The sequence below is a fragment of the Argiope bruennichi genome, chromosome X1 (assembly GCF_947563725.1).
Source record: "Argiope bruennichi chromosome X1, qqArgBrue1.1, whole genome shotgun sequence".
Classification (NCBI taxonomy): Eukaryota; Metazoa; Arthropoda; class Arachnida; order Araneae; family Araneidae; genus Argiope; species Argiope bruennichi.
The window spans coordinates 69,541,439-69,613,527 of record NC_079162.1 but is presented as its reverse complement, the minus strand read 5'-3'; the positions used below and the strand labels follow the sequence as shown (position 1 = coordinate 69,613,527).

General features: G+C 28.9%; 2 protein-coding genes across 2 annotated transcripts in view; one reads left to right on the top strand and one right to left on the bottom strand.

Moving 5' to 3' along the window:
* Nucleotides 1–63,234: 63,234 nt before the first annotated feature.
* Nucleotides 63,235–63,558, top strand: LOC129959269 (uncharacterized). The gene has a single exon (XM_056072092.1). It carries the CDS (start codon nt 63,235–63,237, stop codon nt 63,556–63,558), a length of 324 nt encoding a protein of 107 aa, XP_055928067.1.
* Nucleotides 63,559–71,596: 8,038 nt separating this feature from the next.
* Nucleotides 71,597–72,089, bottom strand: part of LOC129959268 (uncharacterized) — a 5,748-nt gene continuing 5,255 nt past the window's right edge. Inside the window, exon 4 of the mRNA XM_056072091.1 lies at nt 71,597–71,773. Coding sequence (XP_055928066.1) covers nt 71,597–71,773 — 177 coding nt within the window. The remainder of the gene's footprint in view (nt 71,774–72,089) is intronic.

Here is a 72,089-nt window from a genome sequence, read left to right as displayed (position 1 = left end):
CGTCTTCTTTTATAATTTGAACTTGTGAAACTTTTACCATTTTTTGGGAGGTAATTTTTTTTTCCAATGCGGGTCTAAAACTGCCACATACCTTTTAATTCGCCGGTCCGATGGAAAGTAAAAGAAATATTTATTTTATATCCATCTTCTTTTCTACTTTGTTAAATATCATTATTTTTTCTTTTTTTCAAAGGACTGATGATCTTTTTACTTTTTCTATTTTTGTTTTACAAAACATAAATCGACAAAAATATCAAGCACTGTCAGCTTTCAATCGGTAAAGTGTTAAAAGCGGAAGTTCTTTGTTAGTTATTGCTATAGACTGGCGCCAACAAGCGTTATCTCTTTTTCGGAAGCAAACATATGTGAATCCATTACAGATGAATTAAATCTCACATGTGGCAGACTGCGCATTTTAAACTCCAGACAGCGGCTTTTCTTATGACGCGCGTTTTAATATTTTTGATTGCGTATGGAAAGAATACGGGCATATAGCATCATTGTGAATAGTGGTGAAAGTATTAAAAGTATAGCGTAGTTAGGCTAGTGCTTGTTTGGGTTATTCGTAAAATATTTCAACCCCAAAATGTCTACTAAAAAACGTAAAGTTGATTTGGAGTGCCGTGCTTTTAATAATGAATGGTCCTGAAAATATTTTTTTTTACAGTTGTTAAAGATAAACCAGTGTGTCTCATCTGCAATGAAACTCTAGCAGTCTTCAAAGAATATAACATTTGTCGTCAATTTACATCTAAGCATAAGAATTCCAATTACGATGAAATGTCCGAATCAGAAAGAAAAAAAAAAAGTTGAAAGTCTTTTTAAAAGATAATCAGGCCAACAAAATGTTTTCAAGAAGGTAAACACTATCCAAGAAGCAGCTACACATGCAAGTTACATTGTAGTATACAATATTGCTAAAAATAATAAAGCTCTGAGTGATGGGGAGTTTGTTAAACAATGCATGTTCCAAGTTTGTGATGTTTTATGTCCAGACAAGAAAAATAATTTTGAGACTGTAAGCTTATCTCGAAAAACGGTGACTTCTAGAATCGAAACCATCGATAAAAATTTGACATCACAATTATAGTCAAAGATGGGTTACTTTAAATTTTGCTTTATACATAACTATGGATGAAAGCACTGATATAAATGATACTGCTCAATTAGTATTGTTTATAAGAGGTGTCGATGAGAACTTTGAAATTACTGAGGAACTGGCGTGCATGCGTTCTTTAAAGGGAACTACAACGGGACGTGATATTTTTCGTGAATTTCAGGAAGGGCTTTTAATTATGAAAGTGCCTATAACAAATATATGTAATATTAGGACCGATGGAGCACCAAAAATGACAGGGAAAAAATCCGGATCTCTTGGACTCTTTAATCAAAACTATCCCGGGAACAATGTTGTTTTTCTACATTGTGTTATACATCAAGATGCTCTGTGTAAATCTGCATTGAATATGACACCAATGTTTGATGCAGTCGTGAAGCTTGTAAACAATATTCGATCCCGTAGGATTACTCACAGGCAATTTCGAGATTGTCTTCAGTCCGTGCAATCTGAATACTCTGATGTACTGTATTACACGAAAGTAAGGTAGTGCAAGACGTGTTTCCGAGCGAGTTTGGCAGCTGAAAGACGAAATTGCATCGTTCTTCCATGAGAAACAGTGTTCTGCGGAGTGCGCAATGTTAGAAGATACAGAAAGTCTTCCGGACTTTGAATTTTTCACAGAACTTCTTTGTCATATGAACAACTTGAATGTCAAGATGCAAGGGAAAAATCAATTTATCGACGATATCTGGGCCCATCTCAAAGCATTTAAACTAAAACAATCTGTTTGCTGGGCAACTAGCTAAGAACGACTTTTCTCATTTCTCGAGGTTAAATTCAATACCCTCAGTAAATAAAGAAAAGCTTAAGAATTATGAAGACTGTTTAAAAAAACTGCATTTTGAGTTCGAGCCTAGATTTCAAGATTTCAGTGCCATTCAAACAGAATTGGATATTTTTTCCATGCCTTTAAACGTAAATTGTGAAGCAGTGAGCTCAGCTATGCAGCTTGAATTAATTGAGTTGCAATCTAACAATCATCTCAAGCAGTTGTTTCTAAATATGCAAAAGTTAGAGTTTTACAAATCTTTATGGAAAGTAAATTTTCCAAATTTAATATCTCACGCGAAGAAAATCAGAGCTATGTTTACTTCATCTTATATATGTGAACAAGTGTTTTCATCTATGAACCTTAGAAAGAATAATTTCAGCAGTAGACTGGCAGATGAGCATTTAGCCTCGTTCCTTAGAATCAGTACATCTCACTTCGAACCTCAATATAAGGAACTTTTAAAAATAAAATAGAATTTCATTCATCTCATTAACATATTTAAATTGTAGTACTTGTATATTGTTTTTCTAATTTTAAAAAATTTATCTTGGCCCACCACTTTTTTTTTTTTTTTCGATTTTTGGTTCGCTAATGAAAAAGTTTGCCCATCCCTGCCCTAGATCATCAAATCCGCATGTTACCAGCATAAAAAAAGAAAAGAAAAAAAAATTAAGAATGTGCTTTCACTTAAACAACAATTATAGTTAAAACTCCATTTATTATTTTTTTAATTAATTTTTTACAGTTTCCAACAATTCTCGGACTCTATATTTTTGCGATTTTCACCTACTAAACGTTGTTTGGGACCCTATATTGTATGGTGATTCTTTATCTTCTTGATGCCTATTATCCCTCCTATGATTTTGTCGGTCGAATTCGGCAACACCCTGTATATCAAATATTAAAGCATTTCATAATTAATTTTGTTTTTGTTTTAATGAGACTATATTCTTATAAATAGTTTTGCATGTTATGCATGCCATATGTTCCGATACTTTGAATAATTGAACATGTTAGACAAGTATTTTTAAAAAATTCTTATAACAAGATTAAAAATAATCTCGAGAATTATTTAACAGCAATAAATAAAATGTGTAGTTTTTAAAAATTATTTATAAATTCATTCTGCCAAATATTATTAAATATCAGTTGAAGGGAAAATTTATATATTAAGTGACAAACCGCTGATTATACGAAGAACAGAATGACACACAACCGCGAAAAAGGTATGAAACTGAACACAAATCTATCAAAATAAAAAAATGCTTTGGAGTAATTCCTATTAACAGAAGGGAGGCTATACATATATTTTCGAATTTCAGAGGTTTCAGCATTACTAATCTGTTGGAATACATAAAGGGAAAAAAATAAATAAATAAATAAAATTATATATATATATATATAAAGCAATTTTTGCCAACACTTCTTTTTTTTTTCTCCATAAAATCTATTTCCGCAAACCCGTTTTCGGATCCTGGTCCCGGAACTCATCGGTCTTTTCAAGACCTGACAAAACCGTTCACTTAGTCACTAGAGGTCTTCGGAACCGTCGCTGAGTGAACGCATAACGAGACATCCTTATTCAAATTTAAATTAGGAAGGTAAGAAATTTTCAATTTCCTATTAGCATTATGTAAAAAAATTACTTTTTTATTTATCTTCCATAAAATGCTGAAAACTTATTTCCGCATATCTATTATAAAATAAGAATTTAATATCATTAAAAAAGATATTACAGTTTTTAATTTCGATTCCGGTTGGCGATATCTTAATAGATATTCTAAATATCTCTAAGGGAAAAATAATTATATTTTAGTCATCTTCCATAAAATGCTGCATGATTAATTCACTATTGAATGATAGAAAACAGAGAAATAATGTCAGACAAAGAAGTAATTAAAATAAAATTAATCGATTATAAATATGTAAACAAACTGTATTGGAACAAGCAAAAATATTGTTCAATATCTTTAATTATATACAGTAAAGCATTATTAATTATTAATAAGACATTATTATTTTAATATTTATAACAAATTTAAGCAATATTAAAATACTTTATATGTGAGTTTCTTTTTTAAAAAAATATTGAGATCTATATTGATGTTGCTTTTCACAGTACTAAACAACTGGAAATCAGATGGCACCTAAGAAAAGAAAATCGGATTCATCCAGGTATTTAATGTCATTCTGTTTGCATTATTTCAATTTAATATTGATATAAATATTTTGTATGGGCAACAAAGTACCATTTATACATCTTTCAAGGGACTGATGTAAAACATCATAATAAAAAATGGTATAGTTAAAAATTTCAATGAATAATTTTGATTACTACAAATTTAATACAATTAAAGTATATTTATGTGGGAATAATGATTTTTAAGTTATTCTTAGAACTAGCATATTACTATATAATATTAAAAACGATAATTATTTAACTCTTTAAAACGCCCCCTTTTTTAGTCATGGTATATTAAAATATTTTAGGACTAATATTGGTTTAAGAAAAGTAATTCATTTAGCTTAATAGATAAATTTAATTTGCTTAATTAATTATTTTGGTTAATTAATCATTAGGACACACCATTTTGTGTGAGATAAACAATTAAAGCTTCTAAATTTTTATTTTATTGAAAAATCTGTCAGAACTTTTGCCAACCTATATAATTTGACACAAATATTGATGAATTAGTGGTAAGCATGTTTCCCACACCACCAGAAAGGGTTAAAGTTATACAATTATCATAAAAGCGAGAAAAAGCAATATTTATAGTATATTTTGTGTCTTAATTACACATTTCTTTTTTTATATAAAGTTTTGTGCATGCATGTAGGCATTCAATTAAAAAAATTTCTTTAACATGTTGAAGAAATTGATTAAATATGTAACTAATGTTGTAAATATTAAACAGAACATTTAGAATCAAACAGCGTTCATTGCACCATTTTTACAAAATAAATAAGTTCAGTTTTTCAGTGGAGTTTATAAAATCTGTGCAGGAAGATGGAATAATTTTTCATTCTCTCTCTCACCTCTAATTCGTGCCAAATAAATTGACTTCTATTAATTCATTAAAAATTCCAACACCCCATGAATTAAGAAGTAATGATTGAGACAAAAAATGTGCAAATTTTAAGAATAGGAAATCTGACAAAGTTGATTATTTGAAATAAGAAAAATAAAGTAGTTTTCTATTACATTGCTTATCAATGAATCCGGACTGTGATGGAATATCAAAAACAAGAAATTTATAAACAATATTTTATGGTCTATATTTTCTATTTTCCACATCAATCTCCAGGCACAAAAATATCAACTTTGATATGTAGTATCAAAATTATTAATCTCTACCAGTTTTTGGGCTTAATTAGTTAACGGGAGGAATACATTCTTAATTTTCTTCATTATTCAACACAAAACACATTATAAAGTAAATGTTACTACAGTAGAATACTCCTGCTAGCTTGATTTCATAACCTCCTAAATATCATCTGATGATAAAAAGAAATTTTGAAAATATATGACTTGAAATTCAATTAAAAAAATCAGTTTTAATATATATATATATATATATATATATATATATATGTATGTATATTCAAGTCAAAAAAATTTACTAAAAAAAGATTATAATTGAAACAAAATATATTTAAAATAGTTACTTATAAGGTAAAAGATGAAAAGTCTTCATGCTATAGCGCAATAAATTTTGTTACACAAGCTTTGAAAAAGGTCATCCAAATCAGTGGGATTGAGGTATTGGTGGCATTATTACATACAACTTTGATAATTTTTTTTCACAAATTTATGCATGTAATGAATTCATAAGCTATTTGTTTCGGTGTTTGTCCTTGTCTGGCCAAGAATGTGAAGTTTATATTGCATTAAAGGAAGCTGCAGTATTTATTAGAATTTTTCTAACATTTAATCTGACATTGTTTTCAAAATAAGATTCAATGGAATTAATCTCTTCATTAGTATATTAATTCAAATTTTCACTATTGTAACGAATGAAGAATTAATCACTGTTGTCTTTAAATTTTAAGGGCAGATAATTTTTTAATAAATAAATATGATGAAACAAAAAGACTGCAATAGAATTTTTGCGATTATTTATGATTTTAAAATGTATCTATGTAAATAAAAGAGAAGCTTTTAAATAGTTTGAACAGTTTAGAGTTGGAATAGACTGAACACATTTTTCTCAAACATTGCTTATAAATATTATGAAGCATAAGGACATTATTTATTAGAGAAGATTTAGGAAAAATTGATGAAATGGTTAATTTTTATGAGTTAAAAATATTGTTACCATACATGGTACAGATTAATTTATCTTTAGTCTCGTCTTTCCATTTTAATGAAAATATTTTATGTTTCAAAACTGTTTATTTGCCTATGAGATGCTACTCACAATACTTTATTAAATTTTGTTTCATTCTTAAAAATTATCAATGATTTCTGTAAAAATTAATTTTAGCAGGTTTTAAGGTACCAGGCTTTGGTATTGCCCTTATTTTTATAACACACTATGAAATTTAAAATTCAATATTTTGAATAATAATAGAATATTTTTCTCTGGCTTTTAACAATGAAAAAAAAAACCCCTATGAAACTGAGTATTTGATGAAACAGTGAAAGCAATTTGAATTTCATTATAACAATGAAATATATTAATCCTCTTGCTGTGTATCCCGAGATTTCCATGGTCAACGTAGAAGTAGCAAAATTTGCGCAACCGATGATTTTCACGGTTTTGAGCCTATTTTTATTTAAAGAATTACACAGCAAGACAATTAATGAAAATGTAGAAAAAATATACATTTTTAAAGGAAAGCTAAAAATCTGGGGGAAATTTGCCAAAATAAGTAGGTAATATTAATTTTTTTTTATTTAAGTGTTAAAAGCAGTTTTCTATAATTATCAAAAAATCTGTTAGAAACCTAAATACTCATGGCATTCTCCACCTTGCACAGAAGATATGTATAGCATAAAAACATTCGCTGTTTTGTTCATTTAATAAAAAATGTTGCAAGAAACTTTTTTGATATACTTTCTGTGGGAGCGAGGCTTACATTGTCTTATGTTATTAAATATAAACAATGCCAGTCTTGTGACAGAGCGGATTTGAATTAAACATAGTTTTGAATGCAAGTAATTTAGTAAATAAATTTTTATAAAAATTCAAAGAAAACATGAATATGAATGTAAAATATAGAAGAATTTTATACTGATATAAATTAAAACTTATTTTATGCTACCCGACATACCTAGTGTTATTAGAAATTATATAATTTCATGAAATTTTTAGTGAAGTAACAAACATCTGATTGCAATCTTTCCCCTTCAGTTTCGTGATTTGAGGAAAATTTAGCAAAACAAATGTTACAATTATCACACATTAAATCAATTCTCTATAGTTATATAGCATATATTTTATATTGGAGAAAAAATATATTTATACTCTGTTCCACCCTAACTTGGCAGTAGAGTATATTCTAGGCATGCCGAATCACAGTCGTTGTCAGGGGAACTGGGTTACTGTAAACTACATTGTTACTAGAAATGCAGATCGCTGGCGAAACTTTATCTCGCAAATTTTTCGCCAAATAGTAAATATTTATTTACTTTATTATCATTTTAAATCAGAGAATTAATTTTTTTCCTTATTTTGTCCAATATTATTGATACATTATTTTAATAAATTATTAAAATTATTTCATTTCGTTTCACCGTTTTCCAAAAGAAAATCCCAAATCTTTCAGTATTCTGTAAAGCATAATTCGGCTAATGTTTTTCGAAAAGATATCTGTATCATCGTTCACATCTTTTAAAACTTTATCTAATGTTGGGATCTCATTTCTCCGAAAAAAAGCATGGATTTTTCGTCAAATACAGGATAATGTAAAATCATCATATTAAATATGATGATTTTACATTATCCTGTATTTGACGAAAAATCCATGCTTTAAGTCTTTCCATGGTTACTTAAAGGACTGGATGCCTTTATTTCTTTTCTCAAACGGAAAACTGTTCTTAGCGAAACACTTGTAAGATGCGAAACTTTATCGACGATTTGGTTCATAGAATCTTGAGGGTTTTCTTCTCGGAATCGAGAATAAATATTTAATATGTTTCTGCGTGCTGCACTTTTTGTTGGTTTCAATCGGCGTGCACAGAGCAGTCTGTGATAACACTTTTTCAGACATTTTAGCAGTGAATAGAAATGATGAATTGAATAAATATTCAACAATCGAAACTAATAACTACTAATGTGATTAACAGTATCAAAAATATCAGCTGGTAAAAAAGCAAGAATAAAAATGTACGAGTTTTGATAATAACGGTTGTGAACTGAATGAAGCAAAGTTGGCGGAAACGTACAAGAAACACGCGCCAAATATTTGACCTTGATGACCAGTTCTAGTCAAAGTGGAATTCATTATGTCAATCGCTTGGTTTTATTCGTTCGCTTTATTTACAAAATACTTAACAGATAAGCACTTTTAACTTGAGAATAATTTTAAATAATTTCTAATAAAAAAAGGATTTCTGTAATTTATGATATTATTTGATAAATTTCTACGCATTTTTGCTATTTTAAAGTCAAAATGGATGGGGAACTCTTTTCCAACGCGGAGCGTCACATTTTCTGCCTTTTACAATATTGCCAAGTTAGGGTGAAATAGAGTATGGTATTATCAGTCCACAGTATATTAATATACATACAAATACAGTACCAGACTGGGTCAGAAAATAGTTGTTATGAAAAATCAAATGAACAACAAAAAAAAAAAAAAAGTAAGTACTGAGGTTATTGCTGGAAAATAGGTATTAGTAACAGGTGCTTTAAAAAAAATAACATTTAAAGTCTGTTGAAATGAAAAAATAATAGTTCAATGATGATCAGCTACTTCTTTTATGAATCCACAAGGTGATAATAGAGTTAATATGCTTAATTAAAACAACCACATTCTTATTTTTATAAAATGGCACAAAGAAACAGAGAGGTATAATATTTATAAAAATATTTTATGTTGCTGGTATCTTAAATTTTATTATAATTATGAAATGTAATTTTATAAAAAGACCACTATTCTAGTTCATTGAATTTCTCAAACCATATTCTGTTTGACATTAAATACGAAAAATAGGAACAATCTCGTTTAATTTATTCCAGGTGAAAGCCACAAGTGCAAATGAAAAAACTTAAAATATATGAAATACTAAATGGATTTATTTTCTCAGTGAAAATTCTAATAACTTATAAAAAGTGGTATTTTTGTTAAAATGTAATCTAACATAAAAAGGCTATGTAAAAGAAAAAGAATAACTGAACATTATATGCGTAACATTTAATATAAAAATATCATTCTTGAAAACAGTTGATAAAACCATCATGTCTTCATTGATAAACTCAAATGCAAAGCACAATGATTTTCAATAATTCTTCAACAGGAGAGAACCCACTAACCTCTTGTTATTGAATCAACTATGTACTAAAAAGCTTGAGGAAATGATTTTCTTTTTATGCACAATAATACAAGGGCACACAAAACTCAGCAAATAGAAAATATTTCAGATATCAAGCAGATTTCTCAAATAACTATACTACTAATAATAATACAGCTAAATAACAGAAATGTGCACCTTTTTCTGAGGCTCCACCACATTTGAAGTCATAGCTAAGTCAAGAATGACATTTATTGCCACAAGGTATGAGTAAGAATCTCATTTCCAAAATGCAGCTGCGCAAAGTTGCTACAATCTTTATCATTTGGATGATTTGATTTTTTAAAAAAAATTTATAAAGGACACAAACAGATGAGATTGAGTTAAAAGACTTTCTGTCCTGTTCTATATTTAAGCTTCAATTTTTTTAGAGCAGATACTGAGTAAAAAATAGATTATCATGTATACATTTTTTATCAACTTTATTTCCAAACTTTCTCTTTTTCTATGATGAATTCAGATTCGATATTAATATTCAATAGTACTATTCATGATAAAAAAATTGTTATAATGAACATCAATATAAGAAAGGCATGTTTGTCATTTCTATACATGGTTAGTATACCAAATATTACTAAATATTTCATTATCATAACATATTTTTGTTTAATAATAGTTATATGTGTAACTGCATAAGTAGTAATGCTTCCTAAAATTTAATAATATTTCACTTTGATTTGCTTTTTTAAATTACCTCTATTATTGCTGATGTGCTTCAAATACTGAAATTTAAATATCACACAAAATCAAATTTCATAATCATTGATTTTTTTCATATAAAAAATTTTTAGATTTTAATAGTTAGTAAATAATAATTTCTTATATAAATTTAATCATTTTTATTATTGTATTATATAAGAAAGTTATAAACTTGATCATTTTTATTTTTATTATTGTTTATTATCAGTGATAGCAACAAAAGTTTTTTTTAATAATTCCTAAAACAGAGAACAGAAAGAAAGAAAAAATCACTTTATTACTGATAATAGCAATGAATGATATAATACACACAAACAAACTAAACTGCTTAGATTTTTAAATGACTCTTGAAAAACAACATACAGGAAAACATGCGATTTATGATAATTAAATCTTAAGTACAAATGCTATTTTTTTCCAAAATATGATTTTTAAAGGAAAATTTTAAATTTCTTCTATAATGAATTTAAGTATTCTATTATCCAGTCCGATGCACATTCTATATGAATTTATGGATTAATTAGAGCTATATAAGAAATACTAAATAATATAAAATGTGCATTTTTTTATAGGAATCAATCAAAAAATGTGAAAAGGACGAGAAAATTCAAGGAAAAATCTTCGGAAGTAAAAACTTCTGGTAAGTTCAAAAAAATTTATTATTATTTTAATGTCCTAATTTTCATCTAAAAATTAACAATTTGCTTATAATATTCAATCTAATTTAACACAACTTTATCTTTTTTAAATATTTTTTTTTTTAGTTAAGTGATATTTAGATGATATTAAATCAATAAACTAGAATTAGTGTGTAAAATATTTAAAAAAATATAAACTATTTAAAAGTTATTAACATCAAAATACATTTATACTTGAATTAATAAATAGTTTTAAAGAATTCTATAATTAACATCATATTGGAAGAGGAATATTTGTTTCTATTAACCTAATACTAGGTGTATAATTTAACAATAAAAATAACTTGTATTAATTTATTTTATACCATGAAATACTTTTCGAGTATTCGAATTATTTAAGAGGAAATTGAACTAAAGTATTACCATATCATCTAAGATTAATATAACAATACTTGATAATTTAAAATTTTTTGAAAATTTTACTTAAAAAAATCATTTTGAATTTTAGTGAAATAATCAACAACTGTAACTTACGGTTTAACTTAAAATCTATATGCAGAACTTAAGACTTCATGATTCATATATAAGAAAATATATTTGTTAACCCATTCCTATTAAAATATTAACACATTTCTCTAATTACAGATATTTTTAAATAATACTTGCACTTCTTTGAATCCTTCATTTTTTTTTCATAAATATATTTTTTAACACGGTTTAAAAACAAAAGATTCAATGCATAATTTCCACACACACACACACAAAAAAAAAAAAAAAAAAAAAACCCGCGCTAAAATGACACCTAAATTTTTGAGTAAACAGTTAAAGTAGCAGTTAATTTCAAAGTTTGAGCTTTATATTCCTGCAGGGCCAATAAATTCTAGTATTATGATAAAGTTTGTCCTTTTGTTATAACTACAGACATCTACTTTATTTAAAAATTCTTTTGCAGAAAACTCGACCTCTTATTTTCAATGAAGATTTCAGAGTTAATTTCAATTTTCGTTTTAATAATTGTTTCGTGGAAATAAAATTTCTTAAAAATAAATTTTTTAAATAAAAGAAAGCCATTAAATAGAGAACTAATAAAATAGATCTCGTATGATAAACAAGAAACTTAAAATTTACAAAAACTTAACAAATTTAAAATTACAACAAACTCAAAATTTATTAGTTATCCGAAGGGCTCCAATAGCTTACATTGTCAGATACGAGAATAAATGTTCACCATTTTCTTTAGTCAAGTTAACTTATAAAAAAAACCAAAACAAGCTTAAATTACAAAAGCTTTTGCCGCTCAAAACAAAACTAAAAGAAAATAATACTATGCTAGTTAAGTGGCTACATATATAGGTGATTGTACTTAACATACTTCAACCTTTTGATTACACAAATTTTATCAAAACAATTTTTTAACTATGCTAAAATTTAACCTTAAAGTCCATTAACGTTCCCTTAAAAGTCAATTTTTGAAAGCTCAAAGTCCTTAAATCTCAAACGGCAACTTTTTAGCTCGCCCACTTCTGGCAATTATCTCCTTTAATATCTCTTGAAGAATTGTAGGGATTTATTTTCCCTGTGTGACATCTGTCTTTTTAGGGCTTACTTCGGATTCTGGTTCTATTTCTAATGAATATAAGAGTTGAATCAGTCTTAGAACCTCTTCATTCGATGCCCTAACTTTAACTAGTCTGACGTTATTATCCCCCCCCCCCTGGATACAACATGACTATTCGTCCCAAAGGCCAAAATACTCTCTTCTTATCTTCGTTTTCGATTAAAACTATGTCAACAACTTTTAATTCAAAAGATGAATTTTCATTTGTTTGCTTGAGAATGAAATATCCAAGATATTCTACTCTAAAACGTTTTCTCAACTCTTCTCGAAGTTTTTGCTGATATCGTAATGTTCTTGTTAAATTTATCTTGTCTGTATGGTCAAGGTCTGGCACACCAACTTCTGGAATTTCTTGCAGGAACATTGCAGGGAGTATTGGTTTTAACTCTTTTGAATCTTCCGATGCATCAGTTGACGGTCCCGAATTAACTATAACTTCACATTCGCAAAGTAAACTCAGTATCTCTTCATAAGTTAGTGAGGCATTCTTCAAGACTTTTCTTAGTATTTTCTTAACGATTTCTATTAAACGTTCCCAGAAACCACCCCACCAGCAAGCAGAGGGTGGATTGAACTTCCACGCAATTCTTCTATTAGCTGCTTCACTTTCAATCATTTTCCAATCAATAGCTTTAAGAAGATTATTAGGTCCTGTGCAGTTCATGCCATTATGGCTATAAATTACTTGAGGACGTCCACATCTTTCAATGAATCTTTGTAAACTTAAGAGAAAGCAATCAGTAAATAGAGAAGTTATCAGTTCCAGATAAATAGCTCCGAATACAGTGCAGGTATATAAAACAAACAACGCTTTTGTCCCATCTTTAAGAAGAAGAGGGCCTGTTAAGTCTACTCCTACGACTCTGTCTTCTGGGAATGTCACAGAAACTGTTCTCATTGCTTTCGCGCTGTGTCATCTACAAACAATGCATCTAGAAATAGCTCATCTTATTGTTTTTCTTTCGTTTATGACCCAACATTTCTATCATAGATTCGTTAATAGTGGATGAAGTCCCACATGATGTAAAATCAATTGATGTTCTAGGATGATTAATTTAACTAATTTATGTATATTTAGAAATAAAATTGGATACTTAAAGTTTTCTAAATCTTTCTTCTCTGTCAATTTTGTCTTGACTCGCAAAATTCTTCTTTCATCTTTAAACATACATGGATTAACTTTTTGATATCCTTAGATGAAAAAAAGTCTAGTTGTATCAGTTTTATTATTCAATTTTATGCTCTTTCTAGCTCACGAACCTTAAGCTCTACATGTTCTCTTTTCTTTCGTGACTTTTCTACGAACCTGTACATCCACCCGATCATTCTTAAAATTTTGGTGTACTTTGAAAAGTAGCTGAAAACTCTTGAAGAAAATTCATTGACATGACTTAATACCGTTACTATTGCCTTGCGCCTTTCAGAATCAACAATCTTTGTCATCAGTTGGAGTAGAATGAGGCCATTCTTTTTCCGACAACTTCAGATACTGATGACCCTTCCACCAACGAGATTCTATTAGTTTCTTCACTGAACAAACTCTTGATGGCACGCCAGCAGAATTCTCAGTGCCTGGTACATGTCGCCACCTTGTTCGGTGTTTAAGATTTCTTATTTCTTTAACTCGATTTTTTACAAACACAGTCCATGCATCGTCGTGACTTATCCAATACAACACTGAAGTTGTCCAATAATATTCTTCAATGCCTTTGATACTTAGAGCCATTTTTACCATATGAGTAAGACGTACACCTATTTTACATGCCTTTAATTCTAGTTTAGGAATTGACATTGCTTTCAGAGGCGCGATTCTTGCTTTTGCAAGCACCAATTGCACTAAAACTTGATTTTCACTTTCACTCCTCAAGAAAATGACTGTTAAATAAGACAATTTAGATGGATCAGAGAGTGTATGAAGGCTAATCGATATACAGTTGTCCATTGACATATATCTTGGAATTTCTACCGATTTCAAACGATGAAGATCTTTGGACCACTTCATAAACTTTTCAGTTACATCTTTTGACAGCCCATCATCCCAACCGAGTTTTGAATTGCAACTTTCCTCAAGAAGTAATTTTGGATAAAATGTTATAGGACAACAAAACCCAGTTGGATCAAAAATTCTTTGTGCAAGAGAAAGTAACTTTCTTCGAGTAAATGGTTCCCTCACTTCAATACTTAAATCAAACTTCACAAAATAAAGTGTCATTTTTACGATTCCACAGCATTCCTAAGACATGAGATGTTCTGGAATTGAGGCATTGAAATCGGTAAATTCCTAATTCAAATTTAGCATTTGCCATAGCTTGTGTAGAAACTTCTATAAAATGCTAAATTTCACTTTCTGCGTCTGATGAACTGACACAGTTATCAACGGAAAACGATCTTAATAACTTTTCTGCGATTTTTTTACGTTCTTTACATGTGTTCTCCAGATGATGCCGAATGACTGCTTCAAGAATAAAAGGACTGTAGGTATTTCCGAAAACTACTCTGCGGTGTCTAAAAACTTGAATTTCTTTACTTGAACTATAATTTCACTACAGAAATAAAAAATAATCCTGTTATTCTTCGGAAATGCTTATCTGTAAAAAAGCCCTTTTTATGTCAGATATAACACCAATTCTTTTTTCTCTCTCCCTTACTAACAATGACGGTATCAATTCTTAGGTGTTAGGTCCTTTTTGAAGGTAATCATTGAGTGAAGGAAAGCCTGTCTTTCCATTTAATGCGTCGAAAACTGGTCTGACCTTAGTTGTTGAATTTTCCTTAAAAATCCCTCTGTGTGGCAAGTAGCAACCAGAATTAGCCAGTTCTTCAAGTGGCACCTTTTCAGTTATATCTTCTTTTAACCACTCCTCGAACACCATATTTTATGCATCATGTTTTCGTTTTAATTTTAATTTAGTTGTTGTCTTTCTAGTCTTCTGTTAGCCATATCTCTACACTCAGTAAGAATTTTGTAATGCACCCATGGTAATTTCACTTCATATCTTCCCTCGTCATATTTTCTTAAATTTGCCATAAAATGATCGTTTAGTGATCTAATCAATTTCACTTCTCAATTTCCATTCAAAGGGATCTTTAATGCCAATGGCTTCTAATTATCAGAGGTTTCAGATTTCTTGATTGTGAATTAAGAGGGAAGTAACTACAGCAGCAATAGAATTTTCACTACTAGTTGTTTGCAATTTTCCCATTAAAACTCATCCGAGCAATGTTTCCATAGCAAAAATGCCTGTTCTTAATTTCTGTATTTTTTTAATATAATTATTTCCAGCAAAGTCTGAGCCTATCAAAAGATCAGTCTGCGAGTTGACACAATCAACATCTGTGATATGAATTCCCTTTTCAGCTAATTTTGATATCCATGATCCTTTCTGTAGACTAGATATAGATCCACAAATATTAGGCTGATCTAAAACAGGAATTTTACAGCTAAAACCGATAAGCAAATTCTCAACATTGATTTTCTATCAGATTTCATATCAGATTTTCTTCCTCCAAACACAACGAGTGTTAATTTTCTATGAGCTTCTGATTCTAGTCCTAAGGATTCTACTGTTGATTTTAAAACTAAAACATAGGAATATTCGGATCTAGTATCGATCAAAGTTAGTAGATGAAGTTTCTTCCCTTCATGTTGAATAGCAACCACTAAAGTTTGAAGCAAAACCCTTCCTGAAGTACATGTTGATGAAAGAGTGCTACTTTCGTAATATTCTTGTTTCCACTCGACAGCGACTTTCGATTTCTTTTTAAATTCTGGACAACAAACAATGTTATACTTTCTACCACAAAATATGCATTGGACTTTGCTTTTACAATTTTTAGCTAGTTACAATTTTGTTTTCAAACTCGCAAACCAACAATTTTTATCTCTCAAAATTTTCAATTTCAGGAAATAAGAGAAATTTCAGAATAAATTAACATGGACTAATTTAAGATAAAAAAATTGGAAATTAATAAAGATTTAAATTAAATTTAGAGATACCGTTACAATTTTCACTCCACGCAAGCTGCAAGCTGTTGATGTTTGTCGGGGCCCTTCGAAACACAGCCCTATCTTGTGCCCAAGGAAGAATTTAACATTTAAATGCATATTAAAAATGATACCTAAGTTTCCTTTATCTTTACATAATATAAAAATTTATTTCAACAAGGAGACTAGAGATATAAATAGACAGCTATGAGTTTTACTTTAAAAATATTATATAAACTTAGATGACCAACAATAATAACAAAAATATTAATAAAATATGTAACGTAACGTTGCCTGCAGAAGTTCAGCTGATAGTTTTTACTCGATGAGAATTGTCTCTAGGTATGTTTGTATGCGAAATCGTTTAATTATAGGAAATTTGATTCGCGAAAAGTATCAATTTAGGAATGGAATAGTGGGCTAGAGAATTGAACATATACAATAATAAAATATCAACATAATTATGATTTTATATAGAATACTTGGACATGAAAATAATGAACATGAGAATGAAAATACTCTTGTAATAAGCATTAATACTTCAATAAATGGTATAAAAATGCTTTTACGTAAGTATGAAAAGAAAAGCATTTGTCTCACTTAGTAACTAACTAGCATTTTTAATGGGTGATATTCAAAGGCCTAAAATAAGAACATCAAGAAAGGGAATGTAATTCTTCTCTTTCACTTTCCGTTTAGAAATATTTATTTCTATCAGAATAACCGGTTAAAAAAAAACCCAGAAAGAGATAGATATTAATCGGGAGGTTGACCGTATATTAACGCCTCAATAAGACTACTATGCTTTAATACTTGTTGTGATGGCACTTATCACATCGTCATCATAAAGGAAAAGAGCGTCCTTTCTAGGAATTAAATTGCCACCTTACTATATGAAATTTATTTAGCTAAATTATAATAAATAAATCCACCGAAAGTATCGACAGAAAGATGTTCAAGATTGTAGGGGACACAACTTTATAAAATGTCAAATCTTTTTTTGCCTTTTCTTTTGTTTAATTGGCAAGCATCAGAATGCTTGAAAAAAAGAGCAACATCTTGGGAGAATATAATTTTAGACAGTATTCAGATTTTCCATTTTTTGAGTGCCTAAATGCCCAAATTACTCATGAGCATTTTGTGAAACTTTCCTCTTAAGAGAAAAAAGTATAATTATTTTAAACAGTTTTTGTTTTCTAGCTACAAATACATCATCAATATTTTTAAATTTAAAGTTATTCAAATTTTGTAAATTTTGATAATGTTTTATTTCTTCCAACTCCAATAAATGCACATAATGCTGGAGATATTGAGTGGTAGGATGCCTTAATAAATACCAACTTCAAAATTAGCTGTTCCCTTTAAGTATTTAATTTCATAATCAAACGTATTTAGTTTGAAACACCAAAAAAATAACTTTCCCCTGAAATATTTAACATTTTAAAGCTAAACAAGGGCAGCTTGATCAGTATGAATTATAAATTTTTCCCCATGTAAATAGTATTAAAATTTATAAAGAGCATTTACTATTGCTAAACATAACAACTCAGTTACGTAATAATTTTTATAAGGGTGTAAAATTCTTGAATGATAAGATAACAGGATTTAATTTACCAGAACTATCAGGCTGTTTTAGAACAGCTCCAATGGCTACTTGAGATGCATCACAGAAAATTAGAAATTAGGTTTATATAACTGTAGCACCGATTTAGTTATTAATTTATTTTTCAATAATTCAAAAACTTTTAAAGTATTCTTCAGTCTATTACATGGTCGATCTTTTTTTAAGAAGATTATTTAAGGGCTCTCAAAATCAAAAAAAAAAAAAAAAAAAAAAAAAAAAAAAAAATTAGCACAAGAAAATAATAAACTTATTTTACGCATCGACAGAACAAAAAACAAACAAAAAAAAACACCTTGAAATTGTTTTACTTTTTTTGGAGGTTGTAATTTTTTTATAGTCTTCCAATATCATGTTTATCAAGGGAAATGAATCTTTATTTGACTTCATATTAAAAAGAAATTAATTTTGCCTTCAGCAAATACACATTTACAAAATTTGAATTTAATGTTTTTTTCCCACATTCGGAAAATCTGTTTTAAATTATCATAGTGTATTTGTAATGAATTAGAGAAAAACTACTATGGCATCAAAATAGTGACATGCAAAATTTAAAAATTTATATTTATTCAGAATTTTACGAATAGTACTATTAAATATCGCAGGTGCATTTTTAAAGCCAAATGGAATACTTGAAATTTGAATAAACCTACAGTAGTTACAAAGGCCAATTTATGTTTATTTTATCCATGGAATTGTATGCGCCAATAACCAGATACTAGATCCAAACTTGAAAAAAATTTTAGCAGTACTTATTTCGTCTAATAAAGAATCTGTTCAAGGTAGAGGCTCTGCATCAGATTTAGAGAGAGAATTCATTTTACGATAATCAAGACAAAGACGATTTTTTTCTATTTTCATCTCTTTTACGTGCTAAAGTTACAGGAGATTACTTGTAGATTCTTTTATGAAACCTACCGTCAACAGTTGTTTTATCTGCTTATCTGTCTCAATTTTATCAGTAACAAAGGTTCTTTAAGTCCTGCGTGAAACTGGTAAATCAGGTGTTAAAAATATTCTAGGGAACTCTATTCTTATTCTGCAAAGATTATATTTATTTTTTGCAAAAACATGAGAATATTCTGATAAATAGATACTAATAACACAGAATTAGACAGTTTGTTTACAATCAGATATGAAAAAAAATTTCCTTTGAGGTATTCGCTACCTTATCCTCATTATCATCAGTGTTGTTAGTATTTTCAATAAAATGCAAAGACACTGAATTATTATTAGTACTCAAGTTTGTAATAATTTTTTCATTTTGCAATATTTTATTATTATCACAATTTATAACTAATTTACATAAACTACAATCTGATGTCTCTACGATAATACATTGTAAAGGGTTTTCAAATATGTGTTACTTGACATTTTCATTTTTTTTTGATCAGTTAAATGAATATCACAGATTTGGGTTAACTGGAACGTTCCCGGAGCTTGTTTGATGCGAATTGGGTTTAAATTTTCTGTCGGTAAATTAAGTTATTATTTTTTTTTTTCATATTATTTGCAGATAGAGAGAGTGCATCCTATGTCAGTATCAATACTTACATTATGAAGTAAAGTATGATGGTTAGACACATTGCTCAAATTAGCTAGATGCAACAGATTAGAACAATGATTAGACTTGATAAAGACTAATAATTGTTCCCTTACTAGGCCAGTAAAAGTATTTTATTTCCATTTTGGGATTTTTTGAAGAGCTAAGAAAGAAATCTATGTATGGAGAAGCCGACTTAGCTGTTATGCGAAGATTAGTCTCAAATTTGGGTTATCGAAAACGACACACTTGGCCCAATGATAGAAATTAGAAATGCCTTGTCGAGTACAAATTCTACAGGAAGACGGTTGTTGGAAATATAAATTATGATGTTGGTGAAATCCTTGGTAACCCGAATCGTTTGAAGTGGCCTTGTTAAATTTTGATAGTTTCGCTAAAATAATATCGAGCTCGAGGTACAAGGCAGATTGAAATCTATCAAAATTTTGCTAGGTATAAAGAATGTTATTTGTCTTGCTCTGATTAATGTTTCATTATTCCTGACAATCTTCCAATTCAGAAGGTTCTTCCATTTTTAAAACTTTAGCTGTAATTGTAAACCATTTTAAAGGAGTAGAATAGGATTTAATGATTACTAATTATTTTAATTGGATTGGAAGACTATCAGTGAGACCTTCCGGAATCAGTTCTGAATTAAGACGCAGCTATTGAGTCAAGTTTATGTTAGGAATTAAATCGGCAAAATTTTCTATATCCGATTAAATAAATCCGATTAAGTACAGAGTGGAAATCATCAAAATTATTAATACTTAAACAACACTTTATATAATGAGCTAATGCTGATTCTTTTAGAAATATGGAAGGAAATAAATTACAAGATCTCATTCTTTACAAACATAAAAAATGATTCATTGATAAGCATAATTTCGGTTGTTATTAAGGAATTCTATACTTAAAATGATGAAACATTGTTGCATAATATTTATTATTTTCATGAGATTTTATAAAATTCGACACAAAATTTGGAAATTCCGAGTTAATTTCTTATATTTTGGTATTTGTTTAATTCATATTTTAAGTTTTTTGAAAAATGTTTTTTTTTTATTATTTTTAGGAGGTCCGAAATCAAGAAAAATAAAGGTAAGCTAAAAGCATGTGCGCTTCTGAAATTTTTCTTTTGTCTTTTAAATGATTTTTTTGAAATTATAAGCTAATAAAATTAAAACTTTTACCTAATTGAATTAAAATTAAAATTACGAAATTTATTGTGACAAAGTGGTCACGAGCACCTCTACATCATAATTTTGAATAGCAATTATAATTTGTAAGTTTTAGGGAAAGATTAAAATTAATTTTACTAGTTTAGACGAGCGCATAAAGTTCCAACGTCATGAAAATTGGTATAATTATTTAATAAATTATTATGATATAATTATTTGAATAGAATCATAATATTTTGATTATTTATGGGGGAATAGAGAACTTTATTGCATTCAAGTTGCACGTGCCTTTCTACGGGGTCTGATTTAATTAACTATTTTTATTAATTATTTTTGAAAAAATCCAGAAAATTTCACGCGTGTAGCTAGCTCATCGTAGCTATCTGAGACCGAAACAGACATCATTTTGAAAATCTTTTATCCACCAGATTTTCAACAGAGTAGAGATTCTCAGTCTTTTTATAGACGGAAAATTAATATAAATACTATGAATAGCAGCCCGAAGTCTTTTTCTGGAGCTGGGAAGAGCAAAATCATATGCTAACAGTTGAAGTAACTCGGTAATTTTTCGAATAACTTAATTGAAGTTCTTTTAATAAATTCCGGAAATTTTTCCTACTAACGTATAAGGGCGCATTAATAATCTTCATCAGATGTTTATTTTTTTAAAATTTGAAACTTCTTAATGTTTGGGGCTGAAGTTGCCCCCCAGAAATTTGAGAGTCATTTGAATACATCAACACTGGATTTAAAATTGCTTTGTAAAGCAGATGCTTGAGCCTAACTAACTTATAGCCTCGATAACTTACTCCATGGAGCAATTAAGCTGTTGAATTTAACACGCATTACCGTAGCTTTGGTGAGGGCCGCTTTAATATGACTATTAAAGGCTAATTTTAAGTCTAAAACTAACCCTAGGCAATTATACTCTTCTACCCAGGGGAAAATTAGGATTGGGTTTAAGTCGGGCCTTTTCCATTTTTCTTAGAGAAAAGGAGGCACGTGCATTTATTAGAGCTGACTTTTATTTTCCAGCCGAAGATCCGGCACTGCAAAAGAGTCATGTATTGTTGTAGTTGTTTTGTGATTATTTGTGGACTCCTTTGCTTTGTTAGAATAGTGGTATCGTCTGCAAAAATTGTTTAGTGACTATTCCTAATTCTTGGTAAGTCGTTAACATAAATGTTAAAAGACATTGGAGAGAGCAAACTTCCTTGTGCAGGACCGCTCAGGATTGGTCAGGAAGTTGAAATTACGTTGTTTACTCGTACCCTGAAATTGCGAAAAGTTAGGCACGAGCGTAAAATTTTAACAAATTCTCACTTCCTCTGAAAAAAGAAAAAGGGGTGAAATCAACTTGATAATGTATATGATTAAAAAAAATGACATTAACAGATAGCGTATAAAATGAACCGATAAATGAATACTTTCTTTCAAAACAGAAAATTAATAGTTTTTTTTTAATATTATGATTTTTGACGATTAATGTAATATTCGAGATATACTTGATGCCAAAATGCTTCCATTGCATCATTTAAGAGCTGCTAATGTAAAACTCATTTCTTTCTCTAAAGTAATCATATAAATGCATTTCTGACATTTTTTCATAAAGACCACTAGTTTCTTTTGTGGTTCGGCTTCAGAATAATAATCCATCGTATCGATTTTATATTATAAAGTCTGAATTTTGAGAAATCTTAATAAAAAGACGAAGAATTTAGATGAAAACGTTAATAAAGTAAAAGTTTTCATATTTATACATTATTAATTTAGCTGACTTATTTTGTGATTTTCGTCAAATACTAATGTTAATTTTATTTGTACAGGAAGAAAACCTCGATGAAGTACAGAAAGTAACTTCAAGGTATTTGGTTATATATTTTATGATAACATTTTACTCAAATGGTTAGATTTGTGTAATTTAACGGTATTTTCTGTTTACTTATTTATTGCCTGTCTGATTATGTTATATTCTGTACTGACGTTTGAAATACTTGAATAACGAAATTTTACATTATTTAATGTAATTTTTCTCTTATCAAATCGGAGAAAATAATTTCTTTTTTACATTCTAGTGTTCAGATATCGTTAATTTTTCTAGTTAAACTTCTAATACTAGAAATAATAATAAGTTTATATACGCTCAGAAGTCATTAGATGAAAATTAAAATGAATTTATCAAATTTTAACGATTTAAAGAATACTCAGCATCAACATTTTAATGAAGCATAATATTTCTTTTTCAATAGTTGTAAAGTCACATATTTTTTTCAAAATTTTATTTTTCCTAAGTTTAATTATGTCCTCCAAGGATAACATCAGGAACAGTAGAAAAATTGTAGTAATCTGTTATTAAATGCAAAAAAGGCAGGAGAGAAGTATTTTCTGAAATAAATAAAGCATAGACAGATTTAAAGTAGATAGAAAATGCACTCGAATTTAAAGGACTTTTTAAAAAATGACATTTTTATAAATTTGAACTTTTTTTTAAATATAAAGGTTTTATTTTAAAGAAAATCTTATTTTTAAAAATTTTCAAATTTATGAAATATAATTAATTGTTCATTTTTTGGCAAATTCAACTCAAATTTAATTTCAGTTGCTTAAGTCCGTCTCACTTTCTTAGAACAGCACATTTTTTAATTTAAACTTAAAGATAAAACTAATATTTAAAAAGATCAAATAATAGCATCATACAAATTTTTATAGTGAACGGAATGTCACTTCACTTCCGGAAGGGAATAATCCAGGGCCTTCTCAACAAGGAATTTCAAGTGAACGTGACGATAGTAAGTAGACATTTTTTCGCTTATTTCTTTTTCTATTTTCCTTCATATAGCCTCAGTAATTTTCCTTAATATAGCTTCAGTTCTATATATTAATCAATGTAACACAAATATCTTTAGGCTACTTTTAATTAAATTTTTTCAGCGACATTTTTAAAAGAATGGCTAGAGCATCGCATAAGATAAAATGTTATACATGCAAATGGCATTAAAGCTTTAATTTTTGTAGAGTTAATGAGACCAGGATTTCTTTTTTATTAGTCAATACCAAGAATTTAAAAGCTATAAAATAACTAATCACAAATTCTAGAATCATATTTTACTGCAGAAATCTGAAAATGTATTACCATGAGTAATTTAGAACTAATTCTATTGAAGAGTAACTCTTAATGAATTTCTTTACTCCAAGGAACACTTAATAAATTAGAGAATATTCGAATGTCCATAACATTCCCATTTAACATTATAATTCTTCTTGAATTTTCAGTAATAAAATATTCATTTTTCTTTATCCTCGCAATCATCATTCTTGTGCATCTTCAGGGTACTGTAATTTGTCTTGCTATGGTGTGCAGCAAATATTTCTATATAATTAAATTTTGCTTATTTTAATAATTTTGGATAATTTAATAATTAGTTAAGATAATCCACACTTGGTAAGCGATTGAAGAAAAAAAAATTATGAAGTGTAAAGATAAAACTGTTGTATGAAATTTTTTCGTGTTTGCTTTAAAGAAAAATTTCATTGTGCGATATTTTCAATTAATTATTTTCCATCAATTATTTTTCATTTTGTTATTTACTTTTAAATTAAATACCATCGAAAAAATTTTCTTCAGTGGATAAACGCTTAAAACATCGTTTCTAATATTTGTAGTATCTTTTTCTGTTATAACTTTATGATAGAACCAGCAGAAGTGGTCTCCCCAAAACTTTCTCGCGCACTCTCTAATGAAGGTGTTATCCCAGAAAACACCTTGCATAGCATCGTCGTACAATAGTTACGTAATATCTTTGGCATGAATTTATCATGTTTACTGAATCTATTTTGTCATCTTAGACGAGTTATTTCGCGACTAATCCCTGGTATGCGGATAACCGTATATGAAAATCGAATTTGTGTTCCAGATGCGTTTTTCCCAACCAATTGAAACCAAAATGTGACACAAAATTACACTTGTAGTCTTGAAATCACATATCAAGTTTGATATATTGAAGCGTTTTTGGGTATCGTTTTTAAATATTTCTAAAAGGACAGACCGGTAGACGGTCACCCCTTTTGGATTTGGCTCACAATTTAATAAATATCTAGACTATAGATTTTAATTTTATGTTTCAAATCCGATGTTATTTAACGAAAATGTGTTTTTCGAACTCATGGAGGTCTAAAATGTTTAGATTCGTCAGAATCTCGAGTTCGAATTTTTTGACGATTACTATACATACATTCTACGTATACGAGAAAGAAAAAACGGTTGCAATGTTAATGAACATGTATTACAGAAGAAAATAGGGACTGAGAGAAAAAGGAGGCAATTAAGAAATTTTCTCCCTTTAAAAAGGTGGATATAATGTTTTTTCTAGATTTTCTTCCTGGTGACAGAAAAATCTAAACAGGAAAAATGCGTTTGAATATTGACGGATTTAAATATCATGCGTACGGTTAAATAATACTAATTAAATTTATATTGTGAAAAAGTTGTGGATCAAATTTATGTTACGCAGCCCCTATACATAAAACGCCGTTGCAGATGGCAAACACTGAAGTGTTAACACTTAGAAAGACGAAAAATGTATCCTTAAAAATCAATACAATAAATCAAAAGCTATTATTCAAATTGAAATTGGTTTAGTTTAGTTTTAATATTTAAAACTAAAATAAGGGATTCAAGTCTTTGATAAATTATTCTTGATTTACATTAGAATAAATTTATTAAAAAGTGTAACTTACAAATTTAGGTTACTATGTAAAATACCTTATATTTAAAAGCTGAAATTTCGCGTCGCTATCATTTGTAGGATGTTAGAAAATATTATGATGACATAGTCTATCTAAAAATATAAATAGCATATGTTTACACAAAATATTTTGAACGAGTTAACAGTTTTTAAAATAGTGATTAGCACCTTATGTAATTAATCCTATCGTCATTGTTGTTAAAAGGCATTTATTAATACATCAACCAATAAAACTGAAAGAAGAAATTAACGTGCTATAAAAATGGCAAACCTGTTCAGATATTTTAGCTGACAGTTTGAAATGATTGGAAGTTACTCGGAAAAGCTCAAATAACACGTCATCCAATAAAACTGAAGGAAGCGATTAACGTGCTATATAAAAATGACAAACTTATTCAGATATTTCAACTTATAATTTCAGATGATTGGAAACATTTAAACACGTTTTATGTTCACAACACCTACATTTTAGTATTTTTGACCAGCTCCCCTTTATTATATTTTGTATTAAAAGCAAGCGTGCTGAAAACATAATTTGGTCTTACATCAAGCGATAAAATTCTGAATTATCAAAAGTTACATGGAAAAATTGTAGATAAAAATGTTCAGTGGAGGATGATCGATGAAAAGGATATAACATGAAATCTTTGATTTAACAAAAGATAAATTCTCAGAAAATTTATGAAACGTTGATATAAGGGCATGAATAAAATGAATACTTCTTTATTAATAAATCGATCATTTCATAGAGGGAAGTGGAGATTGTAAGAGCGATGCAAGCTTAGAGTGACAGTCGACCTTATGCGGTGAATAAAACATCGAACGTCTGCAGTCTTTAGTAATTTACGAACGCGAATTCCCTCCACGGCTAATAATTGACGAATTGAATAAAGGAAAAATCCCCACACCTTCCTTCATCTAACAGGTTCCTGATCTAATTGCTTCAACATTTTAAACATTTTAGTATCTTTAATTAAACTGCATATAAATTATTTTAAGGATATATATATATATTTTCTTTTTGCGCAATTTATACACTTTTAATTCTCTTAATTAAAGTATATATATATATATATATATATATATATATTTCACCTTTACAGTTCCGGGAAGCTCAAAAGAACCAAACTTAAAGATACAAAAAACCACTGAGAAACCAATAAGTAAGAGGAAAAGATCGGTAAGTCAAATGCATGTACATTACTGGATTTTTTTTCTTTGGCATGAATTTTTAAAAGATTGTTGATTAATACTTGTCTTTAATTGATTGCAATAAAACTAGAATCACAAATTTACGTTGTAACGTCGGCGAACAGATTTTTTCTTTTTTAGGCAAGGAAAATAAGAATTACTTTATACACAAGTAATAAATAATATCTTAATTTAATAACCCGGACCATAACTAAAGGTGATCTAACCTTGTTGCCGTCTATTATCATCTAGATGAAATTATTTCATAAGTGTAATTTTTGGGGAGTAAAAGAAATGTCAAACTAATTCTAGTAAAGATCTAAAATGTTTGAGGCTTTTGAACACTTTATTTTATAAAATATGCCGAATCGACGTCATCACGGGAGCGGAAAATAGGAGATCATTTAATTAATTTATTTTTTGAATTCAGATTTACAGTGCACGGGAGACGTTGTGCATGGTCATCGGAGATAGATTCAATGATCCTTCAAGACTTAATTGCATTAATTAGTGAAAGTAGAAAGTCTGGTGAAAGGAAATTTTAACTAGTTGTCTTCAATAAGTTGTAGCTTGGGACCGCGATAACCATACAGGCACACGAATACGTGATGGTAATAGAGAGCAGACATTCTCAAAATTCGTCACGAATGCGAAAACTTAATGAAAATTTACATGGCATGAATAGTAATTTTTTCTACATCGAACTCGGTCTAATTTTCTTCCGGTCGAAATGGATAAAAAGGAAATTAGGTGCATTGGAAATTCACGCAGATAATTAATTAGGTGCTCTCACAGGTGCATGGGTTGCTTCGCTGTTTACTGAGAGGTTATGGCACCCAATTTATCGAAGGTAGCGATCATGAAAGACTGGGCATGAAGAATAAACCGAAAATGGAATGGTGTGAATTGCCATCACTTGAAAAGATCCATAATTCTTTTAAAACAGTGATACTATCAAATATAAGCAGTGCGGAAAATTAAATGTAATAAATGCAATAGTATTAACATTCCTTCTTTACTGTGGTAAAATTTAGTAATGTATTAAATCACAAGAGCCGAAATTAAATGCCTCCAGAACTACTTGCCTTATTGGGACTTTAAAAATGTAGTGGTCAAATAAAATTTCGAATAATGAACTGTATGAATTTCGATAATGAACTTTTTATGAAGCACAAAATCAGTTCCATAACTGAATATATAAACTTTACTTTCTTCTAAGTGCTGATGAATACTGTTTGAGGTATTTGAACTCTCAGATACATTTTAGTAGCTCTTATCAAAGGAGCAATTTGTGATGCAAGACACAATAGTTTCAACTTGTTACCCGAATATTTTCGAGTATTAACATTTTTTGACAATTTATATAACATATTTAATTTGTGTTTCACGCAAAAATATGATTAATTATTAATTCATTTTTTTAAGGTTAAACCGAAAAAATCTCCAGAAAGAAAGAAATTGCCGCGCCGACTAACTGATATGTACTACAGGTAACTGATATTGTTAAAATATTTTAATATTTTGGTATATTTTATTTATTGCTGACATATATTATATTGATGTTGCATATATTATATTAATAATTCGATGATGTGTTACTCAACATGAAATGAAACATGCATGCATATTCAAATTTTGGAATGCATAACACCTTTTTCCTCCAACGAAAATAAGAAATGCGTTATCTTCTTTACAGTTGCCACATATCGGATAATATTTTTCTGATTTTTGATGTTTTATTCTGTTTCATACAACTATAATAATTAATTGTTGCTTGTCTCTCTTAATATAATGTTAGATAAGGTTTATTATCAAAAAATTCAAACCTTAAAAACCGATTACTTTTAGCATATTTCTTTTCAAATTAAAAATTTCGCAACAAGCATGGCACAGAATCCATGGCTGTTACTAAATGAAAAACCCACTTTATGCTTATCTGTATAAATAGTAAAATTATGGGCTCCAAATTGTAGGATTCTCATCTACAGAAGGTGTTTACGCATATTTAGATCTGTTTTTGGGTCATATTATTAATGTTTAAATTGGAAGAACATTTTTTAAAATGTTCAATTTGATAGTCATTTTTTATTCTGACACTTTGAATGTCATTGCAATATAGAAGTGGAATTTCTGAGTTAAATATCGCACTTAAAACTTTTTCTTGACAATACAAGAAGCGAATTTTAACATTTTTCTCCACTCTGCTTGTTTCTAATTTTGCATTGTTAGAAACCTGTGCCATAATCATAAATCCCTTGCTGAAATTTTTTTTTTCGTTAATGGAGCCAGGTTGATACATTCTGTTTCTTCATTTACAATTCTATAAAAAGATGTTTTTTTGCTGCAGCCGTTTAGTTATTTAGTTCCATTTATCTCCGGTAAAATAGTTTTCATACAGGGTTTTACTAATTTTTTTGCGTTGAGCAGTAAACCTCAGCAAAAGGCGATAAAAGTTAATTTTTGTGCTTTTTTTTAAAATTGTAAATCATGACTTATTATTTTATTTATGGTTTCTTCAGATGTACTTAAAGATTTTGTAAACGGTATCTGCGATGGCGGAGTTTAACTGGTTACCATCGATTTTGTTTAATAAATATTTGAAGCAGTACTACTTTTTTCAAACTTTCGTTTGGAGCCTTCTTTTCATGTAGAAGTAGTGACTGACGATTCTTCCATTTTTTTTAAATTAATAATATTACGTATTTTACTCACAATGATTTTAATACTAAGCATTTCACAGCATTTAATAATCATAGAATATGAATATTTCTCGTCGGAAAACTTAATAACCTATCCTTGAATTCAGAACATATTTATATTCGCATTTTCAAAGAAAAATAAATCTAAAAGTAGGAGACGATATTTCTCGTTTCAAATAATAATTTATAGTCAGAAATCTGTACTACCTAATATTCGCTTTTTAAAAATTTTCTTGTCCCATCGTTTAAAAAATGTGTAAATACCCACTATATTTTCTCTGATGAGGTGAACTATATCTACTTTCTCTTACTGACTCTATTTATTTTCATTCTCTGAGTAAGGCATAACGAGAATTTCAAAAGGCGTGAATCCCGCTACGCATACAATTCTGAGAAACACAAAGGTGGGAGAATTTAAGAATGTTAATGTAATCTCCATGTTTCATAATGCTCGTAGTAGAGCGAATAAGCACTTCTTTTCATCAGCGCATCAATCCTGGATTATCAAATAAGAAAAGTTGTCAACTTTCTCCGGGCTTCGTATAATTGGGGTAGGGGTCCCTGAAAATTTCGATATTTCCTGAGTATATTAGTTATATGTTTTCATTCAAATTACAAAGGCCATGCATTCGAAATGTTTTAACTTCAACTCAAGTAACGATTGAAATGCTAAAACATTATTTTAAAGTTTCTAATGAATTATATTTTGCAAGTTTTATGTTGTGCTGTTTGGAAACATAAGAAACATTGCTTTATATTTTTAAATTGTTTGATTCCATTATTTAAAATAATTTAGATAGTGCTCAAAATTAGAATTTTACTATTTTCTTAAAAAGTTATTTTTATTTGAAATTTTGTATATGAGAAGTACTGAAACCAATTCTCTCAAAAGGGCCGTGTAATTAAATATTTCTTCAATTTATTACAAGTTTCTACATATAACTTTTTACAAAGATAATTTAGATTAATAAAAAATATTTAGGTTGGAAGTTCGAGATTGGAATAGGGTCCCTGTGATCTGTATTGTCTAAGGACAAGTAGAAGTTTTAATCTCTCCCCAAGCGCATGTTTCTTCATGGAGTCTCTTTTCTGACGAATTATATTTTTCAATATCTAGCGAATTCTATATATATATATATATATATATATATATATATATATATATATATATATATATATATATATATATATATATATATATATATATATATATATATATATATATATATATATATATATATATATATATATATATATATATATATATAATCTTGTTATTGCAAAATATTAATATGAAAGGCGCAATTTTGTTGAAATTGACATCTTTTTTTTTTTTAAATTACTCCATTATTCTGTATTACAATTTGGACAATTAAAGCATTTCCTTTTGGAATGATTTTTTCTGCCTGGTTGTTGTTAGATTTTGGTTGCTGCACCGCGTCATACGTAATTCTGAAGATAAAAACTACTTCAACGGATTCTGTGCAAAGTTTTTTTCATTTGGATAGATCACAGAAGCAAACTATTTTTTCTATAAAAATTGATCAGTTAAACATAGTTATTTGACCTATTATCAGAGCCTGCCTAAGGCAGGGGCATACGGGGCAGTTGCCCTAAGCCTCCACATCAGAAGGGTGCCCCCAAATCGAATACAAAGTTTATTTTACGTTTCCTTCTTTCATGTACTTTTTTTTTCACAAAATATCAGTAGAGTAAAAAATCTGTCAGTTTTATGTTAGCTTCTTCATTAATCCATAATATGAACATACACAAAAAATCCATATTTCATAGATTATTCTATACTTATGGATTTATTACGAAAATCTATACTTCGTAAATTTAGAGGGATCGACCCAAATCAGTTTTTGGCCGTGGCCCCTATTAGGCTAAGTAGAACCCTGACTATCATAAATCATGTGAAAATACATAACTTTAAAGGAAAAATCAGTTTTTGTGAAAACGTATTTCATTATTTCTCCAAGAAAGTTGGGCAATTAGAGCACTTCTTTTGCTGTTGTTGTTGCTACACCGTGCAATATGTAATTCTGAGCTGAGAATGACAACCTACATTAACGAATACTATACAAAATCGGAATTTTTTTAGAGGATACTAAATTTTTTGTATCGAAATTTATTATTGAATTCTACTTATTTTCATTATCATGAATCATGTGAGAAACAGTATTGCCGGTAGAGAAATCGGTCCAAATTTCTCGACTAAATGCAAATGTTTGCTTATCCACTCTACGTGTAGGTTCAGTTGAAAAGATGAAATATACCGAGTGTTTAAACAATGCTGAATTTTTCAAACTTGGATTCATAAACTTGGATTCATCACAGTACGTGTCAGAATTACACATGCTTAAATCTTTGTTATGGCGCTGAAAATGAGCTCAACTACTTTGTTTCACTATAGATTTTTAAAACGGAGCAATATGTTTACAGTATCGGATTTGGAAAATTAGAATCTTTATGCGAAGGGGAATAAAGTTCTTCCATGTGAATGGTTTTAAAATATAAAGCAACTTTTTCTCTTTTATTTACCAGATTACCGATTCCAATTCGTCTAGTCGAGGTAGAACAAGAGGATTCACCTGGTAAGTGTTTTTGTCCTCTTTCTATACGTAATTCATTCTTATATATATATATATATATATATATATATATATATATATATATATATATATATATATATATATATATATATATATATATATATATATATATATATATATATATATATATATATATGAAATGAAATTTAATATATTTTTTTAATTATTTAAACATAAATTTAAAACTTATTTTTGATCTTCTTCATAGGACAACCGCCAAGAAAACGATTCGTGAAACAATTTATAAATTTTCCAGGTTTGTTGATATTTTTTAAAACAATTCAGATGATTCGAAATTATTACTAAAGTTAAAATTTTATTGGAATTAATTTTTCTGATTTAAAATTTAGTGACTGCGCATATTAAAAATATTATATCACTGCTGATGAGAAAATATAAAATTTTGAAATCTCTTAATAACAATAAATTATCTATTCAAAATGTAAATGATGGCATCCATCGCGTTATATGCAGTGTCTGAAAATGGACAATAATTATTTGTATGTTTATTGTTTGCAAATATATTTATTTTCCTATGAATTATATAGAATTTCTATCAAGGATTTATCCAACCTAAATAAATAGATTTTTTTTTAGAATTTAGCAACATATTTACTTAAAGTTATTTAAATGATTAACAATATCCACAGGAAATTGCTGGAGAAATGATACTTGAAACAATAATCCTCATTTGGCTTCTTGCTACATCTGTGTTATGCAGATATGTGACATGCTAGGTCATTAATCATCTAGTCGAGAAAGAAGTTAAACGAAATATTAAATAATACATTCCAGAATTAAAGTTTAAAATTCGGAATTCGAAGTGTATTGAGTCCCATTAGAATTACCTCCGAGGCAAATTTCATATATTTAAACTTGAAAAAATTCCCCTGGACACCGCTTTCGAATTGACTTTTATAAACAAAGTTTTTTCGTTTCTTGTGATATACATGATGGTGCTTATCTTTCGCTTATTAGTTTGTGTACCTCGCGCTTCTACGATTTAAAAATTAGTATTAAAATTATAGGATTATAAAAAAATTAGTATTTTCTTTTTGTCAATATCTTTTTAAAAGCATTTTTTAAAGATATATATATATATATTTTTACAATTACGAAGGTCGGATTTCTTTTCCACCTCTGATAAACCATGAAAAAGTATAGAATAAGATGAAAGGAATTGCAAAATTTTGTATACAGTCACATTTATTATTCGCCTAATCGCAATACAAACATTTGCCATATCGATGGGTGAGGTTTATCATGCCTTCTTGAAATACAACTAGATTTCAAATTTTCAGACTTACAAGAAAAAACTATGATTAATTAATTAATAAGCACTAAGTCAGTTACAATCAATGCATTCATTGCATAAATTATAAAACATTTTTGCATATATTTATTGTTTATATTAAATTATATAATGTATGAAAAATTGTTTTGAAGATTATGTGTTAATTTTTTGTATCTCATTATTTGTTCAATCGGCATTTTAATGAGTCTGAAAAAATAATTCTTTTATCATTTATAGAAATTCCTGAAAGAAGCGTTTCCGAACAGGTAAGCTGCACGCTTCTACGTTTTCTGAAATTTTCCTTTTTTTTTCTTTTAAATGATTTTATAAATAATTACCAATAACATTTAAGTTTTTTTAGTTGATTGAATTATAAATTAAATTACGAAATATTTTTCTGGTGATCATGCACAGCTTTTTTTTAATTATTATTATTAATTTTTGAGCTCATGAAAACGGCCCAAAATTATTGATGAACATGATAGAATTGTAGAAAGGTGTCATATTCGGAATTAAAATATTCTTTATTTTCCAAAAATTCTAAACGGGAAAAATATAGCTGAATGCTTTCTTCAAGGATTTAAAGGGATTAAGGCTCTCTGACAGTGAAACTTTTATTCCAGATCCGGATTAGATTGCGTAGACAGTTAATCAAAATTCTGATAATTAGAGAAATATATTTAATTTAGAAGACAATTGATGCAAATAAAATTATATTCTTATTACTATGAAATAAGAAAATAAGCTTTATCTTAAAGTTTAGGTATTTGTAGTTTCTGAATAAATAGTGGATATAAATTTATTAAATAAATGCATTAAGTTTAAAATAGATATTTTTTTGGATGAAGTTTTGAATAATACATATATTTTACTATTTAATCATGTTTGATGACATTAAAAGGCGAAGTGCGCGTGTAATCTTGCAAGTTATTTTTAAAAATAAATATGCCATTTCATTGTTTGGCTCATGTTCTTTTTTCATTTGATCTGCTCTTATAATTTCATGTTTTTTTATCTCCCAATATGCTGCTGTATGTCAATTTTTTTTTTCTTTTGTGCATCCTTATAATGCGTAAAAATTCTCAACATATCCGTAAATACGAGCCTTAGCACATTGAGGAAATTTCGAATGGCGAGCTAGGGAAATGGAGGCGGTCATTCTCCTTCAAGTCAGAAAATTACCATCCAAATATTTGCTCATCGAAAATCAACCATTCATTTTTAACCGAATCGACGTCATCGCGGTAGCGGAAAATCGGAGAACATTTTATTTATTTATTTATTGAATTCAGATAAACGATAAACGTTGTGCATGGTCATCGGAGATAGATTCAATGATCCTTCAAGACTTAATTGCACTAAATAAAAATTATTTTAGTTTCATTCGTCTTCATTCAGCGTTCATTTGTGTTAATTTCTGATAGTTTATACCTTACTATATTTCAGTTGACTTTTCTTATTTACGTATTTTTAATTTGAGACTTGAAAAAATTCATTTAATTCTATCAAACAAGGTTTATTTCCTGAAACTTTTATGGTAAAATAAATGCATGTTAATTTCGTTTCTAAACAATTTATTGAAGATAAGACATTTTCAAAGCATGATCGTTCATTTTATGAATCGCATTATAAAAACATTTTCTATACTTGAGATATTTTTGTCACAACAGGAAGAAAGATATCTTAGAAGAACAGGTGCTAATTGTAAGAGAGACACACACACGCACAAATGCAAAACCTACTGACTCGATCTGTTTAATTTGCCAAGTATCTCTATATTTGGAGCAAAAACCAAATAAACTTTTTTTTTGTACTATAGAGTAACTGAGAATAATATTTTATTAACTTTGAAAAATAATGCTTAACTTGTTATAGTAAAATTTTCGGTATCTACATTTTAGTAATTTAAGTAACCTTTTTTTTTTTTTTCATTTTTCATCGAATCCTAATATTAAAATTTATTTATACAGAATCCATCTACTCGAGGAGATGAATCTACTGATGTACCAGCTTTAAGGTATTTGGTTATGTTTTATGATATCATTTTACTCATTTACTGATATAAGTTAAATGAATTTTTAAACTTTTATATCGAGATAAAATAATCATCTGTAAAAACTCTTAGAATGTAATAGTTAGATTATTCTAATTTAATTGTATTTCCTCTTTACTTATTTATTACTGGTCTAATTATGTCATATTTTATATAGAAATTTGACATACTCGAATTATCAAATTTTCCATTATTTGATGTCATTTCTCTAATATCAAATTGAAGAAAATAATTCTTTTTTATATTCTAGTGATCAGATATTATTAAAATTTTAATACTAAAAAATACAAAAAATACATTCAGAAGATACTCAATAAAAGTTGAAATCAGTTTTTGAAAATTATTGTCTTTGAAAGATCAGATTTCATATCAAAGATAATAAGGTGTGGTTAATTTTTCCCATGAAAACATTGAAATTTAAATATCAAAATTCATCAAATTAAAGAATATTCAACATTAATTTTTTAATGAATCAGAAAATTTCTTTTTGAATAGATGTAAAACCATATTTAGTTCCAAAAATTTTTATTTTTCCCAAGTTTAATTAAGTCCTGCAGGGACAACATCAAGAAAAGTAGAAAAATTTTAGTTATTCTTTATTAAACACAGAAATGCCAGAAAGAAGTATTTTCTTTAATAAGTAAAGAATAGACAGATTTAAAATAGATAGAAAATGCACTCGGATGCAAAGAATTTTTTGAAAAATGACATGCACACATAAAAATCACATTCAAAATGTGAACTCTTTCTTTCAAATATAAAGGTTTTATTTTAAAGAAAACCTTATTTTCAATAATTTTTAAATTGATGAAATATACGTTATTTTTCATTTTTCGGTAAATTCAATTCAACTTTTATTTCGGAGGCTTAAGTTCGTTTTACTTTCTTAGAACAGCACATTTTTTCCATTAAAATTAAAGATGAAATTGATATTTAAGCAGATCAAATAATTGCATAATACAAATTTTTATAGTGAAGTCAATATCACTTCACTTCCGGAAGGGAATAATCCAGGGCCTTCTCAACAAGGAATTTCAAGTGAACATGATGATAGTAAGTAGACATTTTTTCGCTTATTTCTATTTCTATTTTCCTTAATATAGCCTCAGTAAGCTATTAATCAATGTTACACGGCCATCTATAGGCTGTTTTTATTCCAATTTTTTCCATAGACATTTTGCTGTTTAGAGTTTTAGTTTAAAGCGTTGCATACAATAAACTGTTATACATGCAAATGACATTATGTTTTTAATTTTTGTTGAGTTTATGACACCAGAATTTCGTTTTTGTTAGTCAATACTAAAAGTTTAAAAATTATCAAATAACTAATCAAAAATTCTAGAGTCATATTTTACTTCAAAAATCTGAAAATGCATTACCATGAATAATCTACAACTAATTAATTAAAGAGTAACTATAAATAATTTTTTATCACAAGAAGCTCTCAATAAATTAGAAAATTATTCGAATGTGTACGCGATTAAGGAATATCCATATCATTCATATTTAAAATTAAAATTCTTTCTGAATTTTCGGAAATAAAATATTAATTTTCTTTTTCCTCAAAATGATAAAAGAAAGTCATTCTGTCTAGTTTGGGCACAGTGGCACAACTTGCATTTTGATCTTCTGGGAACTGTTTTTTGTCTCTATGCTCTACAGGAAAAATTTGTGTATAATAAAACTTAGTTCTTTTTATAGATTTTTATATTTTAATAATTAGTTGCGATAGTGTACAGCTGGTAAGCGACAGTAGAATAAAAAAAAATAAGGAAGATTGAATTAAATGCAACAAAATATATCTTTCGCAGCAGAAACACTTTTAAATTCCCCTTTTAAATACATACAGTATGTTTTTTCCTGTAAATGTATGATAGGAAAAAAAAAAAAAATAGAAATGCACTGCCCATGCGCTGTAGAAGAATCTGGACTGATAGATAAGGCTCTCTATCAAAAAGATTTTTTTTTCTCCTCTGAAAACACAGAAATGAAGATCTTTTGTATTTGCAGGCTTGATTTGCATCAAGCAAATTGCAGAAGCAGTAATCAGGACTCATGGATACATTTGATTCGGCTATGTCATAGACACGACAAAGAAAAAAGAAAGATCCTAAAGACTGAGAGCTTTATAAGAAAACATACTCTTGAATGGGAACGGATTTACATATCATGAGCAAGAATAAATACATTAGTAAATAAATTCATGTCCAGAACAGGCTAGAATAAATTTTTTTTGCAAAATTATACAGTTACAAGGAGTTGAAAAGTCATAAAACACAAAAGATTTAACATTTAGAATAAGATGAAAAGTGGTCACTCTTATATCTGAAACAATAAATTAAAAACTGTTATTTAGATTAAAATTTTGTTTGTTAATTTTTTAAATTTACGTAGTGCGTTCAGGGATTTGTCAAAATATCCTTAATACATATGTTTGAAAATTATTTAATAAACTTTATTTATGAATTTAACTTAATTTGTAAATGCATTATAAAGGGTATCCCAAAATTTAAGCAAGATTTCAATTTCCGTTAATTTTGCCACCATTAGTGCAGTAAAGTTTTGTACACCCTACTAAAAACATTTTACAGCTGATAGTTTATGAGTAATAAAAATAGAGCGGTACTCTATAAACAACGTGCTAATGCAAGATTTGAATTAAATAAAGAACTCGGTTTTTTTTTCTTTTAATTGTTATATTTGAATTGAATCGCAATGTACACATGATAGAGCTATGTATGGAATAACACATAAGAGAAATGGTCTTCGAGGCATAACTTGCACGTGACACTCTTTTGTCGAAATTTTTCATCACCATTTTACATAAATGTGGATGAATTTCGTTCATGTATGGTTGAATTATCTCCTTTAATGCACGCATGCCTGTGGGCTTGTTGGGATAGAGCTTTTACTTCAAATTACTGCTTAAAAAGAATTGAATATAACGTTGATATAAGGGCATGAATAAAATGAATACTTCTTTAGAAATAAATCGATCATTTCATAGAGGGAAGTGGAGATTGTAAGAGCGATGCAAGCTTAGAGTGACAGTCGACCTTATGCGGTGAATAAAACATCGAACGTCTGCAGTCTTTAGTAATTTACGAACGCGAATTCCCTCCACGGCAAATAATTGACGAATTGAATAAAGGAAAAATCCCCTCATCTTCCAGGTTCCTGATCTAATTGCTTCAACATTTTAAACATTTTAGTATCTTTAATTAAACTGCATATAAATTATTTTAAGGATATATATATATATTTTCTTTTTGCGCAATTTATACACTTTTAATTCTCTTAATTAAAGTATATATATATATATATATATATATATATATATATATATATATATATATATATATATATATATATATATATATATATATATATATATATATATATATATATATATATTTCACCTTTACAGTTCCGGGAAGCTCAAAAGAACCAAACTTAAAGATACAAAAAACCACTGAGAAACCAATAAGTAAGAGGAAAAGATCGGTAAGTCAAATGCATGTACATTACTGAATTTTTTTTTCTTTGGCATGAATTTTTAAAAGATTGTTGATTAATACTTGTCTTGAATTGATTGCAATAAAACTAGAATCACAAATTTACGTTGTAACGTCGGCGAACAGATTTTTTCTTTTTTAGGCAAGGAAAATAAGAATTACTTTATACACAAGTAATAAATAATATCTTAATTTAATAACCCGGACCATAACTAAAGGTTATCTAACCTTGTTGCCGTCTATTATCATCTAGATGAAATTATTTCATAAGTGTAATTTTTGGGGAGTAAAAGAAATGTCAAACTAATTCTAGTAAAGATCTAAAATGTTTGAGACTTTTGAACACTTTATTTTATAAAATATGCCGAATCGACGTCATCACGGGAGCGGAAAATCGGAGAACATTTAATTAATTTATTTTTTGAATTCAGATTTACAGTGCACGGAAGACGTTGTGCATGGTCATCGGAGATAGATTCAATGATCCTTCAAGACTTAATTGCATTAATTAGTGAAAGTAGAAAGTCTGGTGAAAGGAAATTTTAACTAGTTGTCTTCAATAAGTTGTGGCTTGGGACCGCGATAACCATACAGGCACACGAATACGTGATGGTAATAGAGAGCAGACATTCTCAGAATTCGTCACGAATGCGAAAACTTAATGAAAATTTACATGGCATGAATAGTAATTTTTTCTACATCGAACTCGGTCTAATTTTCTTCCGGTCGAAATGGATCAAAAGGAAATTAGGTGCATTGGAAATTCACGCAGATAATTAATTAGGTGCTCTCAGAGGTGCATAGGTTGCTTCGCTGTTTACTGAGAGGTTATGGCACCCAATTTATCGAAGGTAGCGATCATGAAAGACTGGGCATGAAGAATAAACCGAAAATGGAATGGTGTGAATTGCCATCACTTGAAAAGATCCATAATTCTTTTAAAACAGTGATACTATGAAATATAAGCAGTGCGGACAATTAAATGTAATTAATGCAACAGTATTAACATTCCTTCTTTACTGTGGTAAAATTTAGTAATGTATTAAATCACAAGAGCCGAAGTTAAATGCCTCCAGAACTACTTGCCTTATTGGGACTTTAAAAATGTAGTGGTCAAATAAAATTTCGAATAATGAACTGTATGAATTTCGATAATGAACTTTTTATGAAGCACAAAATCAGTTCCATAACTGAATATATAAACTTTACTTTCTTCTAAGTGCTGATGAATACTGTTTGAGGTATTTGAACTCTCAGATACATTTTAGTAGCTCTTATCAAGGGAGCAATTTGTGATGCAAGACACAATAGTTTCAACTTGTTACCCGAAAATTTTCGAGTATTAACATTTTTTGACAATTTATATAACATATTTAATTTGTGTTTCACGCAAAAATATGATTAATTATTAATTCATTTTTTTAAGGTTAAACCGAAAAAATCTCCAGAAAGAAAGAAATTGCCGCGCCGACTAACTGATATGTACAACAGGTAACTGATATTGTTAAAATATTTTAATATTTTGGTATATTTTATTTATTGCTGACATATATTATATTGATGTTGCATATATTATATTAATAATTCGATGATGTGTTACTCAACATGAAATGAAACATGCATGCATATTCAAATTTTGGAATGCATAACACTTTTTTTCTCCAACGAAAATAAGAAATGCGTTATCTTCTTTACAGTTGCCACATATCGGATAATATTTTTCTGATTTTTGATGTTTTATTCTGTTTTATACAACTATAATCATTAATTGTTGCTTGTCTCTCTTAATATAATGTTAGATAAGGTTTATTATCAAAAAATTCAAACCTTAAAAACCGATTACTTTTAGCATATTTCTTTTCAAATTAAAAATTTCGCAACAAACATGGCACAGAATCCATGGCTGTTACTAAATGAAAAACCCACTTTATGCTTATCTGTATAAATAGTAAAATTATGGGCTCCAAATTGTAGGATTCTCATCTACAGAAGGTGTTTACACATATTTAGATCTGTTTTCGGGTCATATTATTAATGTTTAAATTGGAAGAACATTTTTTTAAAATGTTCAATTTGATAGTCATTTTTTATTCTGACACTTTGAATGATTTTGAAAATTATTGTCTTTGAAAGATCAGATTTCATATCAAAAATAATAAGGTGTGGTTAATTTTTCCCATGAAAACATTAAAATTTAAATATTAAAATTCATCAAATTAAAGCATATTCAACATTAATTTTTTAATGAATCAGAAAATATCTTTTTGAATAGATGTAAAACCATATTTAGTTCCAAAAATTTTTATTTTTCCAAAGTTTAATTAAGTCCTGCAGGGACAACATCAAGAAAAGTAGAAAAATTTTAGTTATTCTTTATTAAACACAGAAATGCCAGAAAGAAGTATTTTCTTTAATAAGTAAAGAATAGACAGATTTAAAATAGATAGAAAATGCACTCGGATGCAAAGAACTTTTTGAAAAATGACATGCACACATAAAAATCACATTCAAAATGTGAACTCTGTCTTTTAAATATAAAGGTTTTATTTTAAAGAAAACCTTATTTTTAATAATTTTCAAAATGATGAAATATACGTTATTTTTCATTTTTCGGTAAATTCAATTCAACTTTTATTTCGGAGGCTTAAGTTCGTTTTACTTTCTTAGAACAGCACATTTTTTCCATTAAAATTAAAGATGAAATTAATATTTAAGCAGATCAAATAATTGCATAATATAAATTTTTATAGTGAAGGAAATATCACTTCACTTCCGGAAGGGAATAATCCAGGGCCTTCTCAACAAGGAATTTCAAGTGAACATGATGATAGTAAGTAGACATTTTGTCGCTTATTTCTATTTCTATTTTCCTTAATATAGCCTCAGTAAGCTATTAATCAATGTTACACGGCCATCTAGAGGCTTTTTTTATTCCAATTTTTTCCATAGACATTTTGCTGTTTAGAGTTTTAGTTTAAAGCGTTGCATACAATAAACTGTTATACATGCAAATGACATTATGTTTTTAATTTTTGTTGAGTTTATGACACCAGAATTTCGTTTTTGTTAGTCAATACTAAAAGTTTAAAAATTATCAAATAACTAATCACAAATTCTAGAATCATATTTTACTGCAGAAATCTGAAAATGTATTACCATGAGTAATTTAGAACTAATTCTATTGAAGAGTAACTCTTAATGAATTTCTTTACTCCAAGGAACACTTAATAAATTAGAGAATATTCGAATGTCCATAACATTCCCATTTAACATTATAATTCTTCTTGAATTTTCAGTAATAAAATATTCATTTTTCTTTATCCTCGCAATCATCATTCTTGTGCATCTTCAGGGTACTGTAATTTGTCTTGCTATGGTGTGCAGCAAATATTTCTATATAATTAAATTTTGCTTATTTTAATAATTTTGGATAATTTAATAATTAGTTAAGATAATCCACACTTGGTAAGCGATTGAAGAAAAAAAAATTATGAAGTGTAAAGATAAAACTGTTGTATGAAATTTTTTCGTGTTTGCTTTAAAGAAAAATTTCATTGTGCGATATTTTCAATTAATTATTTTCCATCAATTATTTTTCATTTTGTTATTTACTTTTAAATTAAATACCATCGAAAAAATTTTCTTCAGTGGATAAACGCTTAAAACATCGTTTCTAATATTTGTAGTATCTTTTTCTGTTATAACTTTATGATAGAACCAGCAGAAGTGGTCTCCCCAAAACTTTCTCGCGCACTCTCTAATGAAGGTGTTATCCCAGAAAACACCTTGCATAGCATCGTCGTACAATAGTTACGTAATATCTTTGACATGAATTTATCATGTTTACTGAATCTATTTTGTCATCTTAGACGAGTTATTTCGCGACTAATCCCTGGTATGCGGATAACCGTATATGAAAATCGAATTTGTGTTCCAGATGCGTTTTTCCCAACCAATTGAAACCAAAATGTGACACAAAATTACACTTGTAGTCTTGAAATCACATATCAAGTTTGATATATTGAAGCGTTTTTGGGTATCGTTTTTAAATATTTCTAAAAGGACAGACCGGTAGACGGTCACCCCTTTTGGATTTGGCTCACAATTTAATAAATATCTAGACTATAGATTTTAATTTTATGTTTCAAATCTGATGTTATTTAACGAAAATGTGTTTTTCGAACTCATGGAGGTCTAAAATGTTTAGATTCGTCAGAATCTCGAGTTCGAATTTTTTGACGATTACTATACATACATTCTACGTATACGAGAAAGAAAAAACGGTTGCAATGTTAATGAACATGTATTACAGAAGAAAATAGGGACTGAGAGAAAAAGGAGGCAATTAAGAAATTTTCTCCCTTTAAAAAGGTGGATATAATGTTTTTTCTAGATTTTCTTCCTGGTGACAGAAAAATCTAAACAGGAAAAATGCGTTTGAATATTGACGGATTTAAATATCATGCGTACGGTTAAATAATACTAATTAAATTTATATTGTGAAAAAGTTGTGGATCAAATTTATGTTACGCAGCCCCTATACATAAAACGCCGTTGCAGATGGCAAACACTGAAGTGTTAACACTTAGAAAGACGAAAAATGTATCCTTAAAAATCAATACAATAAATCAAAAGCTATTATTCAAATTGAAATTGGTTTAGTTTAGTTTTAATATTTAAAACTAAAATAAGGGATTCAAGTCTTTGATAAATTATTCTTGATTTACATTAGAATAAATTTATTAAAAAGTGTAACTTACAAATTTAGGTTACTATGTAAAATACCTTATATTTAAAAGCTGAAATTTCGCGTCGCTATCATTTGTAGGATGTTAGAAAATATTATGATGACATAGTCTATCTAAAAATATAAATAGCATATGTTTACACAAAATATTTTGAACGAGTTAACAGTTTTTAAAATAGTGATTAGCACCTTATGTAATTAATCCTATCGTCATTGTTGTTAAAAGGCATTTATTAATACATCAACCAATAAAACTGAAAGAAGAAATTAACGTGCTATAAAAATGGCAAACCTGTTCAGATATTTTAGCTGACAGTTTGAAATGATTGGAAGTTACTCGGAAAAGCTCAAATAACACGTCATCCAATAAAACTGAAGGAAGCGATTAACGTGCTATATAAAAATGACAAACTTATTCAGATATTTCAACTTATAATTTCAGATGATTGGAAACATTTAAACACGTTTTATGTTCACAACACCTACATTTTAGTATTTTTGACCCCCTCCCCTTTATTATATTTTGTATTAAAAGCAAGCGTGCTGAAAACATAATTTGGTCTTACATCAAGCGATAAAATTCTGAATTATCAAAAGTTACATGGAAAAATTAAAGATAAAAATGTTCAGTGGAGGATGATCGATGAAAAGGATATAACATGAAATCTTTGATTTAACAAAAGATAAATTCTCAGAAAATTTATGAAACGTTGATATAAGGGCATGAATAAAATGAATACTTCTTTAGTAATAAATCGATCATTTCATAGAGGGAAGTGGAGATTGTAAGAGCGATGCAAGCTTAGAGTGACAGTCGACCTTATGCGGTGAATAAAACATCGAACGTCTGCAGTCTTTAGTAATTTACGAACGCGAATTCCCTCCACGGCTAATAATTGACGAATTGAATAAAGGAAAAATCCCCGCACCTTCCTTCATCTAACAGGTTCCTGATCTAATTGCTTCAACATTTTAAACATTTTAGTATCTTTAATTAAACTGCATATAAATTATTTTAAGGATATATATATATATTTTCTTTTTGCGCAATTTATACACTTTTAATTCTCTTAATTAAAGTATATATATATATATATATATATATATATATTTCACCTTTACAGTTCCGGGAAGCTCAAAAGAACCAAACTTAAAGATACAAAAAACCACTGAGAAACCAATAAGTAAGAGGAAAAGATCGGTAAGTCAAATGCATGTACATTACTGGATTTTTTTTTCTTTGGCATGAATTTTTAAAAGATTGTTGATTAATACTTGTCTTTAATTGATTGCAATAAAACTAGAATCACAAATTTACGTTGTAACGTCGGCGAACAGATTTTTTCTTTTTTAGGCAAGGAAAATAAGAATTACTTTATACACAAGTAATAAATAATATCTTAATTTAATAACCCGGACCATAACTAAAGGTTATCTAACCTTGTTGCCGTCTATTATCATCTAGATGAAATTATTTCATAAGTGTAATTTTTGGGGAGTAAAAGAAATGTCAAACTAATTCTAGTAAAGATCTAAAATGTTTGAGACTTTTGAACACTTTATTTTATAAAATATGCCGAATCGACGTCATCACGGGAGCGGAAAATCGGAGAACATTTAATTAATTTATTTTTTGAATTCAGATTTACAGTGCACGGAAGACGTTGTGCATGGTCATCGGAGATAGATTCAATGATCCTTCAAGACTTAATTGCATTAATTAGTGAAAGTAGAAAGTCTGGTGAAAGGAAATTTTAACTAGTTGTCTTCAATAAGTTGTAGCTTGGGACCGCGATAACCATACAGGCACACGAATACGTGATGGTAATAGAGAGCAGACATTCTCAGAATTCGTCACGAATGCGAAAACTTAATGAAAATTTACATGGCATGAATAGTAATTTTTTCTACATCGAACTCGGTCTAATTTTCTTCCGGTCGAAATGGATCAAAAGGAAATTAGGTGCATTGGAAATTCACGCAGATAATTAATTAGGTGCTCTCAGAGGTGCATAGGTTGCTTCGCTGTTTACTGAGAGGTTATGGCACCCAATTTATCGAAGGTAGCGATCATGAAAGACTGGGCATGAAGAATAAACCGAAAATGGAATGGTGTGAATTGCCATCACTTGAAAAGATCCATAATTCTTTTAAAACAGTGATACTATCAAATATAAGCAGTGCGGACAATTAAATGTAATTAATGCAACAGTATTAACATTCCTTCTTTACTGTGGTAAAATTTAGTAATGTATTAAATCACAAGAGCCGAAATTAAATGCCTCCAGAACTACTTGCCTTATTGGGACTTTAAAAATGTAGTGGTCAAATAAAATTTCGAATAATGAACTGTATGAATTTCGATAATGAACTTTTTATGAAGCACAAAATCAGTTCCATAACTGAATATATAAACTTTACTTTCTTCTAAGTGCTGATGAATACTGTTTGAGGTATTTGAACTCTCAGATACATTTTAGTAGCTCTTATCAAAGGAGCAATTTGTGATGCAAGACACAATAGTTTCAACTTGTTACCCGAATATTTTCGAGTATTAACATTTTTTGACAATTTATATAACATATTTAATTTGTGTTTCACGCAAAAATATGATTAATTATTAATTCATTTTTTTAAGGTTAAACCGAAAAAATCTCCAGAAAGAAAGAAATTGCCGCGCCGACTAACTGATATGTACAAGAGGTAACTGATATTGTTAAAATATTTTAATATTTTGGTATATTTTATTTATTGCTGACATATATTATATTGATGTTGCATATATTATATTAATAATTCGATGATGTGTTACTCAACATGAAATGAAACATGCATGCATATTCAAATTTTGGAATGCATAACACCTTTTTCCTCCAACGAAAATAAGAAATGCGTTATCTTCTTTACAGTTGCCACATATCGGATAATATTTTTCTGATTTTTGATGTTTTATTCTGTTTCATACAACTATAATCATTAATTGTTGCTTGTCTCTCTTAATATAATGTTAGATAAGGTTTATTATCAAAAAATTCAAACCTTAAAAACCGATTACTTTTAGCATATTTCTTTTCAAATTAAAAATTTCGCAACAAGCATGGCACAGAATCCATGGCTGTTACTAAATGAAAAACCCACTTTATGCTTATCTGTATAAATAGTAAAATTATGGGCTCCAAATTGTAAGATTCTCATCTACAGAAGGTGTTTACACATATTTAGATCTGTTTTTGGGTCATATTATTAATGTTTAAATTGGAAGAACATTTTTTAAAATGTTCAATTTGATAGTCATTTTTTATTCTGACACTTTGAATGTCATTGCAATATAGAAGTGGAATTTCGGAGTTAAATATCGCACTTAAAACTTTTTCTTGACAATACAAGAAACGAATTTTAACATTTTTCTCCACTCTGCTTGTTTCTAATTTTGCATTGTTAGAAACCTGTGCCATAATCATAAATCCCTTGCTGAAATTTTTTTTTCGTTAATGGAGCCAGGTTGATACATTCTGTTTCTTCATTTACAATTCTATAAAAAGATGTTTTTTTGCTGCAGCCGTTTAGTTAAGTCCTAGACTTAGTCAGAGATCGCGATGTATTTCCATTTATCTCCGGTAAAATAGTTTTCATACAGGGTTTTACTAATTTTTTTGCGTTGAGCAGTATACCTCAGCAAAAGGCGATAAAAGTTAATTTTTGTGCTCTTTTTTAAAATTGTAAATCATGACTTATTATTTTATTTATGGTTTCTTCAGATGTACTTAAAGATTTTGTAAACGGTATCTGCGATGGCGGAGTTTAACTGGTTACCATCGATTTTGTTTAATAAATATTTGAAGCAGTACTACTTTTTTCAAACTTTCGTTTGGAGCCTTCTTTTCATGTAGAAGTAGTGACTGACGATTCTTCCATTTTTTTTAAATTAATAATATTACGTATTTTACTCACAATGATTTTAATACTAAGCATTTCACAGCATTTAATAATCATAGAATATGAATATTTCTCGTCGGAAAACTTAATAACCTATCCTTGAATTCAGAACATATTTATATTCGCATTTTCAAAGAAAAATAAATCTAAAAGTAGGAGACGATATTTCTCGTTTCAAATAATAATTTATAGTCAGAAATCTGTACTACCTAATATTCGCTTTTTAAAAATTTTCTTGTCCCATTGTTTAAAAAATGTGTAAATAACCACTATATTTTCTCTGATGAGGTGAACTATATCTACTTTCTCTTACTGACTCTATTTATTTTCATTCTCTGAGTAAGGCATGACGAGAATTTCAAAAGGCGTGAATCCCGCTACGCATACAATTCTGAGAAACACAAAGGTGGGAGAATTTAAGAATGTTAATGTAATCTCCATGTTTCATAATGCTCGTAGTAGAGCGAATAAGCACTTCTTTTCATCAGCGCATCAATCCTGGATTATCAAATAAGAAAAGTTGTCAACTTTCTCCGGGCTTCGTATAATTGGGGTAGGGGTCCCTGAAAATTTCGATATTTCCTGAGTATATTAGTTATATGTTTTCATTCAAATTACAAAGGCCATGCATTCGAAATGTTTTAACTTCAACTCAAGTAACGATTGAAATGCTAAAACATTATTTTAAAGTTTCTAATGAATTATATTTTGCAAGTTTTATGTTGTGCTGTTTGGAAACATAAGAAACATTGCTTTATATTTTTAAATTGTTTGATTCCATTATTTAAAATAATTTAGATAGTGCTCAAAATTAGAATTTTACTATTTTCTTAAAAAGTTATTTTTATTTGAAATTTTGTATATGAGAAGTACTGAAACCAATTCTCTCAAAAGGGCCGTGTAATTAAATATTTCTTCAATTTATTACAAGTTTCTACATATAACTTTTTACAAAGATAATTTAGATTAATAAAAAATATTTAGGTTGGAAGTTCGAGATTGGAATAGGGTCCCTGTGATCTGTATTGTCTAAGGACAAGTAGAAGTTTTAATCTCTCCCCAAGCGCATGTTTCTTCATGGAGTCTCTTTTCTGACGAATTATATTTTTCAATATCTAGCGAATTCTATATATATATATATATATATATATATATATATATAATCTTGTTATTGCAAAATATTAATATGAAATGCGCAATTTTGTTGAAATTGACATCTTTTTTTTTTTAAATTACTCCATTATTCTGTATTACAATTTGGACAATTAAAGCATTTCCTTTTGGAATGATTTTTTCTGCCTGGTTGTTGTTAGATTTTGGTTGCTGCACCGCGTCATACGTAATTCTGAAGATAAAAACTACTTAAACGGATTCTGTGCAAAGTTTTTTTCATTTGGATAGATCACAAAAGCAAACTATTTTTTCTATAAAAATTGATCAGTTAAACATAGTTATTTGCACTATTATCAGAGCCTGACTAAGGCAGGGGCATACGGGGCAGTTGCCCTAAGCCTCCACATCAGAAGGGTGCCCCCAAATCGAATACAAAGTTTATTTTACGTTTCCTTCTTTCATGTACTTTTTTTTCACAAAATATCAGTACAGTAAAAAATCTGTCAGTTTTATGTTAGCTTCTTCATTAATCCATATTTCATAGATTATTCTATACTTATGGATTTATTACGAAAATCTATACTTCGTAAATTTAGAGGGATCGGCCCAAATCAGTTTTTGGCCGTGGCCCCTATTAGGCTAAGTAGAACCCTGACTATCATAAATCATGTGAAATTACATAACTTTAAAGGAAAAATCAGTTTTTGTGAAAACGTATTTCATTATTTCTCCAAGAAAGTTGGGCAATTAGAGCACTTCTTTTGCTGTTGTTGTTGCTACACCGTGCAATATGTAATTCTGAGCTGAGAATGACAACCTACATTAACGAATACTATACAAAATCGGAATTTTTTTAGAGGATACTAAATTTTTTGTATCGAAATTTATTATTGAATTCTACTTATTTTCATTATCATGAATCATGTGAGAAACAGTATTGCCGGTAGAGAAATCGGTCCAAATTTCTCGACTAAATGCAAATGTTTGCTTATCCACTCTACGTGTAGGTTCAGTTGAAAAGATGAAATATACCGAGTGTTTAAACAATGCTGAATTTTTCAAACTTGGATTCATAAACTTGGATTCATCACAGTACGTGTCAGAATTACATATGCTTAAATCTTTGTTATGGCGCTGAAAATGAGCTCAACTACTTTGTTTCACCATAGATTTTTAAAACGGAGCAATATGTTTACAGTATCGGGTTTGGAAAATTAGAATCTTTATGCGAAGGGGAATAAAGTTCTTCCATGTGAATGGTTTTAAAATACAAAGCAACTTTTTCTCTTTTATTTACCAGATTACCGATTCCAATTCGTCTAGTCGAGGTAGAAAAAGAGGATTCACCTGGTAAGTGTTTTTGTCCTCTTTCTATACGTAATTCATTCTTTATATATATATATATATATATATATATATATATATATATATATATATATATATATATATATATGAAATGAAATTTAATATATATTTTAATTATTTAAACATAAATTTAAAACTTATTTTTGATCTTCTTCATAGGACAACCGCCAAGAAAACGATTCGTGAAACAATTTATAAATTTTCCAGGTTTGTTGATATTTTTTAAAACAATTCAGATGATTCGAAATTATTACTAAAGTTAAAATTTTATTGGAATTAATTTTTCTGATTTAAAATTTAGTGACTGCTCATATTAAAAATATTAAATCACTGCTGATGAGAAAATATAAAATTTTGAAATCTCTTAATAACAATAAATTATCTATTCAAAATGTAAATGGTGGCATCCATCACGTTATATGCAGTGTCTGAAAATGGACAATAATTATTTGTATGTTTATTGTTTGCAAATATATTTATTTTCCTATGAATTATATAGAATTTCTATCAAGGATTTATCCAACCTAAATAAATAGATTTTTTTTTAGAATTTAGCAACATATTTACTTAAAGTTATTTAAATGATTAACAATATCCACAGGAAATTGCTGGAGAAATGATACTTGAAACAATAATCCTCATTTGGCTTCTTGCTACATCTGTGTTATGCAGATATGTGACATGCTAGGTCATTAATCATCTAGTCGAGAAAGAAGTTAAACGAAATATTAAATAATACATTCCAGAATTAAAGTTTAAAATTCGGAATTCGAAGTGTATTGAGTCCCATTAGAATTACCTCCGAGGCAAATTTCATATATTTAAACTTGAAAAAATTCCCCTGGACACCGCTTTCGAATTGACTTTTATAAACAAAGTTTTTTCGTTTCTTGTGATATACATGATGGTGCTTATCTTTCGCTTATTAGTTTGTGTACCTCGCGCTTCTACGATTTAAAAATTAGTATTAAAATTATAGGATTATAAAAAAATTAGTATTTTCTTTTTGTCAATATCTTTTTAAAAGCATTTTTTAAAGATATATATATATATATTTTTACAATTACGAAGGTCGGATTTCTTTTCCACCTCTGATAAACCATGAAAAAGTATAGAATAAGATGAAAGGAATTGCAAAATTTTGTATACAGTCACATTTATTATTCGCCTAATCGCAATACAAACATTTGCCATATCGATGGGTGAGGTTTATCATGCCTTCTTGAAATACAACTAGATTTCAAATTTTCAGACTTACAAGAAAAAACTATGATTAATTAATTAATAAGCACTAAGTCAGTTACAATCAATGCATTCATTGCATAAATTATAAAACATTTTTGCATATATTTATTGTTTATATTAAATTATATAATGTATGAAAAATTGTTTTGAAGATTATGTGTTAATTTTTTGTATCTCATTATTTGTTCAATCGGCATTTTAATGAGTCTGAAAAAATAATTCTTTTATCATTTATAGAAATTCCTGAAAGAAGCGTTTCCGAACAGGTAAGCTGCACGCTTCTACGTTTTCTGAAATTTTCCTTTTTTTTTCTTTTAAATGATTTTATAAATAATTACCAATAACATTTAAGTTTTTTTAGTTGATTGAATTATAAATTAAATTACGAAATATTTTTCTGGTGATCATGCACAGCTTTTTTTTAATTATTATTATTAATTTTTGAGCTCATGAAAACGGCCCAAAATTATTGATGAACATGATAGAATTGTAGAAAGGTGTCATATTCGGAATTAAAATATTCTTTATTTTCCAAAAATTCTAAACGGGAAAAATATAGCTGAATGCTTTCTTCAAGGATTTAAAGGGATTAAGGCTCTCTGACAGTGAAACTTTTATTCCAGATCCGGATTAGATTGCGTAGACAGTTAATCAAAATTCTGATAATTAGAGAAATATATTTAATTTAGAAGACAATTGATGCAAATAAAATTATATTCTTATTACTATGAAATAAGAAAATAAGCTTTATCTTAAAGTTTAGGTATTTGTATTTTCTGAATAAATAGTGGATATAAATTTATTAAATAAATGCATTAAGTTTAAAATAGATATTTTTTTGGATGAAGTTTTGAATAATACATATATTTTACTATTTAATCATGTTTGATGACATTAAAATTCGAAGTGCGCGTGTAATCTTGCAAGTTATTTTTAAAAATAAATATGCCATTTCATTGTTTGGCTCATGTTCTTTTTTCATTTGATCTGCTCTTATAATTTCATGTTTTTTTATCTCCCAATATGCTGCTGTATGTCAATTTTTTTTTTCTTTTGTGCATCCTTATAATGCGTAAAAATTCTCAACATATCCGTAAATACGAGCCTTAGCACATTGAGGAAATTTCGAATGGCGAGCTAGGGAAATGGAGGCGGTCATTCTCCTTCAAGTCAGAAAATTACCATCCAAATATTTGCTCATCGAAAATCAACCATTCATTTTTAACCGAATCGACGTCATCGCGGTAGCGGAAAATCGGAGAACATTTTATTTATTTATTTATTGAATTCAGATAAACGATAAACGTTGTGCATGGTCATCGGAGATAGATTCAATGATCCTTCAAGACTTAATTGCACTAAATAAAAATTATTTTAGTTTCATTCGTCTTCATTCAGCGTTCATTTGTGTTAATTTCTGATAGTTTATACCTTACTATATTTCAGTTGACTTTTCTTATTTACGTATTTTTAATTTGAGACTTGAAAAAATTCATTTAATTCTATCAAACAAGGTTTATTTCCTGAAACTTTTATGGTAAAATAAATGCATGTTAATTTCGTTTCTAAACAATTTATTGAAGATAAGACATTTTCAAAGCATGATCGTTCATTTTATGAATCGCATTATAAAAACATTTTCTATACTTGAGATATTTTTGTCACAACAGCAAGAAAGATATCTTAGAAGAACAGGTGCTAATTGTAAGAGAGACACACACACGCACAAATGCAAAACCTACTGACTCGATCTGTTTAATTTGCCAAGTATCTCTATATTTGGAGCAAAAACCAAATAAACTTTTTTTTTGTACTATAGAGTAACCCAGAATAATATTTTATTAACTTTGAAAAATAATGCTTAACTTGTTATAGTAAAATTTTCGGTATCTACATTTTAGTAATTTAAGTAAACTTTTTTTTTTTTTCATTTTCCATCGAATCCTAATATTAAAATTTATTTATACAGAATCCATCTACTCGAGGAGATGAATCTACTGATGTACCAGCTTTAAGGTATTTGGTTATGTTTTATGATATCATTTTACTCATTTACTGATATAAGTTAAATGAATTTTTAAACTTTTATATCGAGATAAAATAATCATCTGTAAAAACTCTTAGAATGCAATAGTTAGATTATTCTAATTTAATTGTATTTCCTCTTTACTTATTTATTACTGGTCTAATTATGCCATATTTTATATAGAAATTTGACATACTCGAATTATCAAATTTTCCATCATTTGATGTCATTTCTCTAATATCAAATTGAAGAAAATAATTCTTTTTTATATTCTAGTGATCAGATATTATTAAAATTTTAATACTAAAAAATACAAAAAATACATTCAGAAGATACTCAATGAAAGTTGAAATCAGTTTTTGAAAATTATTGTCTTTGAAAGATCAGATTTCATATCAAAGATAATAAGGTGTGGTTAATTTTTCCCATGAAAACATTGAAATTTAAATATCAAAATTCATCAAATTAAAGAATATTCAACATTAATTTTTTAATGAATCAGAAAATTTCTTTTTGAATAGATGTAAACCATATTTAGTTCCAAAAATTTTTATTTTTCCCAAGTTTAATTAAGTCCTGCAGGGACAACATCAAGAAAAGTAGAAAAATTTTAGTTATTCTTTATTAAACACAGAAATGCCAGAAAGAAGTATTTTCTTTAATAAGTAAAGAATAGACAGATTTAAAATAGATAGAAAATGCACTCGGATGCAAAGAACTTTTTGAAAAATGACATGCACACATAAAAATCACATTCAAAATGTGAACTCTTTCTTTTAAATATAAAGGTTTTATTTTAAAGAAAACCTTATTTTCAATAATTTTCAAATTGATGAAATATATGTTATTTTTCATTTTTCGGTAAATTCAATTCAACTTTTATTTCGGAGACTTAAGTTCGTTTTACTTTCTTAGAACAGCACATTTTTTCCATTAAAATTAAAGATGAAATTGATATTTAAGCAGATCAAATAATTGCATAATACAAATTTTTATAGTGAAGGAAATATCACTTCACTTCCGGAAGGGAATAATCCAGGGCCTTCTCAACAAGGAATTTCAAGTGAACATGATGATAGTAAGTAGACATTTTGTCGCTTATTTCTATTTCTATTTTCCTTAATATAGCCTCAGTAAGCTATTAATCAATGTTACACGGCCATCTATAGGCTGTTTTTATTCCAATTTTTTCCATAGACATTTTGCTGTTTAGAGTTTTAGTTTAAAGCGTTGCATACAATAAACTGTTATACATGCAAATGACATTATGTTTTTAATTTTTGTTGAGTTTATGACACCAGAATTTCGTTTTTGTTAGTCAATACTAAAAGTTTAAAAATTATCAAATAACTAATCAAAAATTCTAGAGTCATATTTTACTTCAAAAATCTGAAAATGCATTACCATGAATAATCTACAACTAATTAATTAAAGAGTAACTATAAATAATTTTTTATCACAAGAAGCTCTCAATAAATTAGAAAATTATTCGAATGTGTACGCGATTAAGGAATATCCATATCATTCATATTTAAAATTAAAATTCTTTCTGAATTTTCGGAAATAAAATATTAATTTTCTTTTTCCTCAAAATGATAAAAGAAAGTCATTCTGTCTAGTTTGGGCACAGTGGCACAACTTGCATTTTGATCTTCTGGGAACTGTTTTTTGTCTCTATGCTCTACAGGAAAAATTTGTGTATAATAAAATTTTGTTCTTTTTATAGATTTTTATATTTTAATAATTAGTTGCGATAGTGTACAGCTGGTAAGCGACAGTAGAATAAAAAAAAATAAGGAAGATTGAATTAAATGCTACAAAATATATCTTTCGCAGCAGAAACACTTTTAAATTCCCCTTTTAAATACATACAGTATGTTTTTTCCTGTAAATGTATGATAGGAAAAAAAAAATAGAAATGCACTGCCCATGCGCTGTAGAAGAATCTGGACTGATAGATAAGGCTCTCTATCAAAAAGATTTTTTTTTCTCCTCTGAAAACACAGAAATGAAGATCTTTTGTATTTGCAGGCTTGATTTGCATCAAGCAAATTGCAGAAGCAGTAATCAGGACTCATGGATACATTTGATTCGGCTATGTCATAGACACGACAAAAAAAAAAAAGAAAGATCCTATAGACTGAGAGCTTTATAAGAAAACATACTCTTGAATGGGAACGGATTTACATATCATGGGCAAGAATAAATACATTAGTAAATAAATTCATATCCAGAACAGGCTAGAATAAATTTTTTTTGCAAAATTATACAGTTACAAAGAGTTGGAAAGTCATAAAACACAAAAGATTTAACATTTAGAATAAAATGAAAAGTGGTCACTCTTATATCCGAAACAATAAATTAAAAACTGTTATTTAGATTAAAATTTTGTTTGTTAATTTTTAAAATTTACGTAGTGCGTTCAGGGATTTGTCAAAATATCCTGAATAAATATTTTAGAAAATTATTTAATAAAATTTATTTATGAATTTAACTTCATTTGTAAATGCATTATAAAGGGTATCCCAAAATTTAAGCAAGATTTCAATTTCCGTTAATTTTGCCACCATTAGTGCAGTAAAGTTTTGTACACCCTACTAAAAACATTTTACAGCTGATAGTTTATGAGTAATAAAAATAGAGCGGTACTCTATAAACAACGTGCTAATGCAAGATTTGAATTAAATAAAGAACTCGGTTTTTTTTTTCTTTTAATTGTTATATTTGAATTGAATCGCAATGTACACATGATAGAGCTATGTATGGAATAACACATAAGAGAAATGGTCTTCGAAGCATAACTTGCACGTGGCACTCTTTTGTCGAAATTTTTCATCACCATTTTACATAAATGTGGCTGAATTTCGTTCATGTATGGTTGAATTATCTCCTTTAATGCACGCATGCCTGTGGTCTTGTTGAGATAGAGCTTTTACTTCAAATTACCGCTTAAAAAGAAATCCATTGGTGTTAAATAACACGATCTAGGGAGGCAATTCTGAAATGTTCAAATTGTGCGCACCAGACTCTCTTTATTTTTGAAATATTATTCAACAATGAAAACTCGTTGTTCCATCGTGTAACACTCCATTTTTAGTAACCCTAAACTGTCAGCTGTCAAAGGACTTTTTAATAGAGTTGCTAACGCCTTACTGCACAAATGGTGGAAAATTGAATTCTCGAGTTAATTTTGGGACAACCTTTATTTGAAATCAGAAACTGCGAGTCATTATATATATGTTCAGAAATTTCATGACATCAAAATTATCAAAGGAATAAGATATGCACAGCTTAAGTTTTATGCAATATCTTGTGAACGACGGTCTTGTTTATAAAATAGTAATATCACCTTCTGCAATAGATCCCTGTTCCCATTGATGTTAAAAGGCATTTAATAATACAATTCCTAACAAACATGAGAACGAATATATACATTTAACAAAATAATTAGGTAATATATCAAGATCATCAATGACATAATATAAGATAATTTCCTCTTCTGAAAGTGTTTTAATAATAATGTTTGTCTAGCCATTTTAAACGGGAAAAAAAATCATTTGTAAGTTTATGCTATTTAAAATACTATTTTATTAAAGTTACGGTTATATGTGATATTTTTTAAAATTTTTTTTGGCATATTTAGAACAATAATCAAAGATGAAATACCTATAGGCATAAAATTCAACAACTCTTTTTTAACTGTTTAAACACAAAATTTTAACATATGTTTGCTTTTCTCCATAGGACAGCAACGTGATAAAGTACTCCGAAGATTTGTTAAGCGCTACAGAAAACTTCCAGATTCGTTGCTGTTTTTTAAAACAATTGATTCGAAATTATCACTAAAATTACAATTGAATTATTATTACTTTTTCACATTTAAAGATTAAAAGTTAGCAAAACTTTATTCGTAATTTACAAATCTAGAATCGCAGCCGATGAAATTTTTTAATAACATTAAAATGAGCATTCAAAATACGAAAGAATTTGCCCATTATCCTATGTTTGATACAAAGAAAAAAAATTTATTCGTACATTCGAAACTTTATAAAAATAATATTAAAAATGGAAAAAAAAATATTGTGCAGTAATTTTTTTGCACTAACTTTTAACTTCATATGATTTAGATACATGTTTTACCAAAGCATTAAATCCCTAAATTCAGTAGAACTGGTGTTTGAAAGTTATCAGAATTCTAGTATCTCTTACAGTTGGTTTACTTCATAATTTCTTACTTTTCATAAAGCTGGAACTACAACTTAATTGTAATTCATCATACTTCATGTACTTCATTCTACTATCTCCTGAAGTCGATTTTCGTTAATTTTAAATAGAAAATCCTCGTAAATAGTAAACCACTAGACTATTTTTTTTGTGAACATATGTATCACAGAATTCTTGAAAGAAATTGTTCTTCAGTTACAATAATTTAATAGAAAATTATACTTACTTTTATCATTCAGACTACATGCTATACTCTCATTACATTTGTAAGTTCTATATTGAATATTTGGTAAATTCCAGATTGATGTTAAAAAATATAAGTTCTCAAATTGATTCGCATTGAAACTAATCTTTCCCTCGTAAGAAATATAGTTTTAAATTCGCCATTAGAAATGCTGTTCTTTTTTCACAAGATATGAAATCCTGAAAATTTTTCCAAACAATACGCGATTAAAAAGGAATCAAGATGAGTACCTGGAAATGAACTCAATTTGAAAGAAAATATCGTTTCAAATTGCATTATCCCTTCTCAAAACATTTTTAAAGTGAACTCTCACTATTACTTAATGAATTTCTGCCATGTTTCTAATAGTGTGTAAACAATCATTCAAAAAGAATTTTTCTTTGAATACAAAGAAATCTGTTAATGACATTTCTGAAATGAGTATTATTGATATTTTGAGTTCGAAATTTTGAAAACAATATAATCATTTTATTTAATTTTCTCCTTTATCCGGAATGGTGACACAGTATTCATTTAAATTCAAACATTTAAAAATTATCCTACTATACTATTTGATCAGTTTTAACAATGAATTTAACTAGAGAAGACATGAAAGAGTTGTCTGGACAGTAACAAATTAAAGAAAAATCAATTAAATACCTAGTTTTCAAGTAGATTTCTCCTTTATCATAAATTGGTAAAAGTGAAAATAATATAAAAGTATTTCTTCTTCTTGCGTACAGCCGACCACCCCGCCACCACTGAACGTAGCAGTATCGACAGGATAATATAAATGTACTGTGTTCTAAATGGAATTTATTACTTCATCTGTTTCAATTTATCTGTTTTTAATATATTTAAAATGCTCTGTTCTTTTTCAAATTGCCTTTTGTTAGTCCTTATAAATAAACTTGCAAATTGTTAACCAATTTACTCATTTTCAGTTCCCGACGTATCTGTTCCTGAAGAAGAGAAAGAAGATGATGAATAATAGAAAAAGTAGTTAAAATTTATAAAGATGTTTTTGACTTCATGTTTGAAGAAATACTCTGTTTACAACATTTTTTTATAAATAAATAAACATTATTAAGAGAAAATATGCGCTGGATGGAGTGATTTATTTTTCAATCAAGAAAGAGTAGAAAATTTTCATTTATATTCTATATTCGTTCGATATGTATATTCCGACAGTTTATAAAATTAAAGATGTTTATAAGTATTTAATACTTCAGATAATTTAATCTGAACATTACATTATGCAGTTGAGTAGCATTTCTGATAAAGTTGGTTTCGGTTTCATTTTGGAATTCACAGTGGAATTATTATTAAAGGTGTCATAATTTCAATTTGAAAGTTTTTCCTGTGATTGCTAAATTAGCGGTACAAAAAGGTATAATTTGCGAGAGGTTGAATGTAAATATTATTTTCACGTATATCAACCATGCCGTTGAGTACTAAATTAAAGAAAGAGGAGTTGCGGATTATCGCGGAAGAGTTAGGGCTTTCCGTTCCTGATAATGTTAAAGTAATTCAGTCTAGGGAGATAATTGAGAAAAGAGAAGTGTTTAAAACACAAACTAAAGTAGTCCAAGGCTTAGTAGATCAAGTAATAGCCGATACTCAGTCAAAGATAGTGTAAAAAAAATGAAAAAGAAAAAATAGAAAATGAATTGAAGTTAGAACTAGAAAAGTTAAAATTGTGTCAAATAGAGAAAGAAATCGAGTTAGCAAATGCTAAAAAAGTAGGAATGACGAATATTTTACGAGCGGTTATTACGTAACCAATATCATAAAGTCACAAATACCAGTGATCAATACTTTTCAAAGAGGGGTGTGATTCAAATCTGTAATCGAAATTCAATATTTCGATTACAGATTTTGGATCACGATAGAAAGTAACAATCGATACGATATCACTGAAATTTACAAGAGCGGCGACTTCACTGGAAAGTATCAATCGATACGATCTGTCCAATGGAAGCTCTCGAACAAAACAGGAAAGGAGAAATCTGAATGGATTGAAAAGTGAACGGACCGGAATTATTGGATTATTGGAATTATCATATCATTAAATTGCACATCACTGAAATTTATCGGCAAGGTGACTTCACAGGAAAGTGTGATGTCGCCGTTCCACTTCATGAGAATAACCTTAACTTTCCGATATTCACATTTGATGATGCACTATTCCATACAAATCCTTTTTAATTGCTTGTGACTTGACTTTGCATATATTCCGTTTACTGCTGGCGCCATCTATTAGTAGAATATAGAACTAAAGTAAACAATATAAAGAAATGACATATATATTAAATTCAAATTTTTCAGAAAATGGTTTACTCCAATAAAGAAATTGAATGAATAGTTTTGAAAAAAATCAAATTTAAGAAGTAAGCTGAAATAGATAAATTAATTCAATCACACGTTATTTAAATTAGTAAATTAAGTATTAATTACAATTAATAAATTTTATATTTAATATTAAGTAATAATTTTTAATTAATAATATGATTGAAATAACAGATATTTGGAACAAATATTTAAAAATAACAATAGCAAAATTATTTGTTATTCAAAAAATCGTGGATTATGCATCTCTATAAAAAAGAATCATTAAATAATATTCAAAGTACTGAAATCGTAGATTCGAGTTCATCAACTATTGAATGAGAAAGCTTAATAAAGTGTATCAAAACATTAACCATTCCCGTACCTTGTAAAACGGAATCCTTTAATTTATTTTTCAACTCTTTGGAAAAAGAATTCCAAAACAAAAATGTTTCAGAAAATTTGAAAGCAGAAATTCTGTTAAATATTTTGGGTGAAAAAGTTAGTAATGTGCTAGTTTATATTAATCAAGAAGATTTAAATGATTATAAGAAAATTAAGACTTTACTTTTAAAAGAATTTGAGCGCACCCCTCAGGAATGTTTAAATAATTTTAAAAAAGCTCAAAAATTCCCATCGGAGAGTTTTGTTCAATTTGCATTCAGATTAAGTGCATCTTTTGACTACTATTGTCAGTTGCACAAAGTGAAGGATTTCCAATCTCTATGCGAGCTTATAGTTTCCGATAGAATTTTCGAAACTCTCGATCGAGAATTAATGACTCACATTGCGGTAAAACAAGGTGAAAATTATTTTAAACCCCATGAGCTCGGCAGGGAGTGTGACATTTTCTTATCATCGAAAAGTAAATGTAAAAGTGAGATAAATAGTAAGATCGCAGCAGGGGAAACAAAAAGCTTTATGTGAAATAAATCGCAAAAATTTCTAAATTGGCGTTCTGATAAAACCGTTTCTAAAGTGTTCGTGTCAGAAATAAAAAAAAATTAAGGCTTGTTATGTGTATGAATAGTGCCAATCATCCTCTTTATAGCTGTTCCCAGTTTAAGAAACTTTCTGTATGGGAAAGAGTTGATGTAGTGAAACGGAATGATTTGTGTTTCCGTTGCTTGTTACCCCATAAAATTCGTGATTGTCGCTCTGATAGAAATTGTTTTTCCGGCAAATCTCATAATCGAATGTTACATTTTAAGCGCGAGGGAAATAATAATTCTAGTTCACCGTCTGAAAGTATTGCGATTCGTGAACCCATCCATAACGAGGATGTAGTACAGAGCCAAACGGTAAAAGAAACAGCGGCCAATACCCAGTCTAAGATAGTTGCGACGAGTTTTCAAAAGAGCCAAAGCAAAAACGTCCTTCTTAGTTCTGTTCGTGCATTGGTTAAAAATAAATATTCAGAGTTTGTGGAGGTTCGATGTTTATTGGATGTAGGAAGTTAGTCTTGTTTGTGTACGAAAGCTTGCGTAGAACGACTTCAGTTAAGATTGGAAAGAATAAATACTGTTGCATCATGTGTGAATGACGCTACTATGATGGTTAATAATTGTGTCAGAACAACTGTTGCAAATAATGATAGGAGCTTTGAGCGAGAATGGTCGATGTTAGTGGTCAACAAAATTACTGATGTTACCCCCAACAAGGTAATTAATGTAAGTATGGAGGTATTAGGGCTTCCATCCCTGGCTGATCCTAGTTTTAATATCCCAGGAAAGATATACTTACTTTTAGGAGCTGAAGTATTTATAAATTGTTGAGACCTGGACAATTCCGTGATTTGAATTCATCATTGTTGTTGCAGAATACAGTTTTCGGGTATGTTGTCAGTGGTAGTGTAGATGAGCTGAAAGAGAACAAAGTTCATTGTGGATAGATTTTAGATGTTGATTTGAATCGTAATATGAGAAAATTTTAGGAAATTAAAAATGTAAATAATGAGGTCACTAAGAGTCAGGAGGCCTTTTTGTGCGAGGAGCATTTTGTGAAAACCCATAGGAGGAATGAGGAGGGTCGGTATGTGCTTACAATGCCTTTGAAAGAGGACACCTCTTGCTTGGGACATTCAAAGGACATTGCGGTAAAAAGACTTAATTCGTTGTGGAATCGTCTGTCGAAGGATTCAGATTACTTGCCGTTATATTTAGATTTTATGAGAGAATACGAGGAGTTAGGTCACATGGAGAATGTTGATGAGACAACTGAACCATCTTCCTCTTATTATATACCACACTATGGAATCCTTCGTCCAGAAAAGCCGACCACTAAACCTCGTGTAGTTTTTAATGCATCGTCTCCTACAACTAACGGCATTAGCTTAAATGACATTCTGATGAAAGAAGTTATTGAGGACGTATTCACGACCATTACTGGTTTTCGGCGACACAAATTTGCCTTTCCCGCCGATATAGAAAAGATATATCGGCAAATACTCATTGAATCAGATCAATGCGATCTTCTGAGAATTCTATGGAAAACAAATTTTGACGCTGAGCCTACCACGTATAAGTTGAAAACTGTAACTTATGGGACGTCTTGCGCTCCCTTTCTTGCCATAAGAACTCTTAAACAATTGGCCATAGATGAAAATTCCAGATTTCTCTTGGCGTTTGAAATTCTACTGCATGACACTTACATGGATGACATAGTTAGTGGCTCTTCAACGCTAGAGGGTGCCAAGGAGTTACAGCGTCAACTTATTGAAGTTATGCAGGCAGCAGCACTGAAATTACATAAGTGGCATACCAATTTTGGGAATGAATCAAGGTCATCAGAAGATAGTTATAAATTTGATAAAGAAGAGGGAACAAAAACATTGGGAGTTTTATGGAACTCTCAGGAAGATTGTTTTGCTTTTCGAGTAGCTGTCAAGCCGAAACAGTTGTATACTAAAAGAGAAGTATTGTCAACTATTGTCCTAATATTTGACCCACTTGGCCTTCTGGGTCCGGTCATAGCTAAAGCCAAAATGATCATGCAAGAACTATGGCGTATAAACATTAATTGGAATGATGTTCTGCCTGACTCAGAATATCGAGAATGGCAACGTTTTTTAATTGCTCTCAAAGCCTAAATGAAATTCTGATTATAAGACGAGTAGTCTTTGACCAGCCAACGAGTGTAGAGCTTCATGGATTTGCAGACGCTTCAGAACGCTGGTATGAAGCAGTGGCGTATTGCAAATCAAGTGATGCACAAGGAAATACTATGATTAAATTAGTTGCTAGTAAATCCAGAGTAGCACCGATTAAAAGCTTGACGATTCCCAGGCTAGAATTGAACGCCGCAGTCTTGTTATCAAAACTTATGAAAAAAGTGATGGCAGCAATCAAAACGACAAAGACTAGTGTCTACTATTGGTCGGATTCTACTACTGTGCTTGCGTGGCTCCAGAAACAACCAATAGATTTAAAACAGTTCGTCCAAAGCATAGTAGCGACGATTCAAGAAAATACAAGTACTAAACAGTGGCATCATGTATCCTCAGAGCAAAATCCAGCTGACATCTTATCTCGAGGTATAGACCCCTAGAAACTTGGAACGAGGAAGATTGGAGGAAATGTGTACCCCAGAATGTGTACCAAAATTCACTTTTCTTTTGACCAATCCCAGCTCGCGGAAGAAAGCCGCTACGTATATCCATGTATATGAGCAATGCAATCGTACATGTGATTGGCTAACGTGCAAACGTGATTGATTGTGTATGTTTACATTTTGGAAATGAACCGCAAACGTGTGTCAGATTCTGTCTGGTTAATCTTTGAAAATTCACAAGTGGTTTGAGACACAGAAGTGTGAAAGAATTTATGAGCAATTGTTGATATATGTGGGATAATAAACATAAAAATATAGTTCTTTTTATCATGTACATAATGTTATTCCGTTTACATTAACTTACAAATCTTCAGCAACATGTGGGATGATTATGATTTAAAGTATATTTGTATGTATCACCAAATAAGTAGCATATTTAGATAAATGATTTTTTTAAAAATATATTTCAAAGATTTTATTTTCTAGTGATTTTTTATTTTTCGTGCAGAACATGCAAAGAAGGCTTTCTATCAGTATCATGTTTTTACAAGTATTGAGTCATAATTTTTAACAATGATTATCATGTTCATATTTAACTATCAGAACTTTATTGCTGCAGATATTCATATTTCCTCAATTTTAAATACTTTCATCTCTTTACTTTTTGTTCCCTTTTGTTTCAATAATACTTAAGCCCAACTAATTATTGACATTCTTATTAAATACTAATTTTACCTAATTGTTACATGACAAGTCGTAATAAGCATTGCCCTTTTTTTGTTTATTTATTTATTTTGCATTGAAATGGAATATGTAGGGGGAAAAATACTCATATATTGAACATATTCAAAGTGAAAAGGAAAATTTGTTTTTTAAAAATATAAAATTGGTTTTTTTTTTTTTTTTACTTCTTAAAATCAACTACATAGACTCAGACATTGATTTCTATTTATATAGCAATTTCAGCATAATTAGTCAAACAAATGTCTTTCTCAAACTATAATGTCACGACAATTTGTGCAATTCTTAATTGCTATTCCTTCGATATAAATTATGAAGATCAAGCAACCCATATATGTGTGAATTTTTGAATTGTTTGTGTGTGAATTTACATTGAAATATTTTAATACCATCTGCTTTTACTTTATTTCATATTAACCACTTTAAAATATATCCAAATTTCAATAAAAGACATACTTCTAATAACACGTTTTCTGTATTTTACTCAATATTTTGCAATACATATATATATATAATGTAATTTTAAATAGCCATGTTATATTTCTTCAAAAAAAATTTCAGCATATTTTTTTCTGAATTGGTTTGAATTAGTTCTTTCAATAACATATATATCCAATACAAAAACTTTCATATTCCAATGAAGGTAAAATATGCCAATCTATTGAATATCTTTTTTCGTGTAAAGGTGAATATTTTAAAATCCTTTTATGGAAGGCTTTATACAGATGTATGAGGCCTCATATAATGCACTTAGAATTTTAATACAATATTTTACTCGTTAAAGAAATATAATGATCATCGTATGATATTAAAATGCATACATGTTACATTTTTTTTAAAGGATTGAGAAATTATGTATATTTAAAATAAGCTATACAGAAGTTTCATTCAAGCATAATAAATAGTACTTAGTTAGCTCCTAATGAATTTGTTTAATTATTAATGAATTAGTGAATTTGTTTTAAATACAATTAAAGTTGGTACCATTCAGCAACTACATTTGTTGACGATTATCTCAGTGTCAAATAAATGTTTTAAGATTTAAGTTCTTAAAATATCTCTAATTTTATATAAACCTTGTCCTGGTTTTATATTAATCTTCAGTTTCCAAACTTTTACATTACATTGCAACTTCATCTCTTCACATAATATAGTGAAGCAAAAAAAGAGTAATATTTATTTTTCATTCCTTTTAACAATTTGCTATTTTGTTAAAATTTGTTTTTAAATTAAAATAGCTTTCTAACAAATAAGATGCCAAAATTCTTTCTCTTGAAACTTAGCAAAAATTAAATGCTTTGCTATTTCATTTTCTGGAAATATTTAATTTAAACAATATTAATAAATAAATGTTGTATAATCCTGGTTCAATGTAAACTGATTTTATGAAATATCTCTGATATTGCAAATTCAAAAAACAAATACTTATTGTAGGGAAATAATTAAAATTCTTCCCATGAAATTGCTCAATTGCTGATTTTTTAATGAGTAATTGATATGTTATTATTCATATACTACAGTTTAGAATTCGTTTTGTATTCAAAACATTTCAGATCCCCCTTCCCCAAAAAAAAAAACTTGTATTGCTTGCCTATATGCCTCTACAGAGTTTAATTTTGACCTGCTATCCATTATTAGGTTCTAATCCATTCAATTTTTTTTTCATTTACTGCTTATTGTGCTAACAAAGAATATAATATTAATAAAATAAAAGTGATACAACATATAACACAAATTTAATGAACCCAAATGTGGTACATAGTGCAAAGATTTGGATTATATTTCTAACATGATAGCGTTTATAGACTTGTGTACTGTTTATAATTTCACCATGCATGACAAAAATCATTCAAAATGGTTTACAGAACAGATCATCGCATCTGCAACTACAAAAGTTACTTCTTACGTTGCTGATGCTCATTAACCCTTTCAAGAGATATGGAAAATATGCTTCCTCCCAAATATTTCAATTTTTGTGTGAAGTTATGTAGGTTTACTTAAGTTCTGACTCGAATTTTCTATAGTATGGTATGGTATAGTTTAAGTTTTCTGGTACAAGGTACAATTTAGGACAAGTTGTGTCATCCACAAGGATATTTAAGCAGTTCCATCATAAAGGTGTAAATAAAACAAGGATACATTGTAAAACGTCAAAAGTTTAAAAGGTCTATGATTTATAATGATTTGGCACAAGAATAAAAATAAATTTTAAATGCTATGAAAGAAACCAGTAGGTTTTAAAAAGTAAAAAATTTTCAGTGAGGTTTCTCACCCACCAGGTCCTGTAAATTTGAAATAGGCGAATGAAAGTGAGTTAAACGATCAGAAGTAAAATTAGGACATTGAGTAAGAATATGTGCAATAGAATTGATCACTCCACAGTTCGTACAATGAGGAGCTTGTTCACCAAACAGCAAATGTCTATGTGTGTCCAATGCATAGACGAATTAATTTCACATCTGCGCATCGGTGTGGTAAAACTGACCACAAAAGTAATTCGGTCTGAGAACAAGTACATTTTAATGTTGAACTTATGGCGGCACTAAAATAAGGCCAGGTTTGGGTGTTCTGTCTAAAACAAATTTTTTCGCTTCTGCGTATGAAATATTTCTTCTAACTTTCAGGTTTTGAATTACTTTTTCCATTTAGGACAGTCACGGGAATAAGCAGGATGGAGCCCAGAGCAGTTTAAACATTTGAAGGTCTGTGAGCTACAAACTGAAGTTTCATGACATCAGCTGAGCATTTGGCACATCGACGGCTGCCATGGCAAGTTCCCTGCGAATGTCCGAATCTCTGACATTTAAAGCAACGTAGAAGATTCGGTACATATGGTTTAACTTTGGATTGTATCTAGCCAGCACGTATAAATTTCGGAAGTTCCGGACTACTGAAAGTTAGAATGACATGTTTTGTTTGGAATGAATGAACCATTACGTTTAATTTTTATGCGATGAGCTGCACAAACTTTTTGGGAATGCAATTCCCGAATGAGTTCATTCTCCGAACAATCAAAAAGATCTAAATCAGAGATGACTCCTCGAGAAAAATTCAGTGTCCTGTGAGGAGTTACCTCTACAGGGAAGTCTTCAAGTTTTGTTAATTTCTGCATCGTAGCAATCTGTGTTTTTGATGAGGTCTCAATAAGAAGATCCCCGGATGGAAGTTTTTTAGTAGATTTCACATCACCAATAAATGAAGAAATCAATCTTTGTACTATGAAAGGTCTCTGGTGTGTGTAATATTAGAAATCTAGTATCTTCAGTGATAGGTAAACATGGCAAAGTGTCTGAAAACCCATGCAAAAAAGGGGGAAAAAATTCGGGCCACGACGACACCGCCTTCCACGGAGCCCAACAAGGGAAGGCAGCCACTGGCTCTGCCCATTCCCAGCCTTAGCGCTTATCATGGCGCTAGCTGGAACCTATACGCTGAGAGTCACCCCCGGGGACAGTGACCACCCTTAACGCCAAGCCCAAGGAGTAACCCCTTCGCTTGATCCTCCTGAGCAGCCCAGTCAAATATCTGGGATACCGGCCGATTGATGCATCAGAGACCGAAATGTACCACCCGTCTAAACGGGTGGTACATTTCGGTTTAGACCCTTAGAGGGTCGCCACGCACGGCGAACACGTGGGGTTTTTGGTTGTCCATGAGAAGCAAGAAGCAAACAGAGCGGCGACAGCTTCTCATGGCAAGCTCCCTCGCTTACCGTCCAGAGATGGAAGAATGAAGAAAACAGAAGGGGAAGGGGGGATTTTAAGAGAGAAGGGGATAAAGAAGAGAAAAGGGATAGAGGAGTAGGAAGAGAAAAGAAAGAGTAAAGATCCCTGGGTACCTCGGGATTGGAACACCTGTACCCACCTAAAGAAGGTGAGCCCCTGAGGGGACAAATTTTCTATAAGACAGGAACTTAGATGCTTCAGTTCCTTATTTCACATAAAACAGTGTGTCTTGATTTATTACTTAATTATCAAGAAATCAAATTTAATTAATGTAATTAGCTAAATGAGTCACTTTTCTTAAGCCAAATTCAATCCTAAAAATATTTTAACAAATCATGATTGTGTAAAAAAATGACCTTTTAAAGGATTAAGAAAGAGATTTTCAAAATTTGAATTAGATTTTTCACCTAAACATTATTTAAAACTTTAAATTTTTCCTTCAATAATTTTGAAGCATATCAGACACAAACCATTTTTTAAATTATTTTTAAAATACAAAAATGAGTTTTCCGATGAAATTTATTTTATTGCCGTGCGTGTTTTTACCTGTAATTTATATAAAATTTTAAAAATATTTTTTAATATACTTTCTAATTTTTTATCTGTAGTAACTGGATTTATACTCACACACATTCCAAAGATATTAAGTATATTCGTTAGTAATTATTTTCGGTACAATAAAATCAGAGGAATCAAACATAAAATATTCCAGTCGAATTATCATGAAAAGTACCAAAATGTGGAGCAAGTTCGGGGAAAAAAAAAAAAAAAAATTAGGAGCAATAATCCCCTCTTTTTTCAACACGTCTCTGATCACAATGTATTCTTAAAGTCGAATTAAAGGACTTATTTGCAATTCTAAAAAATTCATTTGAAAACGATTTTCTATCATTGGGGCAATTGTATTCTTTAGTAGTCAGACAGAATAACGTTTAGAAATTTAGAATGAAAGTCTTTAAAGGAGTGCTATGGAAAAATAAACCCATTCATCATAATAAAAATTCTTATAAAGAATATTTCCAAGTTGAAGATCTTAAGTCAGATAGTGAACCGGACTAAAACGAAGTCTTCGAATGCCAATTATACCCTCAAGGGGTCGTTTCTCTTTTCCTCTCCTCAACAATATCTATATAAACAGTTTTAAGAAGAAAATTTCATCAAACTGAAATAAAAAAATTTTTTATTGCGGATCACTTTCTAAAGTTCAGTATATCGCAATGCCAAATTAAATTTTCGAAGAATTCAACACAAAATAAGTTTTAAGACTTTTTAAAGACAATCTAAATAATATTTAATTATAGATTTGATATATTTATTTTAAATTATAATGCAGCTTTTTTTTTTAATTATCGAACAAAAAAATATAAAACTTTCGGTAGAACAATGTTCTAAAAGTAAATAACGAACTGCTAGAAAAATATTCTAAAATTAATATCAATATTTATAATAATAATTAAGTTTGCACGGCTTTTGTACACTAGGCGACAGTACAAAATGAAACTATCGGAAATACCACACACACAAAAAAAAAATATCTAAAGGGACCTAAGCAGTTGTCTATTTAATAAAAAGGTCATATTCAGGCACTGCAGAATTGTATGCAGACTATCAACATATACTCTGTTGAAGATATTTTTTATTAAAATGAACTTTTTTTTACACGAATAAAAACAATGCAAGGAACATAAGTTGCTAAACTATCAGATGTGAAAAATTATTAAAAGAAATAACCGCATGATTGACTTCTTAAAAATAAAAATTGCTTAATATTTCAGTGACAAGCTATTTCATTCATCATTTAGATAAAAATAAATAGTTTGTCTTCAATATTAGGATATAAATTTCTTGGATAAAAAATTCATACAATTATTAATTCTTCAGACTGTTTATGTGTTAAAAAAACTTGTCAACACTATAATGAAACCTCATTTCTTAAAAAATGAAAATTACCTTAATTTTACAGAGTTTTTTAGATCCAATATATTTAATTCACCCCAAAAAAATTGCATGCAATAATATAGCCTTCAAATGAAATTTGGTAAGGAAAAACTAGTCCAAATATAGTGTTCATATATTATGAGAGACTTCTTTTTTTTTACAGAATTTTAACACAGTTTAATTATTTTTTTTTCTATAAATTTGGTACTCATTCTTTCTGAATTTCACAGAAAAAACGGAAAATCAGCTCTTCCCTTAAAAAGAAAAAGAAGAAAAAAAAAAAAAAAAAAAAAAAAAGACAAGAACTTATTTTCTCAAGCTGAAAGTTTAAAAGCAGGAAGTATAGTCATAAAATCCAGTATTCACATTCTACCTTTCTTTTTTCCATTGAAATTTCCCACTCACACCCTATGAGCATAAACAATCAATATCAGCATTTGGTAGGAAAAGTTTTATAACTGAATGAGCTGATTTTTTAGTGATTCATTTGTCACTACATTTTAAAATTAGGATTTATCACATACCTATTTTGCTTATAAAAAATCTTAACTCATAATTAAAAATTTTACAATATTTAACAAATATCTTCATTACCTTATGAAAAAAAAAAAAAAAAAAAAAAAAAAAAAAAAAAGACTAAAAAGATGTTGTATATTTATTCTTAACTTCATAGACATGGCCTTTTACGTTGGATATTGGCAATAACCTAGTCACATTTTCCAAAAAATATTCAGTCAACTGACTCCAAGCAAGACACTGCAAAAATGTGCTGTGTAGTAAATTATATAAAACATAAAATCAGGAAACAGTACTTTTTTTCTTCTTTTTTTTTACCTTGCTAGATAGTTTATTGCCACTGTATAATTCATTTTTTTAAAATACAAATCTTCAAACTCATAAATAATTTTGTTAAATATAAAATTTGTTTCTATTTTGACATTTTTATTTTATTCTTTCTAGTTATAAATATATGATATTCTCTCAGTACTCCAATGTGCCAAAGAAATAGATGAATTTTATTAAGTTCACTAATTTTATATACTATTCCAAGCACTTATAAATTTGTTTCATTTGCAAAATGAAGAAAAGAAAACTGTATCTGGGAGACATTTATAAAATTAATTGATAACCAAAGATTAATTATATTTATTAACTATGTAAAAAGAAATCATTAAGTAATAGGTATAAGTGGAAAAATAAAATAACATAGAATCATTAAAAATCTGTAATTTGTGAAAAGTAATAATGTAATATATTCTTATTGTTTTGTTTCACTTCAGAGTGTGAGAACTATACATCTTTATATGAGCTGAAAGAAGAAAAATCAAGCTCAGCAATATCCTTGCAGATTTTTAACAAGCATGGCAAAGTGATGAAATATGCAGACAATGAATAGATAATATAACATTATAAATTTCTACATATATTTCAACCATCTACATCTAAATAATTTTTATACAGATTTCTATGCCCACCCTCTTATAAGAATGTACACTAAACAAATGAAATATAATTCTTTTCATATTATCTATTTTAATTTTAAATACAACACAGCTATAGCATGGAAAATGTTCCATTTCTTAGCTGTCACTTACTGATTTATTTCGTGAATTCTTGTTTGGATACATTTGTTAGTTCAGAGCCAGGGTCACCAATGAGGAAGATTGATGAGGACGAGGAGCAAACTCGTGACGTTGGGGTTTGTAGCCGAGTAACAAGACCCCTGGACAAAAATGTACACTCTTTCCAGAGGCTGTTATCTGGCTTATAAGCTTCACCACAATTTCTGGTATGGATTTATCCTGATACTAAATTTTTTTTTTTCATAAAGGAACTTCCTAAAAGTTAAAAGCTTAAAAAGAAAGCCAGAAATTTCTGGACAATCTTTTCAGCTAAACCATTGGGAATTTGTTCCTTTATTTTAAGACAGGAGAAAATAAATAAACTGAAATATATACAATATAAACTGCAGTATAAAAAATTAATTTATTTTTCTTATAAAAATATATGTACTATTTTGGTCACAGTGAGCTTTTATTGATATACTGATTCAAATTACATTCACTAAATAACAAACAACATTTAATAAACCCATTAAAATGAGACAAGAACAATTTAAAGTAA

Excerpts from the sequence above, each read along its gene's own strand:
- LOC129959269 (XM_056072092.1), top strand. The coding sequence starts at position 63,235 with ATGATTAAATTAGTTGCTAGTAAATCCAGAGTAGCACCGATTAAAAGC.